Here is a 72,089-nt window from a genome sequence, read left to right as displayed (position 1 = left end):
TATACCAGGTGGTCTAAGTAGAATTCCATGAAATTTAACTAGGCCTTATTAAAAGGAGGTTGAAATATTGGTACCTCTATCAAGGTTTGTACAGGATTTTCACTGTGACAGTCTACCAATTGTCACTACATTTATCTTCTATAAATAGAACATACATTATGCATTGGAGGCAGAGGAATGTGTTAAATATCCAAAACTGGATCCATTCATTATATCAGTGATGACTGCTGCAGACATGTTAAAAACTGTACATCCCGGGCTTATTATTGTTTCTAACTTACAGACTACACAGCACCAGGAAAAGGCTATGCTTTTCCTGGATGGCCTCAGAACTATTAAATGGCTGATGTGCTGGTGTCCTGCATTTACCACTGTTTTTAAGTTATATTCCATATGTTTCATTTTGGTTACAATTCTGATTTTTTAACCTTTTTTTGTGGTTTCAGTACTTAACCTACTCATAGCAGACATTTTGAAGTGGAAGTGTCCATATGATATCAATAATGTACTTTAGAACAGAACCAAAACCAATGTGCATATTTCTCCATTATTGCTATAATAACAGCATTGAAGATCTCTCTATAGACATGCCTAAAATAGCACATCCATAATCAACTTTAATGTCATAATAGGTCCTTAAGAGCATAGTGGCAGTCTTATATGAGGTGCACATTACAGGAAACTTATATTAAGGACTGCAAAAGAGTGAGTGACATGGTTTCATTGCAAATATATCACCCTCTGTATACCAGGATTAGCACCTGTCACCCTTTCAGACCTGTGGGTAGTTGTGAGATAGTACTTATTAGATACCTTATTATCTACAGACAGATTCCATGCAACTTTAAACAGAACTCTAAATGATTACAACTGAGGTAAATTACCACTTTAAAGCCTGTTATAGATCATATTCAATGTCCCCTGATCGCCATGAAAACCATGAAACTTTTCTGAATGTGTTAGCTGAATTTCTAAATATATTAGTTGAATTGTCTATAATAAGCAATACTTTTATGAGAGAGAATGCCAATTATCCACTTACTAATTAGAAAACATACACCACTAATGTAAACATTCTAAAGGATTCACTGACATAATTAATTCAGACTAGTCAACTTACCCATTAGAGTTCCAGGTATTCTGGATGTTTTCTTAACAAACATAATCTTCTTATGTACCCCACCTATACCTATTTTATATATATTTTTGAAATCTGAAAGTAGACAATAGGTCTACCTTCAAATTTTGAAAATCCATAACTTCAAACCTCTAAATACTGCAGCTCAGAGGGTTGAAGTTTTAGAATCTCGAAACTTGAATAAAAAAAATGTAAAACAATAAAAATTTAGAACTCATGTTTTTGCAGGGGGGCAAGCCCCCCTTCACCCCCACATCCCCTGCTACTTACATATACCAACTCTGAGATTGCACTACAGTGAAGAGAATGGAAAAGTTCCCATTCCACACTGTATTGTGATCTCCAAAGTTCCTCTCAACTTCGGTATTTAGAGGTTTGAAGTTTTGGATTTTCAAAATTTGAAAGTGGTCCTATATATATATGTGTGTGTGTGTATATATATATATATATATATATATATATATATATATATATATATATATATATATATATATATCCACTTTATAATCCCGAAATACTGAAATATCGAATTTCAGTATCTCAAGACTATAAAGCCAAAAACTCAGAAACCCCAAAACTGCAAAATTCAAAACTGCGACTGTCAAAAAAACACTACACCACACAAACAAACACAAATACACTTACCTCCTGACACTACAACAAACCAGAACAACACACACAAACACAACAAAACAAACACACACACACATCTACCCTTCCTATAAGTGGGGGGGCAAACCCTCTGCACCCCCCATGTGGGCGACTGCACCCTCCACACACCTGATATATATGCTAACTCCATGGTCACACTAAAAACCAAAAGACAGAAAACCCACCACCACACATTCCACACCCCCCTTGCACAAACACATCACATACATACAAACACCACCACTCTCAACACTTGCACACTCACACTCTTTCCTACCTACCCTAACCCACACCTAAAACTCCCCAACACACTCACATACACACAAACCCTCCCCAAAACCTTTAAAAAACATTATACTTACCTAACGCGCCATCACTAAAATGGGTTTAACATTTCCAGATTCGATATTCTGCAGTTTCAGCCAACTACAGATTCGACACTTTGGTCTTGAGATACTGAAATTTGACTATTTCAGTATTTCGAGATTCGAAAGTGAACCCATGTACACACATACCTGGTCAGATGTTACTACAAAGCATCTTTCTTCTCTGTTAAGGCTAAAGTAACTACTATAGAAAAATTCTGTGCTTCATTTATTTATTTATCCATTGTTGACCAGGCTAGTCCCACTAGGCTAGTAGCCTCTTTTCAGGAGAGATCCAAGGTGGTATTTATATACTACAAGAGGAAATTTTGTCAAGACACCAGGGAACTTCTACTCATTTCAAACAGGGAAGCTAATTGTGCTAGCACTTCCAGTTTCTGGTCTGAGCTCGGAAGTGGCTTGAAGAAGCTAGGAGAAGACATGGAGTTGTTGCAAAATGAAAGTACACCAGATTCATATGAAAGAAGCGAATCATCTGCAATAGATGAAGATAAGGAGACAAGGAATGAAATAGCAACTAAGTAATGGTGAACAAGCTTGTAAAGGAAAGTTCAGTACATTGTAATGATGTGAAGGCAGTTGAGCTTTCACAAGAGTGTTGTGCAGTGCTAGAAAAAGAAAAGACAGTTGCACCTGTGAAGGATTCTGAAGATTTTTTCTAGCAGAATCTTTTCGGAGAAGAGGATTCAACACAAGCGTGTGTTGTTCCAACCCTTCATTTGGAAGGTTGTGGGATGATTTACTTATGGACTTGGCAGATGTGAGTGATCCAGAAAATGCTAAAAATATTCCTGGGTAGAATTATGGGTAGAATACAGGAAGAAGATGATCAGCAAATAGAATTTAAAGTAAAGAAGTTGTATATAGAAACAGTTAAGAGCACATAAAAAAGAAGAGAAGAAAGATTCGACTGTCAAGAAAAATAATTAGTTTAAAATAAGAGTAGAAAAAAAGAAGATACTGAACTGGACAGAAATAAGGCATGGAATGAAATAATTACACCTCTTGGAGCTAAAACAAATTAGGTAAGAGCATTTACGCATATAGATAAAGAAAGTTACAGTGACGTTATTTTTGAAAATGGTCAATTGATGGATACATTTCTAGGGGAATATGAAAAAAAAACAGTTTCCCTTGGAATCAGTATGTGTTAAAGACTTTTTTCAGAGAGGCACAAACAAGTTTCATATATAATTTAGAAATGATGTAAAAAAGGAGACTTTAAAAGGACATTTATTAGAATAATGTAGGATGTATTAGAAATTTCAAAACTGTAAGATAAAAGAGGTTATGGACTGGAGTATGGGACTATCTAGTGGTATTGAATATAGAAAATGAAAACAATTTTACACATTTCTAGTATTATGTATGTGCAGGGGGACAAATGTATGGTGAGATATTTAAGTCAACCAAAAATTTGTTTTCACTGTGGTAAATCCAATCATCTGATTAATTGTGAAAAAAAGAAAATGTGTATGTGGAGAGGCAGGGCATGATATGAAAACATTAGCAATATATTAAAACAACTAGGTATCGATGTACTTTTGATAATATGAATAGTTACATGGCTTGCAAATAGGACATAGCAATTGGACAAGTGAAATTCTTGGTTACAGTCAGGGTGTCCCACAGGGCTCTGTCTTAGGCCCTTACTTGTTTAGATTGTATCTCTTAGAACTAACATTTTCATCTGATGTGTTCTACAGTTTATGTGCAGATGAACTGAAACTGGGTAAACTGATTACACGTGTTACAGATAAAGCATGTCTGCAAAAGAACTTGACTAAGTTGACCATTTGAGCACAGGAGAATAATATCTTGATAAATACATCAAAAACTAAAACATACAAGATTTGGGAGACATAAATTGAAAGGTGACATACTGCACACAGTGATTGAAACTGTAGATTAATATACGGACCTGGGTATAGGGGTAGATCCAGCTTTGAGTTTTTCTAATCATATCAATCAATTGATTAATGATAGTTATGCAACTATAGGTTATATAAAAAGATTTGTGAAGTACAGGAAATCAAAAATGATGAAGTCAGTGTTTCTCAGTTACAAACCTTATAAGAAAACAAGCATGAATAAACTGGAAAGAATACAGGAGAGATATACCAAGGGCATCCATGAATGTAAAAATGTAAGTTATGACAGACTAAAATACTTGATCTTGTACACTGTCTCTTCTATGTATCTAAGAGAAGATCTTATTCATATATATATATACAGAGGATTTAGAGACAACTATCTCTGGGAATGTTTGGGATTATCAAAAAGTACCAGAGAATCATCAGACAACCTGTGGAGAAGATTCTATAGGAATGAGAATTGTACTAATTGGTTCTCTGAGGAGCAGCTGATGCATGGAACAGACTACCAGATTATATTAAAGCAAGTAATAGTTTAGATATTTTTAAGAACACTTATTATGAGGAACAAGTGCTTTGATATATTGGCAGGCTAGAAGGGCATTAATGTTCATGCTTGAAATATTTGCTGAAGAAAATTTTTGGTTTTCTAATATAGACCCAAATAGAGTTAATACAGAAAATATTCTAGAAAGTGAGCAAGAGAAGCAAGAAGTTAATAATGAAAAAAAATAGTAATGGAAGAAGAAGTTTCAGATTTAAGTGATATGGAAGATATAAAATGGAATGTAGTGAAACAAGAAAGGAATTCTATTGGAAAAAGGGAATGAGGAAGAAAAAGAAAAAAACATAGAAGGTCATAGTACTTACATAGTAAAGAAAAAGAAAGGGAAGGGATAACACAAATAAATAAGATATTGCTACTTGTAAATTTTTAACAATACACGTTAATAGTTTAAAAAGTTTGGTAAGAAGGATCAGTATTATTGAATGGTGTAAACAACAGGATAATGATATTATTATTCTTGAAGATTCTAGATTTTTAACTAAAAAGAAAGATATCAAACCAATGTATGGTGGGGGAAATAATATGACTTGAAATTTGGGAAACAGACATTCAAGGATAGTTATCTTGTATAAGGATATGAAAAAAAGTTTTAGATACTACTTTTCTTATGTTGGGTAGAATTACCATTCTTGATATAAGATGAAAGGCTCAACTTTTGAGAGTTGTTGCAATTTATGCTTATGTGACAAGGAGAGAGAGAGAGAGAGATATGTTTAAAAATGTAACTCAATATGTTGCCATAAATATGGAGATAATCATGGTAGGTGATTTTAAGTGTAATTTAAGATGTCAGAGAAAAAATGATTATGACATTAAAGTATTAGATATTATAAAATGTGGGTAACTTAGAATTTGGAATAAAAGCACATGGACTTATAGTACAGGATAGCATAGAACAGAAATAGATTATTTTCTATTTTCATCAGGATTACTAAGACTAGAAGAAAGTGTTTTGACAACAGGTTTTTCCTGATCACGGGGCTATTTGTATTTGATTCAACAGGAATAATGAACATTTAAAAAATAGATAAAGGGATCAAAAGAATAAATGAAATTTAATGAGAAGAGATAGAAAAAGATAACATACTAAGACTGTACAAGATTATGTAGGATGAACATCTTTTATAAGGATTGGTTGGAATGGTGGTTTAAACAAAAGTATAAAAAATGTTATATAAAATGTGAACAAAAAAAATGAAGTATAGAATATAAAGTGATGAGACATTTGATAGTTTGGAAAGAAATGATGCAGCTTTTTTGTTAAAGAAAAAAGGAAGTTTATAATCTGTATAATGCCAAAATAAAAAATTTATTGTGTAAGCAAAGGCATTTTTTGCATGGGAAAAAAGAAGACATTGTGCCTTTTTCGAGTAAGATTATTAGGGAAATAATAGTATAATGAGGGAAATGAAGGCTATAAATGGTATAATGTAATACACAAAAACAACCAAGAAACGAGAAAAAACTTTTGAAAAACACAAAGGCGAAACAGAAAGCGAGCAGTCACAAGGATAAAAAATCCAAACTGTTTATTTTAGCGCTTTCGGAGTAGGTCAATGCCTCTCCTTCTTCAGAAAGAAACACAAGCTAAACTAATTGAGCACCCTTTTATAAAAACACAGTGCTACAACAATTATTCAGTTAAAAGTTCAATAAGCTTAAAGAGCCCCTTAAAGAGTCCAAACAGCCACACTTCAGTGTGGGCATACTATACAGCAACACCAAACCCGTGCCAAGTCAACTTTATCGCAAAATAATTGCGTTTTAAACATAAAATCGGCAACATTCTACTAAAGTCATAAAAAACTGTTTCTTAATAATTGCAAATTCAGACTATATTCTTGTAAACCCATTGGCTAGTAGACTGAATCATAAACAATGTACACTTATTGGACACCCAAATGGGTGTATAGTTTACAGAAATATATATGTATGTATATATATATATATATATATATATATATATATATATATATATATATATATATATATATATCATAGGCAAATATACTTAAACAAAAAATAAATAAACATAAATTAAAAACCATAAAATAAACTACTTTAATATAAACAAATCCCATAAACAAGCAATATTATTTTCAGCCAATAGCACGGACACCCAATTGTGTGTCAATTGCCAAAAGGCACCAATTCCAAACTACAACAACTATCTTCTACGGGCAAGATGTTTAAGGATACTTTTCACTGAAGCATATTCATTTAAACCTGGATAAATGTGAGCTGCAGTTCTAATCTGCCAGAACACTTCTTCCATTTCCAATTGTAAATGCCAGGGCCCCCCTCTCAGATCAATTTTTAAACATTTAAGCACAGCAAATTTAAAATTGTGATCAGGAAAAGATATAATGTGCCTAGCTAAGGCATTAGATGTATCTTTCTTCTTGATGGCATATTGATGCTCGTAAATGCGCTGCTTCAATTTCCTTTCAGTTTTACCTATATAAAAAGCAGCACATTTTTCACAGCAAGCTGAGTAAACCACCACTTTTGTCTCACAGTTAAACCTACCATTTATTTTATATATCTTATCTCTAATCTTAACCCTGGCATCTAAACTTACATGCTTGCATTGTTGGCATGCCCCACATCGAGACATGCCAAAGTTCTTCCCATGGGTTCCATTGTTTTTGCTCTCAAGGATGGATTTGAGATTAGATGCTTTTCTATAAGTGATATGGGGTTTATCCACAAACAAACTAAACAGATGACTATCCTTAATGATGAGGGCCCAGTTTTTATTTACCATTTCCCTTATTTGGTGGTGGTCCAAACAATATGTGCACAAAAAACTGGTCTTAAATATTTGTTCACTATTCTTTATCCTAGTGTGATGTTGAAAACTTATTGCATCCAGTATTTGCTTGTTGTTGTTAAACAAGAGTGGTTTAAAATAACCTATTTGCTGCTTGTGGATAACTTCAGAGTTGATGTTAATTATCATATTTAATGGGTAACCTCTGTTAGAAAACATAGACCCCAGGTGTGTAAATTCATCTATGAAATCACTTTCATCGGTAACCATCCTAGCTGCCCTTACCATCTGTCCCTTAACAACAGCTTTTTTCTGATGGTAAGGGTGACAGCTAGTAAAATGCAGGAAAGAATTAGAATAAGTAGGCTTTCTATATATGGTACTTTTATACCTAGAGTTAGCCACATCCTTAACTAAGTGGATGTCCAAAAAATTGATGTTACTCTCCTGCAATGTATAAGTAAATTCAAAAATGTCAGTCATAAGGGAAATGCTGTTAATAAAAGTCGGGACTAAAGTGCTAGGCCCTTCCCAAATTAAGAACATGTCGTCTTGGTAATGAGTGTACCAAGTGATATTATTCTGAAATAAGGTATTACTAAATAATAAAGACTTTCCCCAGTATGCCGTTATGCAATTAGCAAAACTTCCTCCACAGGGTGACCCCATTGCCCCCCCTGTTTTCTGAAGGTATATTCACCCATCAAAGACCATAAAATTATTGGTTAAAACTATTTCTAAAAGAGTTTCAACCAAATAGATAGTGTTGTCATCTATCTGCCTACATAGCATAAATTTTCTAATCCATTCCAAACCCAACTTCTGAGGTATCACAGTATATAGGTCCCTCACATCAATTGTGAGGAACCAATAGTCTTGGTGGAACGAGATATTATTAATATCATTCAAAAAACTCCAGGAGTCTTTACAAATTTGAGACTCCTGTTCCACTAGTGGCCTTAAGACACTATCTATATACTTGGCAAACCCATATGTTATGGACCCACGCCCATCCACAATGGGTCTAAAGGGAGGGTCCTTGATTTTCTTATGAATCTTGGGTGTGCCGAATAAAACTGGTAACTTTGGAGCAATTATGGTCAGATAATGATATAAGTCTATATTTATAGTACCTTCTAGAAAAAGATAATCCAGGATAGACTTAATTCTTTTATAAGCCATATTAACCTCATTCAAACTGGCTAACACATATGCATCAGTACCTAGATGTTCTCTCATATATTCAACATAGATGTCATAATCCATGAAAACCAGCCCACCCCCTTTATCAGGTTTCATCACTCTTATATTATATTCTCATATTAGATTAATAAATTCATGTTGATCCTTAGTAATATTAATATTGGGGTACTTATTGCTAGCCTTATTGGCAGCAATAGCCCTTAAATCAATCTCACACATCTTTTCAAATGTGTTTAAGTTAGAATGTAAAGGTGGATTAAAGAAACTTGAAACTTTGATATGACAATTAACATCACCTCTGAAGTTATCCACAAGTGGCAAATAGGTTATTTTAAACCACTCTTGTTTAACAACAACAAGCAAATAGTGGATGCAATAAGTTTTCAACATCACCCTAGGATAAAGAATAGTGGACAAATATTTAAGACCAGTTTTTTGTGCACATATTGTTTGGACCACCACCAAATAAGGGAAATGGTAAATAAAAACTGGGCCCTCATCATTGAGGATAGTCATCTGTTTAGTTTATTTGTGGATAAACCCCATATCACTTATAGAAAAGCATCTAACCTCAAATCCATCCTTGAGAGCAAAAACAATGGAACCCATGGGAAGAACTTTGGCATGTCTCGATGTGGGGCATGCCAACAATGCAAGCATGTAAGTTTAGATGTCAGGGTTAAGATTAGAGATAAGATATATAAAATAAATGGTAGGTTTAACTGTGAGACAAAAGTGGTGGTTTACTCAGCTTGCTGTGAAAAATGCGTTGCTTTTTATATAGGTAAAACTGAAAGGAAATTGAAGCAGCGCATTTACGAGCATCAATATGCCATCAAGAAGAAAGATACATCTAATGCCTTAGCTAGGCACATTATATCTTTTCCTGATCACAATTTTAAATTTGCTGTGCTTAAATGTTTAAAAATTGATCTGAGAGGGGGGCCCTGGCATTTACAATTGGAAATGGAAGAAGTGTTCTGGCAGATTAGAATTGCAGCTCACATTTATCCAGGCTTAAATGAATATGCTTCAGTGAAAAGTATTCTTAAACTTCTTGCCTGTAGAAGATAGTTGTTGTAGTTTGGAATTGGTACCTTTTGGCAATTGACACACAACTGGGTGTCCGTGCTATTGGCTGAAAATAATATTGCTTGTTTATGGGATGTGTTTACATTAAAGTAGTTTATTTTATGGTTTTTAATTTATGTTTATTTATTTTTTGTTTAAGTATATTTGCCTATGATATATATATATATATATATATATATATATATATATATATATATATATATATATATATATATATACACATATATATTTCTGTAAACTATACACCCATTTGGGTGTCCAATAAGTGTACATTGTTTATGATTCAGTCTTCTAGCCGATGGGTTTACAAGAATATAGTCTGAATTTGCAATTATTAAGAAACAGTTTTTTATGACTTTAGTAGAATGTTGCCGATTTTATGTTTAAAACGCAATTATTTTGCAATAAAGTTGACTTGGTACGGGTTTGGTGTTGCTGTATAGTATGCCCACACTGAAGTGTGGCTGTTTGGACTCTTTAAGGGGCTCTTTAAGCTTATTGAACTTTTAACTGAATAATTGTTGTAGCACTGTGTTTTTATAAAAGGGTGCTTAATTAGTTTAGCTTGTGTTTCTTTCTGAAGAAGGAGAGGCATTGACCTACTCCGAAAGCGCTAAAATAAACAGTTTGGATTTTTTATCATTGTGACTGCTCGCATAATGTAATACACAGGATAAAATTATGGACATTGTAGAGAATTATATAGAAGAATTATTTGAAGGACAAAGTATACAAGCTTATAATGAATGGAAAGTAGTTTCTTTTTTAGAGCAAGATAGTAAGAAAAATGAAAAATATTGTGATGAAGGAATTAAAAAATGTATTAAAGTTTGTGAATTTGGAGTCAGCAGCCAGTCCAGATGGAATGGAATACTTAATGTATAAAAATATGACAAGATCACAAAAAATATATTTTTAACAATGTTAAATGAAGGGCTAAATAACTGATTTCTATATAAAGAGCTATGCAGTAAAGTAATTAAATTAATATGGAAAAAAGTTTGTAAAGAAAAAATTCAGAAATGGAGAGCAATAGTTTTGAAGGCATTTCAATTTCCCAAGTCCTTTGGGTTTCTAATACCATGATGGGAATGGGCCCATTCCTAAGTCAAAGTATGATTGAAGTTCATGAAATTAGTATTGTTTCAATCTTTGCTCTTCACAGCACCCAGAATATGCCCAGTAATGACTCCTTCTGCAGTTTGTATGGAGTTATATGCATTGCTAACATATCTAAATATGATTGTAAATTCTATTTTATAAGATCCATTGCTCCTTCTACTATTGAAACTGTGTGGGTATCTTGCTTCCACATTGCTCATGTTTCTGCCTGCAGATCCTGATATTTTATGACTTTGTGTCTCTCTGTATGCAAGACACTGTAGTCACTGGGTGTGGCAATTTCAATGATCAGTGCTACTCTTGTCTTCTTTTCTTGGACCACTATATCCGGTTTTCTAGCATCTATCTTTTGAACTGTTGGTAATGGATGATCCCATGTGATGTAGACTTCATCAGTTTCTATGATGCTTGGTGGCTCATGTTTCCAGTGTTTCTCAGCCACTTCAATACCACAATGTTTGCACAATCTCCAGTGCAACAGTCTCGCCACATTATTATGCCTGTCAGTATGCAGTCCTTCTGCCATTAGTATGTTGCAACCAGCAATGAGGTACACAACTGTTTCCAATTTGGTTTTGAAAAACCTACATTTGTCTGCTTCTCCCACATTTTCAATGGACTTTATAAGCCAACATGTACACAGCCCACTATCTTAGGCCGCCAATATTAACTTTCATCTCTTGGTTTGAATTTGCATCTCCTTAACCATTCCTGTGTTCATTCCTGATCAATATGAGTTTTTTCCAGAAGTTTTCTATACTATATTTATGCTTCTTCCACATTTCTTGCCTTCTCATCTGATCCTTCACCTTATATTCTTTCTTTTGTTTTTTGGCACATTCAGTTGCTGCCTGATTTTTATCTACTTCTGGTTTGATTTTCATTCCTGCTTGATGCTGATAAGCTTCTGCTAGATTAAGCAGAGAAGTCATCTTAGATTTATTCTCCTCATATTTCAAAACTTTCACTATACTTGGGTCTTGTGCGGTCAGCAGATATGTGTGGAGTCCCATGATTGCAGATCTATACACATAATCAATTTCATGGAGGACCATCCCTCCTTCGGAATGGGGAATATATAATCTTTGTACGCACAGATTTTTATAAATCATTTGGTCAGCATGAAGCATCCTTCTTGTTTTCTTATCCAGTCTATCCAACATGTTTTGGAGCCAGTCAATCACTCTAAAACTGTAAGCTAGGACAGGAAGAGCAAATTGGTTTACAGCTTGGATTTTGCTCCTAGATGTCAGTGCTGTTTTCAGGATTAAAGTCTTCTGAAGTATTCCTTACTAAGTTTTATTTGGATTTGTTCATATTTTATTGTTGATCCTTCATCAGTTCACAAATATTTATTCACTCCTTCTTGCTCAAGTTATTTTATATCACATTCTTGTCCCAAACTGATGTTTTCCTGGCGTTGCAGTTTTCCTGCTTTAAAGGTTGCTTTTGCACATTTATCAAGAACAAATGACATTCTTATATCATCTGTATAAATTCTGACAACTTACAGTTGTGCTTTCAGTTCCTCATCTGATGAGCAATACAGTTGTAAATCATCGACAAAGAGAAGGTGCAAAGTCTATATACATTGTTGTTTTTTAGGAGCCAAATTAGATCCATTGCCTAAGCTGTTGAGTAAACAGCTTAATGAACTGAGGGCAAGGCAGAATAATAACATTGACAGAGAGTCACCTCACAATATCCCCCTTTGAATTTATATCCCTGGGATAACAATTTGTCCTTTATCATGGCTTAATTGCAAAGTGGTCTGCCACTGTTTCATGGTCAATGTAATGTAGTCGATTAGTGTGTGATACATTTTTAAGCTCTCTTTTATCATAGTTTTATAGGTTTTATAGGTTAGTACTAGGCTAACTGCCCTTGTGAGCCATTGTAAGCCTATCCAATTATCTCTTGTTAGACTGAAACCCTGCACCTTGTGTTTGTAAGGCAAATACCTTAACCATTAGGTCACCCTCCCAACCCCATGAATGAGGGGTACTATCAAATGCTTTTTTGTAGTCAATCCATGCCATACTTAGATTCTTCCCCTTTTTACTGTTCTCCACTATGACTTTATTTAACAACAAATGATCCTTTGTTCCATATAACTTTATTTTATTGCCCTTTTGTTTTACTGCCATAATTGAGTTTTCTTCTAAATTGCTACAAACTTTGTCAGCATCATTTCCCATGTATAGTTTATATGCTGTCAGAAGGGAAGTTATTGGTCTATAATTTTTAGGGTGGTTTGTAGGTTCACTCTTAAGTAGGAGCATTGCTTTTCCTGTTGTTAGCCAGGTTGGTGTCTGTTCTGGGTGTGCATATAAATAGTTTTTACTCATGGCTAAATCTTCATGCGAAGATGTTACTACTTTTAACTAGAAGTTAGGTACTGCATCTGGGCCTGGGGTTTTTCCATTTAGAGGCTTTTCTTAATTGTATTTCAATCTCTCTAGCTGTTACTTCATCCCATTTCATATCTTGTACCTTTAAACTTCTTATTCTTTCTTTTATTTATTCTATCCATTTACCATCTTTGTTATGTTATACAGGATCTGCATAGATATTTCTCCAAACTGTATTTATTTCTTCTTTTTTTGGCAGTCTTTCAATTCCTTTTACCTTTGTTTCCCAGTTCTCTATAAAACCTTTTTGGATCATCAATAAATTGCTTATTTTGCATTTTTCCTTTATATTTATCTTCGTATCTTCTAAATGTTTCCGCATGTGCTGAAATTTTTAGTTTGTTATTTGAAATAATGCATGATAAATCCTGGTCTTTTCTAATATTGACCATTGCTTTTATCACATATATCTTTTTTAGTATTTTTGTTGGTCTATTCCTTCTTCTATAGCTTCTAACAGTGACATTTCTTGCTTTAATTGCTTTACAATTTTCTCTATTCGATATTTCCATGATGGTACTCGGTTTCTCCCCTTCCTTTCCCTCACTACCCTGTGTACTTGTGGTAGAACTTTATCAGTTATTAATTTAGCTGCACAGTAAAATATCCTGTTTACTTCTATTATATCGCATGGATCTCTATGAACAGTCCTAATTACTGTGTTCATTTGTTTTATCAGACTTCTGACTTTTTGGGTTTTATTAACCTTCTACAGTCTATTTCTTTCATTGATCTTAATATAACTGTTCATGTCTATTACGTCAAGCAATTCTCTTAGCTCATTTTCTTCATAACTGAGGGCACATCCCTTGGTTTCCAATTCCTGTGGGTATTCTATAAAAGGTTCTATAGCATCTTCCTGTGACACATTCTCATCAGTTTCATCCTGTGCTCTCCGTTGCTCTATCATATGGGAACTCACTGGCCTATCACTCCTCAACATTGACTGCATCAGAGTTTCCACAGTTTCCTGTTCCTACCCTTGCTGTCTAGCTTCAAGTGAATGTTTATACTGGTTTCCTCTGGAAAGCTCCAAATTATCTTCATATGGCACCTGACCAATTGCTTCCTGTTCCGCTGGTTTCCCCTTAATTTGGATATCCATTACTCTAGTCTGTTGTGGTGTTTTCTGAATTAGATTTTCTACACTAAATCCTTTACTTTGCAGGTACTCTATAACCTCAGTTTCTATTTCTTTAACTTTTCCATTACTAATCTCCTTTTATACTTTTCCTCAATGTCTTCTTATTTTTTGTATTGTAAAGTTTTCCATGACCAGATTCCTTTGTCTGTATCTTTCTTCAACTATCTTTGGTGCTGCCCTTTTTGTATTGGTTAGGTTTCCGTTCTCCTTTGCATAAATATTATACCATATTACATCTCTTTTGCTTTCTCATCTCCATATTTCTTCTTCAGATGTTTCCTGATATTCCTGTTTCTCCCTGCTTTGGGGACTCACTCCATCCTGCTGTGATATAACCTGTGTTAGACCTTCTGCATCAAATCCTTCACTTCGCGGGCAACTCATAACTTCTGACTTCTATTTTTTTAACTTCTACTTTACTGATCTTTTTTTCTATGTTCTATCCTTGTGATATTATTTTTTTTTATTGCAAAATTTTCCATATCTGGATGCCTTTGTCTGTATTTCTCTTCAAATATTTTTGGGGCTGTCTTCTTTACATTGATTCATTTGGTATTCTCCTTTGCATAAATATTACACCATATCAAATCTCTCTTTCTTTCCCATGTCCATATTTCTTTTTTATACTTTTCAAATATCTCTTGGTTTTGTTTATAATTTTGTACTTCCTCAGATCTTCTTCTTCCAAACAAATCAAGGTTTCTTGATCTATATACCGTTTTTCACAAATCTGTTGTATTAATGAACACAAGTTTTCATTTGAAGCTTCTGACAGTTTTTATTGCAAAGTATTTTTCTTTCCTGTAATTTCTCTCTTAATCATGTTGTATATCTTGTGTCTGGAAATTCTGGGCTTTTTGTATAATATTAACAATATATCATTTCTTTGTTATCCTCAATAGTCCACTTTATCATCTTTATGTCTCTTCTTCGGCCTATCAGTTTTTGTGATTTTTGTGGACTCTTACTTCCTTCTACAACAGGGGGACCATCCTTCCCCTGGACCTGGCCTGGCCCCATTGTAGGAATGTTTCCATATTTTGAGGATTCTACACTGTCTTCTTTTTCACTCCTAGCACCAGTGCACCTACCAGGACCGGGCACTTTTTTTACCCTGGGTCTTGTGCACCCAGCTATCTTTTTTAGTTTTTGATCTACTTCTGTCCATGATATAAGCTATACCATTTTTGTTGAGATTTTGTGAAAACAGGGTCCACCTCGGGAAGGTACTCACCAAGACTTGAGGATGAATTCAATTTCAGCACTACTACTCTCCTTTGCTTGCTAAATTTTAATCTCTCCATTTGAACAATATGGACTATAAAATATTTATGAAGGTTCTACAGAGATGGATAGAAAGCAAAATACATAAAGTCATAATAGAAATGTATATGATATAAAAGGAAAAAGAGCTTAGTAGTTGCTTTTAATTATTTGGGGATTAGTAAATGATTTATTATATAATGTAGGTGATGTCAGGAAAGGGTTTGATTCTATTCAGCATAATGTGTTATGGGACATATTGAAAGCATATAATACTGGGAATAACATTAGAAAGGTATGTATGACAGCATATAAATTTAATATAGTAAGGGCTTGGGTTAACGGTTGGTTACATAAAGAAACAGTGCTTAAAAAGGTATAAGACATGGATGTTCTCTAAGTTGTAGTCTATTTTTATAGTAATGAATGTGGTATCTACATTTATAAATAAAGAAATGGAAGAGAATTATATATCAAATGAAGGGGTAGTATTCTAATTACTGTAAAATAGTAAAGGCTTTACAAGATTATTTACATGTAATAGGATCACGAATAAATAAAGAGAAAAGCCAAGGATTAAGTTTTGATGGTATGTCAGGAGGTGACCAGTTTAGCTTAACAACTATAAAAGTGCTATGGATATGTTTTGGAAAACAAGAAATATACTACAGTTAAACAAATATAAATACAAGTAATATGTGGTTTAAGTTAGATTTTAATGAGAATATTTAAATACAAGTTTTAGTCTTGTTTTGATCATTATTTCATACAGAAATGGATTTTTCTACATTTTTTCATTCTACGTTTTTTTTTTTAAATTGTTAGTATGGTGCATTATATTTTAGGTTTCAACAACAGTGTTTATTTACAATTGATGTTTCTGCTATTTAATATGGATAGTAAGTGTTGAATTTTATTCATAGTGCTTTAAGGGGTTAGTTAATTATTTTATTGGTTGTTTATGTGAACTATTTAAGGTAGGGAGTTTGCTATTTTGAACTGTTCTGAAGAAGTCCACTATTTAGTGAATGAAAGAGTGAAACAAATAAACATTTGAGTATTTTTATATGGCTGTCCATGTTTCTCTAGCATACATACAGTACTTTTTGTTGTTTTAGTTTAAACTACAGTCATAGCAAAAAAATAAATAAATAAAACCATAAACAATATGAAAGATATTTTGATTGTAACTTAGAAAAAAAATCTGTTTAATTCTATTATTTTAGCAAATGTATAAATACAGAATGAAGCCATGGAAGTAATCATAATAGAGGATGTTACACCAAAGAAGAAAACATATGCAGAGACAGTTGGTAGTAAGCATGAGCAGAAACAGAAAAAAGATTATGGCCTGAAATGAACGTATGTTTTAAGAATACAAAGTAGAAAGAATATCAGATTAAATAGATACAACGCATGGAACATTTTAACTCTACCTTTGGGTGTGAAAGTACAGATGGTAAGAGCTTTTATTTTGATAAATAAACTTTTGGTAACATTATTTTTGAGACTGTTCATAGAATGGAATTTTTTATGTGAATATCAAAAGAGACAAAATGATAACCCATGGAGCAATTGTGTAGCAATTTTTTTTCCAAGAAACAAAAAAAAAATCATATACAATTTCAGACAGAAGTAGAAAGAAAGACAATCATTAAAATGTTTATAAAGAAGGGATGGACATTTTAAAAGTTTGTGACAATAGAATATAATTTATGGACTGGAGGATGGGATTGTAATGTTCTAAAAATGGAAATGGAAAAAATATTGTGCACATTCCAAGTGTTATAAATGTTGATGGTAATACAGGTGTAGTAACATACTGGGAACAATGAAACACTTGTTTCTTTGGGAAAGAAAGACATCTTGTAAATAATTGCAATAAAAATAAATGTTATACATGTAGGATAAAGGGACATGATACAAAAAATGTGAAGTAGAATGTTATAAATGTAAACAAACTGGGCATTTATGGATAGACTGTAAAAAAGAGCTTAATAAAATAGGAGAGGATATACAACAAAATGAAAACCAGCTGGAAATTTACACTGAAGATAATCTAGAGGAAGAAAAAGATAAAAATAAAGAACAAGAAGATAGAGAGGTGCTAGCAAACATTCAAAAATAGTGATGAAATATAAACTGGAAAATAGTGAAAAAAATCCATTGGAAGAAGAGTGAAAGACAAGAAAAGAAAGTTTAAAAGAATGAATTCAAAAAAAAAAAAAAAAAGGAAATACATAATAGACAATGATAATTGAAAAGGGTAAATTATTTCCATTAACTCAAAAAAAGAGAGAGCAATAATTTAATAATTCTTTCAGTAAATGTCAATAGTATTATAAATATTGTAAGAAGGCTAGAGACTTTAGAATAGTGTAACTATTGGAATGTAGATATAATTGTTTTAGAAGAAATAAGATGCTTAACAAATGAAGTAACATTGCAAACCGAAAAAAAAAATGGAATGGAAATATAGTGTGGAATTTGGAAAATGAACATTGCTCAGGAATAGCAGTATTATCTAGAAGAAAAGTAAATAAATTAGATGTAATACTAGTAAGAATGGGAAGATCAACTATTATTGATTAGAGATGGCAAGAAAAATATATAGAATTATAGCCTTATATGCATATATTATTGTAAAGAAAGGGAGCACTTATTTCAATAATTATTGGACTATATTAGTAAATATAAACATCATAATAACGGGATTTTAATAGTGATTTATGAATCAAAAAGAAAAAGAAAGGAAATATATAAGACAAATGGTTGAAGTTATGAAAAGTGTTGGTTATATGGAATAGAAAATTTTGGATATATATAAAAGGCATTCATAAAGCAGAAATAATTTTAAAATAGCTAAATGAATAAGAATAGCAGAAGGGGAAGCAGTTGTAACAGGACTTACAGATCATTTAGCAACATGGATTAAGATAAGTGAAAATAAAGAACATATAAAATAGGAAAGGGAATAAAAAGAGTAAGAAAAATAATGGAATGGAAAGGGAAATGAAGATATTATACAGTTATGGAGAGATCATGTTACTATGAAAGTAGTTTATGTTATTTGGTGAGAATTGTGGATTACATTTAAAAATAAATATTTTTTATGGTGAGGAAAATAAGAAGGCTAAAAAGAAATGTAGATATATATAGAAATGTTTTTGAAAAGCTAGAAACAGATTATGGCAAAGAAAAATAATTATACAGAAGAAATTATGAAAGCAGCAAGAATTTGTTATATAAACAAAGATATATATTACAAGGAAAAAGAAAGAAGTGTCAGCATATTTGGGTAAGATTGTGAAAGAAGATAGTAACATAATGACAGCAATAAAAATAAGAAAAGAGAGATGATAGAAAACATACACAGATTATGGAAATTGCAGATCAGTATTTGGAAGAAATGTTTAAAGAAAAAGAAAGAATACAATAAAATATAGAAAGCAAAACATTTTTAAAATCAAGTAAATAAGGAAACTGAGAAAGAGATTACTATGTATGAATTGCGCAAAGTCCTTAGATAAGTAAATATACATTCAGTAGCAGGTCCAGATGGAATAAAATTTGAAATGTATGACAATTTAATGGAATGGCAAAAAGAATACTTGTTAGATGTTTTAAATGAATGATTAAATAAAGTTTTTTGTTATAAGCAATTGTGTAGTGGAATATTAAACTTTATTTGGTAAAAAGGTGAAAAAGAAGATGTAAAGAACTGGAGACCAATAGTATTAACAAATACCGATTATAAGATTTTATGAAGATAATTTGACAAAGATTGGAAAATAAGATAGAAAATATAATGGAAGAAAAATTATATGGTATAAAAGGAAAAGGACGTCAAGAATAGTTAATGATAGTAAGAGAAATTTTGGATGATATTTTAAATAGAAGGGATGATATAAAACTTATGGTAGGTGATGTTAATAAAGTGCTTGATTTGATAGACCATAAGACTTTATAGGAATTAATAGAAGGGTATCATTTTAGTGATAATATCAAAAACATTAGTATGACAACATAAAGTAATAAGACAAGAATTCTGATAAATGGTTGGTGAAGTAAAGAAATAGGGATGAGTAATGAGATAAAACAAGGTTGTCCTATGAGTGGTATAATATTTGTTTTAGGTATGAATATAGTAGTAAAGTGAATTGTACAATGGAAAATGTTTTGATAGTATATGCAAATAATATTATTATAATACCTTAAAAACAATTTATAGTATGAAAAAAACGGAGACGGACCACCACGATAAGGTAAAATGCTGACCAAGTTTATTGAAACAGATGAGCGCTTTTGCATACTCCCAAGGCACGCTTCTTCAGATCTAATTACATCATAAAATCACTGACTTTTTATATACTCAAATTAATCAATCAATCAATCAATCAATTAGTTAAATCATTATTATAAAATATAACATCTATCTTGATAATTTAAAGTAAAACTGGTTTAACATTTTTTATATACAACCTCATTCAAAAACGGGCACTGCAACCAAACAAATTGCTACAAAATAAGTAAACTATCATTATAAGATTCAACATGTATTTTGAGGTTTTAAAACCAAGTTAATGAAATTCATAAAGAGCTTCAATAAAGATCAAGGACTATACATTCAGGCCTCTCTATTATAACATATTATGTTGACTGTTTGCAAACTTGTTAATGCATAGATTGCATGAATTATTTTACATTAGATTGCATATATCCCAAATGAAACAAGAGAGACAATAAATATTGCGAAAGAATTAAAAAATGTATGAAAATTATGCAAAAATTTTGTAATATAAAATCTAAGAAATAAACATCCAAAAATACAAAAAATACAATAATATCTAACATTCATTTAAGTTTCCATGCTTCAAGCAAAGGTTTTATACTAATGAACTGATTAAGACCAGGGTCTTGATGTGCTCTTAGTTTTAAAATCATTTGAGTTCTATACTCTCTAGATCATTAAAATTATTGCCCTTTCTCTTATTAGGGGGTACTATTTGAAGTACCCTAAATTTAAAGTTATGACATTTATGAACTAGAGCATGTTTTGCTAGTGCACTTTTCTGATCTAGCTTCTTGATATCGTAGATGTGGTTGTATATCCTATCTTTTAATCTCCTGGTAGTCATGCCTACATAAAAAGCATGACATTGTCCACAGTTTGCCAAATATATAAGATTCACATCATTGCAGGAAGCAAAAAAACCTGGGTTCAAATTTGTATTTCAAAGTAGGATGTATGAAGATATGTTCCTTAGAAATCATGTAACACATATTACATTTGCCACAAGGAAAAGTGCCAAACTTATTCAGTGGTCTAGAAGGCCTAACTTCTGGATGATTATGTTCAATGCAAAGTAACCTTTTTAAGTTCTTGCTATTCTTATAGGTGAAAATAGGTCTAGTTCCTGTTATTTTCTTTGTATCTGTATCAATTGTGAGTATATGCCAATTGTCAGATATAATCTTAACTATAGCTTTATTATCGCTAGTAAATCTGGTAATAAAAGTCACCTTGGATTCTTTGGTGGCTCTATGAAATCTTTTGTAATGTCTAAAATTCAGTTGACTAGCCTCTAACGTATCATTCAATATTAAATTCTTACTGGCTCTAACCATCTCAGGGTTATAACCTCTTTCTAAAAATAAATCTTCCAACAAGTCTACTTGTTCTTGTAGCATCAAAGGATCTTGGCATAACCTAGTAAGCCTAGTAAACTGACTTTTGATGATATTCCAAAATGTGAATATCGGGTGCATGCTGTTAAAGTGAAGTAAAGTGTTTTTCCAACAGGATTTTCTATATAGGGATGTGCTTAAAAAACCCCGAGTATCTTTAGTGATGGTAATGTCTAAAAAATTAATGTTGATATAGGAATATTCCATAGTAAATCTAAAAAACTTAGTAGTAGATTCTAAATACTGAATGAATATAGTTAATTCATCTAGGGTCCCATTCCAAAACAGTAATATATCATCTACAAACCTTTTATATAGAAGTATCTTTGTAAAATGTAAGCTATTGAAAAGGAATGATTTTTCCCAGTGATGTACAACTAGATTGGCATAAGTATTTGCACAAGGGGTCCCCATGGCTACCCCCCATCTCTGCAAATAAAGTCTATTGTTGAAAGTGAATACATTATTAGACAAAACCATATCTAGTAAAGCACTGAATAATGTTTGTTCATCAGTGGTGAAATTTGTACTATCATTTAAAGTTTCCCTAATGGCTTCCAAACCATAACTATTCAGAATGGAAGTAAATAGATTCTTAACATCTAATGTCACTAACAAACATGTTTCTGGTAAACCATTATTAAATAATTCATTCAATGTATCCAGAAGTTGATAAGTGTCCCTTAATATGGATGGTATCTCCTGAATCAAAGGGCTCAATTTCTTTTCCAAAAACAAAGAAATTGTTTCTGTTACCCATCCGTTGCCTACTACTATTGGTCACATTGGCAACAGAAAGGTATTTTTGTGTATTTTGGGTAAGCCCTTTATGTAGGGTATCCGTGGATGTTCTATCAAGAAATACAAATATAATTTGTAATCAATATGTCTGCACATAAGAAAATCATATAAATCATTATGTACTTTATTTATTACTTTTTCTAGTTTATCATAATTAATTTCCATATAGGTCTCAGTATCATCCAGCATTTCATTCATTGTATTTATATAATCTTCTGTATTAAGCAACACTACCCCCCCCCGTCTGCTGGTTTTATCATGAGTTCAGCATTGTCACTGAGGGTATGTATAGAATTCCATTCATTTTTACTGATGTTATAATACATAGATTTATGTTCATGTCCTAAAAAGTATGTATAAAATTCATTTTCACACACCTTCACAAAACACTCGACATTAGAAGGTAGCACAGGTATAAAATTGCTCTTTCTTCTAAAATCTTCTTCTTAAAAACAATTTATGGATGAAAGAAGCCATATTTTATGTGGTAAATTGTTTAAAAGAAATATTAGAAGTAATTTCTGCATTTACATGGGGATGTAGATTAAATCCAGTAAAGAGAGGAGTATTATATATAACTAAAGATGATGGGGACTAAGACTATTAAATATTGCAGCTTTATTAAATTTGTATAAAGTATTGAGATGGATAAATCAAGAGAATAAGAAATTGGTAGTAAGACTGTTTAACTATAGGTGATATAGCCAAGATGGCAGAGAGTAGCAACTGATGAAAAGTCTGTGACTGAAAACTTTTCTCTGACAAAAAAATATAATCAAAAATGTAAAATTTGGAAATACTTGTCAGGTAATTTTATTCATTAGTAGTCAGAGAAAAGATGTATAGCTTTAAGTGTTTCAAAAGTTATAATTTTCTTGTCTGGTTAAGCGAGAAGAGATTTCAACATGAGCAACTCAACAAATGGTACTCAGGATTCTTGTGTTAAAAAATGTCCAGTCAATCATATCTAGTATACAGAATGTATTACTTAAAATAATTAAACTGGATACCAAAGAGAAAGTTTGAAAGAAGAGACCAAAAAAAAAGATGGAACATTTATAAACTCTTATGAAACAACAAAGTACACAAATCAGCAGTATGGAAGAAGCTTTAAAAGACAATAAAAAGAGAATAATGGAAAGTGAGTCTCAGACTGAATTTCTTTTAAAACAAAATAACTGGCTCTCAGATAAAGTTGATGATTTAGAAAACAGGCCGAGATGAAATAACATTAGAATTTATGGTATACCTGAAAAGTATGAGGGGGAACAATATAATAAACTTATTAACAACCTGACTACATAAAACATTAAATCTGCCTGAAACTTTATATTTTGGAATTGAAACTGCAGATAGATACCTGAGAGCACCTTCAAAGAAAGAAAACTCACCACCACATTCAATTTTAGTTAAGTTTATGTCTAGCTTATAAAAAGAACAAATATTAAAAACAGCATGGTCCATCCCACCTATTAAAATAGGTGAACATGTAGTCAGGTTTGACAATGATTATTTATTTATTTAACATTTGTTTACTGGGAAAGTCCAACTGGGACAGAACCCATTTTCAGAGAAGGCCTGGGAGAAATGCTCCAGATACATGTCTTTGAAATGTGGGAAGAAATTGGAGCACCCAGAGGAAACCCATACAAATGCAGGGAGGAAATGCAGACTCCACACAGAAGACACCCGAGCTGAAAATCAAACAGAAGACCCTCTTGCTACGAGGTGACAACACTTTTTCCAGTAAAGTAAAGAGTAAAGGAAAATCCTGTTTACTGCTGAATAAGGAACTTAAAAAAAAACAATATTAAAGTCACTTTGGCATTTCCTGCAAAAATCAAATTATTTCTTTCTGAAGCAACTAAAATATTTGACATGCTGGAGGAGGTATCCACTTTTAACAATAAAATCCTTAATATCATTGAATAAATGGAGTGGAACAGTACATCCCTCAATGGACCGAGTGAGTTGAATTCCTAGAAAACTGCTTCTAACATGATAAATCTTAAAAACAAGTGACTTTTATTCTCTAATGGCAGGACTTTTATTTTCTGAAACAATAGACTTGCCCTTTAAGTAAAAGATTTGTATTGGACATTAAGCTTCAAAACATGTGTAAGCATGTATATATATATATATATATATATATATATATATATATATATATATCTATATGGGTCCCTATGAGTTGATCGACAACTCAAAACATCGACAGTGACTTCACCGACAAGTGAATTCACCGACATCGCAAAACATGGACGTTTACCAGGTAACGGATGCAAAGTCACTACTCATGCCTACCATGGTTTAGTAAGTGTGGCAGTGTCATGCAACCATGGTAGGCATGAGTAGCGACTTTGCATCCTTTACCTGGTAAACGTCCGTGTTTTATGATGTTGGTGAATTCACTTGTCGGTGAAGTCACTGTCAGTGTTTTGAGTTGTCGATCAACTCATAGGGACCCATATATATATATATATATATATATATATATATATATATATATATATATATATATATATGTATATATATATATATATATATATATATATATATATATATATATGTATGTATATATATATATATATATATATATGTATATATATATATATATATATATATATATATATATATATATATATATATATATATTAAGCTAAAACATTTTTCATAAGACATATAGATAGTTTTACTGCTTTACTATAATTATAGAGAATCACTTAATATATTTCATTAAACTAAAGTTGCAAGGGAATTTCTAAATGTTAAACAAATGCTTCCTGTATGAGAATGTCATTAAATTATAAGCAATAGTATGGGTTACTTTAACACTATATAACTTAAGAATTTTATTTTATTTGTTTAACTTTGCTCAGTATGTGCATTAGTGGGTATTTATAAATCAATGTCAGATCTATGTAATATGCTAATTAGAAGTGTTACAGTGCTGGTGATTTTGTTTTCTTTGTTCCTGCATAACACGTTCCACTCACAGCTCATTTATGAAGAATGTAATACTTAAAGAAAGCTTGTGAACAGCAGAATGTTCCAGTTGTGTCAGAATGATGGATACTTGTTTGCGTTGGTTCCCAGAAAATCTAGGTCAAAGGACATCACTGCTGTCTGTGAAAGCAGAAAGAAGCTTTCTTCTTTCCTTTTTTTCAAGTATATTTGTGAGAAATATACTCGCCATAACATCTTTTATCTTTTCTTAGAAGTGAAGAATTGGTGAAACAAAGCTATAGTAATAATTTATATTAAGCTGTTGCTGATATAATTTGCTTACATTTTGCTGAATGTTAAAGGCTTATGTTGTAGTGTTATTAACTCTAACTGCTTATATTAATGGAAAGAAGTAACATTAGAGGTTTGTTACTGATTAGAACAGTTTAAAAAAGTTTAGAAGAATTAGAAACTTACAGAGGAAATTAGCAGTTGCTGTGGCCTGTTTGTTGTCATTTTCACATGATGTAATCAAATTCTATCAGGATGGGAAGCTTAGATCAGAATAGCATTTCATAATGGCTGAAACACACATTCAAATTAAACAAGCATGAATTCTTTTATGTATAGTGAATATTGCTTGTAATACTAGAATTAATAAGATGATTAAACATCTTATGAATAATATGCAAATGCACTAGGAATGACATATCTAATATGTAAGATTAATAAAAGAGTAGTATCAGTAAGTTAAGAAATATATACACATACTATGATATTTAATAGAGATCTGATGATTAAATAGATCTTTTTATGGGAGATTTTAGACATACAATAATACAGTAGAATATTAGTGAGAAAAGAAAACAGAAAAATATATTTAAATAAATTTCTTCTAAAGAAAGATATGTATTACATTTACCTGCATATGACAGAAATGTTAATGTAGAAGATCTCATAAAATTTACATAGAAAATCATATAAAAATATTTGAACATATCCTGAAAGCTGAAATGTGAGGCTTGGTCATGTGAACTTTGAAACTTTTTGCATGTTGTATTTTATTAGATTCATTGAGGCTAACTGAAATAACTGATTTCATAATTCACAGCTGAAATTTGAGTGTTATATTGTTGAATCAGTACATCTATTTTGATAGAAAGTAAAATGCAATATGTTTAAGCCTTGGAAGAGAGCATAGGATTTAAATTAAGCACATTATAACTTTCAAATACAATACAGGCCCCCAAATTTGACTCAAGATGCCCACTCTTCCTATCTGGACCTCTTCGTACAGGCCCCCAAATGTGACTCAAGATGCCCACTCTGCCTAGCTGGACCTCTTTGAGTCTATCAATATTCAACCTATACCGTGATCCTGGGTGACTTTAACTACCCAAACACAGATTGGAAGAACTAGTCATGCCAGAACACAAATGCCCAGAGGTTCCTCGATTTTGTCAATGCAAACACCTTGGAACAGCTAGTCAGTACCCCCACAAGAGGTGATAACATCTTGGACTTGGTATTAACCAACAAGAGTAACCAGTGCAGCATCCCTACAGTATCATCCTCCATGGTAAGATCTGACCATAAAGTGGTCACTTTCAAATTTACCATCTCCCCCAACCCCCCTCTAACTAGGGATTACAAACTCTTGAGGGATGGTATAAATAGCTTTATAGTCCCTACCCTTCTGTAAGAACTGGCACCAATGTCCAAATCTACACCAAAGTACTATACAAACATGTATATGTATGGAATCAGAAATACCTGACAGGATGAAATCATACTCTGACCAGAAGAGTAAACCTTTCTGGTGGACATCTGCAATAAATAAACTCTATAACAAATGGATGTGGGCAAAATCAATCACACTGCCTACCTTGGCCTGCCAAGGCATTTGACACAATACCCCACTTGGACATTGTTGCCACCTCAAGAGGTTAGGTACAAACCCATATGTCACCCAGTGGATAGCCAACTGGCTCACAGACAGGACCCAAGAACTTAGAACTGGAGACTCCATTTCTACAAAGAGGCCAGTCACAAGTGGAGTATCTCAGGGATCAGTCCTTGGACCACTCCTTTTTGGTATTTACTTCTCAGAAGTCAAGGCCAATGCCAGTGACCTCTGGCTGAACAAATTTGCAGATGATTGCAAATTATGAGCTGTCATTGAATCTCACACTGACCCAAATGTTCTCCAGGAGGGACTTACACAGACAAACAACTGGTGCCAGAGCCATGGACTAAAACTAAATGCCAAGAAATGCATAACAGTATCCTTTGGGAAGTCATCAATCCCTGGTAACTATCATATTGACAATACGCCCCTTAAACTTGACCCAGTAGTCAGCAATTTAGGGACACACAAAGATAGTAATCTAGCCTTTGACCACCATGTGTCTACAGTGGTGAGGAAATCATTCTATGTTGCACAACTTATAAACAAAGGTATGGCATCTAAGTCAAAGGAAGTCATTGTTCCACTATATTCAGCATTCATCAGACCTGTCATTGGGTACAATTATCCCTTAGGTATGTACCTAACCAGGCATATCCAACAATTAGAATGTCCACAAAGGTTCTTCACTAAAAGAATACAGGGTGTAAGTAAAATTTCCTATGCAAACTGCCTCAAGGCTCTATCCTTGTATTCTGTCTCCTACAGGCTTTTGAGCGGAGGGGAGATCTATGCCTGGTATACATGGCATTGTTAGATGTCAGACCCTACTCTAATAGACCTCCTGCATATCCACAAAACAAACAGCACCAGAATTACCCATTCCAAATATTTAAACCTTACCTGTGATACAAATATAACCTACTGGAGAGATAGGTATGTATCCCAGACACTACCCCTCTATGGAACAGGCTCCCCATCCATGTAAAGCAGAGTTCCTCCCTAACCCAATTCAAGTGCAACTTGGACAATTGGATGGGAAACCAGAAATTCATCCCTGGTTTGGCACCTATGTCTCTAATGGATACAGGTAACCTGTAAATGGTTCATCTCCCAGGACCATGCTTACACTTATCAAGGGTATCACAACTTGTCAGACATACTGAATGCATGGCTAGGCTTTAAAAGGCCTTTGCATTCATTAGCCTAGTAAACACCAATGAACCTAAAAGGAAACAATTGCTGCCCAGCAGCAGGTGCCCAATTGGAAGCAATCACTCCTTAGCCTGAGAGGGCAAATAAGAGCACTAGTGAAATCCTTCAAAGAAAACTTTGAGTCCAAATTGGTCACATCTACTAGAGACAACCATAAGGCCTTCTTCACATACATCTGCAGTCTCAAAGGAAGCACCAGGATTTACTCAGAACATGTGGTCAAGGACACCACATACACAAATGTCGTAGATATAGCCAACTTGCTGATTGACAGATTCAGTGAAGATTTCACCCCACTGTTCTCCCATCAGTAAATCAGGACATAACCAGTACCTATCCCCCTCCCCTTATCTCAAGGGAACAAGTCATCACTGCCCTCTCAAAGGCAAAAAATACAGCCTCCATGGGACCCAATAATATCTTACATGAACTCAGGCAGGAACTTGCAGCACCATTTGGTGCCCTATTCAACCAAAGCTTGAGTAACAGCTTCATTCCAGCTGAGTGGAGGACAGCCACTAGTCATCCCTTTGCACAACGGTGGAGGGTCCACTGATCTGGGAAATTATAGATCCATCAGCTTAACTAGCCTGATCTGCAAGGCTAGGGAATGGATTGTCATGGACCTCATTAAAAAGGACATTGGCAACCTCCAAACACTCGAGCCAACAGAGTTTAGCTTTGCCAATGGGAGGTCATGTCTGTTAAATTTGGTTGACTTCTTTGAGACAGTCACCAAAGTCATGGAAGAGGGGAAGATGGTGCACACCACCTACCTTGACCTGGCCAAAGCCTTCAACACTATTCCCCACTTAGGCTTAATAGGCAAACTGTCTCAACTAAGCATCGATCCATATGTTACCAGATAGGTAGCAAACTGGCTCACTGATAGAACCCACCTAGTCAAAATAGGGGGTCTATATTAGAACACCAAACTTTCAAAATTTTGAGTGTTCTAATATCGACCCGTTTTCAGCAAATGCTGAAAATATCGAAGAAACAGAACACCAAATGTTTTCCTAGGGAAAGAATTCAGTTGTCCATTCCTGTTGTTTCAGTATTTTCAGTGCTGTGGAGGAAAGTTACGGGTCAGGTTCAGGTAAGTGTGCGATTGTGTGGACATGAGGGTTAGGGCAGGTTAGGTGAGTTAGGGTTAGGGCGTGGGTCAAGTAAGTGTGCGATTGTGTGGACGTGAGGGTTAGGGTGGGGTAGGTGGGTTAGGGCGTGGGTGAGGTAACTGTGTGATAGTGGTGGACCTTAGGGTTAGGGTTTGGGTTAAGGTAAGTGGATAGTTAGTGGTGTATGTATAGTCTAGTGTAGGGTTAGGTGTAAGAGTTTAGGTGTATGCGTGTGGATTGCTGTTTGTTTGGTGTGCTTGTGTTGTGTGTATGCGTTTTGGAACAGCAAATTTTTTCCCTAAGAAAAAATTTGCTGTTCTGTATGTTCGATGTTTTAAATTATCGATTAATAGGGTTCGATATTAGAACACTTGAAATTTCTAATATAGAACCAAAATAGGGTAACCCACCTCAAGTAGTAGACCCATAGTGAGTGGCGTACCCCAGGGATTGGTCTTGGGGCCTCTGTTATTTGGGATATACTTTTCTGAGGTGCAGGCCAAAACCAATGGGCTATGCCTGACCAAGTTGGCAGATGATTGCAAGCTAGGTGCTATCATCAGTTCCTCTAATGATGTGGACATCCTCCAAAAGAGTCTCACCCAAACATATGATGGATGCCAGAAACATGGCTTCAAGCCAAATACCAAAAAATTCATCATCATCCCCTTTGGGGAGAGTGCTGTCCCCACAAATCATCACATTAATAACAACATCCTAAGCACACAATCAGTCATGAAGGATTTGGACATCAAGGTTGATAGCATTCTGACTCTTGACCACTATGTTGCTTCCATTGTACAGAAAGCTTTCTACATGGCCCACCTTATAAGTAAGGGTATCTCATCCAGGGGCAAAGAGGTCATAATATCAATATATTCATCCCTTATTAGGCCCATTATTGAGTACAATGCCCCTTTCAGCATGTACCTTGCAAGGGTCTATATCAGCTTATTGAAAGCTGATAAGACCGAATGCTTTTTGATCAACTCCTAAATGTCCTGTCTCTCTACTCAGTTTCATGCAGACTCCTCAGAGATGACCTCTGTGGTATACAAAGCAATTTCAGACCTTGCCTTGATGGGACTGCTGCATATTTGCAAGTCAAGCTCCACTCTAGTAACCCGCACAAGCAATTTTCACCTGGTCTGTGACATCAGCAGGACTTTGTGGGACAGATTTGTGTCCATGAGACTCCACCATCTGTGAAATAGACTCCCTCTCGATGTCAAGCAGAGTACCAAATCCCTTTTTAAGTGCAACCTGGATAACTGGATGGGAAATAGAAAATACACCCCTGGGATTCCACCCGTGTCCTTGATGGACTGGGGCATCAGGTGCTGACTTAGATAAACATTGGCTAAACTCTTGGCTAGGTAGGCTTATAACGGCCTCAGAGCCAATAGCCTAGTAACTTCCTATGATCCTATGCAAATATTTTTTGATTCCATAGAAATGACAAGTCATTTCTATGACTCAGTACTGTACATATTTTTATGAAGTAGTTTAATAAGCTAAAGATTTTTTAGTATTTTGATATTTGTCATGTTAATAGTGTTACACAATTTTGAGATACAGACACTTGTACTTTAAAAATTAATTCAGAAATTTTGTTGAATATCATTTAGCATGATGAATATGTATGTGCATTGATCTCCCTTTTGTCTAGTAGTTTAGTATGATAAGATTACCTGTCACCTGTAAATGTATATATATCTTTATCTCTTCAGGTGCCACTCTGTTCTACCTATTTATTTAGAGATTTAGTTATAATAATGTTCAATGAGTGAATAATTTAGGAATATTTAAGGGACAACTTGTACAACTATTACATAAATAGGCATATAGTGCACTATTTGTTGGATTATTTAATATTTGTGATTAATAGAAGAAGATTATTAAACTTTATGTACTAAAGGGAGAATAGTTTTAAATGGCAAAATATATAACTAAATTAATAGTCTCTTATTTTGACATATATATATATATATATATATATATATATATATATATATATATATATTAACTATAAGTCACGTAATTTAAGTAGAGAGATAGTCTAGTTTGTCTATTCGATAGGCAAACTAGGAACTTTGGTATTTATGATCAGTTGTGTTTAATTAGCAAAATGTACAGCTATAGTTGTACTATTGTCTTTGTTTTTGTTATTTATGAGTTTTAGTAGTTAGTTTGTAGAAAGGAAGAATTAAAAAATGTGGAATACTAAGATAGTGTTGGAGGAATGCATTAGAGTCTTATATATAATTAATATGGTGGATAAATGTGTCATTATGTTTAAAAGAAATATTTTTAAATAAAGAATATGGACAGTTGTAATATATTATCTATTAATGTAAATGGATTCAATAATGGAAACAAAAGGAAATCATGAGATATCTAAAATTAAATAGAAGAGACATTATATTCTTTCAAGAGACTCACTTGATACATAATGATATACTATATTTAAATAACTTACACTACAAAATGTTATCATCTGCTTCTTTTTAAGAAAGCTTAATATTCTTTGGAGAAAATCTACCATAATGCCTAAGGTCATGGAGTCTATTAATGACCCCAAAGAAATGCATACATTTGTAATAATTAAATATAATGGCAAACTCATCCAGGAACCAAATGACAGTTATTTCCAATAGTAAACACAGCTCACAGATAGCCCAACAAAATCTCCACGGCTCGAACAGGAATACCAAACAGTTTATTGATGTACAAGAAACATTAAGTTAAGCGCTTTCATCTGTTTAACAGACTTCATCAGAACAACATCCAACTATTTTAAAACCATTTAAATAATCTTAATGGTGCCAAAAAATTAACCAGTTCTCATTTAAAAAGACATACACCCATATAATCAAAACATATTTTGACATCTGTCAAAAATCTATTAATTTCTCCTACCGAAAACATATTTTTTAAAAACAAGTAATAAAATGTAATATTTAATAGTCAAAAAAATAATTAATTACTAAAATTCATCCTTTATAACAGTGTAAGAAAAGGTTTGATACTAATAAATTCATTAATGCCTGGAAATCATGTAGCATCAGTCAAAATTTGCCATTTACTTTCTTTCATTGCTAACAAAGCTTTCCAGTTCCCACCAAACAGTGATATATCAACAATGTCTATGATGGAAAATTTAAAACAATGTGTTTCCCCATAGGTAAAAATGTGTCTATACAAGGCATTATTAGAGTCATTCACTTTAATCTTGTATAAATGCTCATAAATACGTCGTCTAAAATGCCTCTCTGTTTTGCCTATGTAATAAGCGGGGCAGAACAAACATTTTGCAATATAAACAACATTTTTGGTGTTACAATTACCTGCCCTACATTTAACATAGGTCTTATTATAATCCCCTAATTTAAAACCTACATCTTCACAAATAGCGTAACATTGCTTACAAGACCCACATTTCCTTGTACCTGTGAATTTCCGCTTACCATTGACTCTCATCTCCAATAACCTTTTGATGTTTGGTCCGGTTTTATACACAAAACTGCGCCTCTTCCCCAAGGTATCAACTAAATCCTTATCAACAGTAATCAAATTCCAGTGCCCACAAATAATATTTTTGATGTATTGTGCATATTACATTTTATTACCTATTTTTAAAAAATATGTTTTCAGTAGGAGAAATTAATAGAATTTTGACATATGTCAAAATATGTTTTGATCATATGGGTTTATGTCTTTTTAAATGAGAACTGGTTAATTTTTTGGCACCATTAAGATTATTTAAATGGTTTTAAAATAGTTGGATGTTGTTCTGATGAAGTCTGTTAAACAGATGAAAGCGCTTAACTTAATGTTTCTTGTACATCAATAAACTGTTTGGTATTCCTGTTCGAGCTGTGGAGATTTTGTTGGGCTATCTGTGAGCTGTGTTTACTACTGGGAATAATGGCAAACTCTATACACTAGCTAATTTTCATTGGATCTCTGGAATGGGCACAAGGGTAGCTAAAGATTACTTAAACTTAATACAAAGTCATTGGAAGGGTAGCTTAATATTAAAAGGGGATTTCAACTGCATATCTATTATAGAAGATACAAGTGAACACAAGAAAGCTAAAACATTAGCATCAGCTAAAGCATTAAGCAGATGGATTAGCAGTAATTTAGTTGATTTAATATTAAAAGCAGAAAATAAGTCATTGCTTTTCACTCATTACTCTTATGCACATGGAACACACACTAGATCTGATAGGATTTATGCCTCTACAGATTTACTTAATAAAGTAAATTATTTTAAAGATATCCCTTGTACTTTATCTGATCATAATGCACTAAGTATTACTATATTAATGGATATAAGGAAATTTCAAATTATTTATAGAATCCCAGTATACATATATGATAAAATTAAAAGAAGTTAAGAGTTACCTTAAGGAACAAATAGAGATTTTTTTTGTCTTTGAATGATAATGGTCAGGTTAGTAAATTCATACAATGGGACTTCTTAAAAATACATGCTAATGATAGAATGGGAAAATAGGCTAGTAATAAAATGAAAGAGTGGGATAAAGAGTTTTTAGAAATCAAGATAAAATACACAAAGTGAGGTATGAACACAAAACAAAGCCATTAAAAAAATGATGACAACATATCAAACAGTTTTAACTCAAAAAGTGGAGATACCTTTAGAAACAATAAAACTGTAAGGTTATGTGATGACTTCAAAAAAATCTACATAGATTAGCTAATAGAAGTAAGATGTAAAGCAAAAAAGGCACTCATCAATAATATCCAAAATCCTCACACTAATAAGCTTACAATGAAATGCTTAATTTTTTTTTAAATTCCAGAAAGAATGTAAAAAGATAAAAATAATAATCCTGATGATTACAAAATTGACAAGTGGTTAAAGAAAAATGCTTCCAGTAAATGTAATGACCAACAAATATCTCTGTTTAATAATCCAATTTACCTAATAAAAGTAAAATAAACTTTAAAAAGGAGAAAATGGTAAAGCTCCAGGGTTAGATGGCATAAGTATGAAATTATATAGTCTTCTTCAGTTAACTATTTTAGAATTACTGAGTGACATTTTCAGTATAATCCAGAGTGACAAAACAATTCCTCCTTCATGGAGTTTTTCTGTAATATCACCTGTACTCAAACAAGGAAATGATAATAACTTAGTTTCTTCACATATACCTATTTCATTATTAAAATAGACTATAAAATATTTACTTCCATCTTCACTACAAGATTAAGATATATAGTGGATACATTAATTGATAAAGATTAAATGATTTATAGTCAATACATTCATGTATGGTAATATAAAATGGGTAGTAACTAACTCAGATTTAGGAAAATTAATTGACAAGAAATTAGCTTAGATTTCAAGAGAGATTTTTGATTCTGTATGTTGGAACTACTTGTTTAAAACTTTAGAAGTATTTGCATTTCCAGAACAATTTATTAGAATATTAAAAAAATTGTATAGAAACTCCAAAGCATATGTTAAAATTAGATCTTATATTTCTCAGGAATTCACTTTAAACAAAGTCACAAAGCAAGGGTTTCCTTTGATCACTCTACTAGTTGCATTAGTTATTGAATCCTTAGCTAATAGTATAAGAAGCAATGAAAATAATTGATGGGTTCTCAATTAACAAGGATTGTCAATCTAAAATAATTTTTCGCAGATGATATTTTACTGATTATATGAGATTTAAATTATTCAAAGAAATAGATGAGACAATTGAAAAGTTTCAAGAAGTATCACTGCTGAAATGTAATAATAATAAAACTGAAATTTTAATGTTAAATCAATTACTAGATAGTAAGTTTAAAGATAAATATACATATAATTGGGAAAGTAAAAACAGAATAAAAATTTATCAAGATGTGAGTAAAATTATTAATAATAATGTTGAAAAAATAATTGAAATAGTATTTCTTATTAAAAATGGAATGTTTTTTTTTTGAGGATAGTTTAGTATTTATTAAAATTATTATATCACCCAAGATTATGTATAAATATATTATATCTATATCTATCTATCTATTTATCTATATATTTATCTATATATAGAGAGAAGGAAAGTATATTTAATACCTCACAAAAAGCTTTTAAAGAAAATGAAAAAAATCTTAACTTCATTGTTATGGTATCCTAAAAAGCCAATAATTACTTATGCAAATCACATAATATTATGGGATTATGGTGGTACTAGCTTCCCAGATGTAGAATCTTATTCTATCACTGCAAATTTTTGTGGATAGACTTAACCTTCTCTAGTCAATGGAAAACTATTCAGGAGCAGATTGTACTACATCCTTATAAGGTTATCAAATATGATAAATTAGAAATATGTAACAATCCTTTCATCTGCTTAATAAAAGTTACCTTCAAAGGAAATTAATTTCAATATTTAGACTATGCATATATAAAATCAATTCGTAAACCAGTTAAGAAATATATTTTTAAAACTCCATTAATATTTAAATGGAATTTTTTGTGCTTTCCCGTTGCAGACATCTCTGGATCTAAGGAAACTCAGAACGATATTAAAATGAGTTTATTAAAAAGGAATGGATTAATATTATGGTCTGATTGCTTTGGAAAAGAAAAAAGCTAAGTTATGAGAATATTTAATGAAGGATTATAATTTGGATGAATCTGTTAACCAGTTAATATTATCCATCAGTAAGAAAGTATGTGGATTTGTAGATATGAGTGAAGAGGAACAGAACACTATTACCCCATTATATGAATATATGAATGCTATTAAAGGTAAATTGACTTACAAATGAAGCTTTTCCAAGTTATATATGTTAATTACAAATAATAATAATTCTTATAAAAAATTCTGGAACTTTTTAGAGAGTAGTGGTTTGAGTGACTTAATAGATGGTAAGAATAAAACTTTGTTACTTAAATCAGTTAGTCAAATGTTTTCAAATTTATATTAAAAAGTGTTTTATGTGGAACTATATACATAGACTGTTACTCAATATAAAATTTCTAAATGTAGTAAAATGCCTTCTTCCGTTTGTTGGAGATGTAGTTAAGTTGTAAAAGCTGATTGAATACATATGTTTATGGTTTGTGAAAAATTAAATGTATATTGGGAAGAGACAAATATGTTTTTAAGGGGTTATGGTCTGATGATTGTTCTTTAACTATATCAATAATACTAATGAATGTGCCACTTCCTTTATCTGTAAAAGCCAAACAACAAAACATATTGTGGAATTTATTGGCAATAGCTAGAAAAGTTATAAAAAAATAGAGACTGAACTCAATTCCTGCATTCAAAGATTTTTTTTTAATTTAACAGCAATACTATGTAAAACTAAACATGAAGTGATCAGAATAAGAGTTATACATCATAGTAAGACTTTTAGTGGTTGGGATAGCCTTGAAATGTTCCTTTTGAAATACCAAGACTCTTAATGTGTTAATTGTATAAGATTACCTTGATTATTCAATGAATTCCTAATACTGCATAACAGCATGTAATGCTAAATTTCTTCTTTTCTGTGTGTGTGTGTATATATATATATATATATATATATATATATATATATATATATATATATATATATATTAAATTAATAAAGCATTTCTTAAAAAAATACTGTTTAAGTATAAATAAGAGTTTTTGGGGAAGACAATAAAAAGAAACGAGAGAAAAAGAGTGTTTTAATGAAGAAATAAAAAAAATTATCAAGAATAAAAATTTGGAGGATAATTTAGCTCCCTGTTCTGGTGGGAACAGGGAGCTAAATTCAACCCATCTAAGGTAGGAACTTCTGGTGAATGGATTTTTGCATTTTTATCTGATTGGACTGAGGGTTTAACTTTAGAAAAGTATTTTATCCTGCTGGTATAAAAGCTTCATGCAAACATGGTTCATCATGTTTACATATAAGCAAGTTTCTCCAGTTTGAAATCCTCTACAGAATACACTTTCCATAGTTTCCCATTGTTGGTATAGACCCTTAATAGAGCCCCCATTAGGATCAATCTTATTTATACCACCCAGTTATACCACACCACTCCATTTACTCTCACCACTGTGAAACAGGATTTAACCTAGCATTATGGATGGTAAGTTTTACTCCATTTTTTTCTACCAGTCTGATTGACATGGGTATCCTGAGGCAATGTAGGAACTACCTCATGCACACTGACAACCATCTACTCCTAAATCATCCAAGTACAGTTTGTGAGAGATGCATCGACACTAAGAATCTGGAATCCTTGTTCTTTTGCACACAGAGCAGTAATACTGAACCGGTTGTCAGCCTGCATACCGCACCTCCTAGGCAAACCATGCACTCAACACATAAACCGTCATACTTGGAGGTACTCACCAGAAACCTACATAAACACCAGAGACCTTGAAAACACCTAATACAGCACTTACAACACTCAATACACATAAAAACACAAGCACCAGTGTCTCACCAAATAAGACCCTAAGGCAAAGCACATCTAAAACAAATTTTTAGTCATAGGTGACTCCATTGTGGGACACACAGATGTCCCACTCACCAGGGTGGACAAGGAGAAGGTTACAGTCATCTGTCTATTGGGTGCTGGCATCCATCAGATTTCACATGCATTCAAGTATCTCAATAACAAGTACCATTATGACTCTGTCATAGTTCATGCTGGTGTGAATGAATTGAGAGGTACCGCACTGGACTATATAAAGAGAGACATGATTGAGTTCTCTGAATATCTATCCCTGGCAGGTATGGCCCTAGCCTTGAGCAGCATTCTACCTTCCCCTAGATGATACCACAATATAAACAAATAATGACTGACTTCAACAATTGGCTTAGTTTCTTATGTCATTCTAAGGGGATCCAGTTCCTGTCAGCCTGGAATGACATGGCTGATAGACCACATTGCTTTACAAGAGATGGTCTTCACCTATCACCTCTAGGCTTTTAGTTACTGGCTAAGGCCTTGCCTCCCCCATAGTACCTTTTTTAGGCAAAGTATCAAGAACAAAAGTTCCAACATGAAAATATCACTCACAAGTAAATGAAGGGTTATACTGCTAAATGCTAGGAGTTTAAATCATAAACTGAACTTTCTGGAAGCACTAATCTCCCTGGAGGATGTGGACATCTGTGAAGACACAGAAACTTGACACAGCATTGCAGAGATAACCCCAGCCTTGCAAGGCTATAATGCCTTCCACACTTTCAGACTGTAAAATGACTGTGTGAGAACCAAAAGAATGGAGTATCTATCTTCATCAAAGATAAATACACCTCTAGACTGGTTACACAGGAAAACTCCATGGAGTTTCTCCAAGTTCACCTAACTGTGGGTATGAAACTCATTCAAGTCATTGTTAGTTATAGGCCCCCTTCAACAGAAAAAGATACCATCTCTACAAACACTCTAGTCATGGGTGATTTTAACTATCCTTCCATTGACTGGGAAACTTATAGGAGTAAGAACATGTTTGCACAAAGGTTCTTATACTTTGCTCTCTGGTGAGAGAAGAAGCAAAGGAGTATTATATCCCAACAGAGTGAAGCTGTGCTGAGACCAGCATTTGTAGTAGCCAGGCAGTAGCCATTCATGCGACTCCCGTCTTTTTATAATTTTTGACAAGGTTATTCGTTATTTTTCAGTAAGCACTGCTTGATTTCTTTCTAACTCTGTACAGACTCAGACACCTTGAGTGACATATTTCCTGTAAAAGGAATATATAAAGAAACAGCTCCAGTAGTTAGTAATAATGACAATCCCTCCTGGCTTGTGTAAATATCAGTTCCCTGTGGATTCCCCTATTAACCTGGTGAACATGGGCATTCTGAAGCAGTGTTACAATGCCTCATGTACACAGACAACCCTCTCCTCTTACCTTCCAACACTCAGACTTGTGAGAAATGCACTTATATTTCCAAATTGGAAGCCATGCACTCTCAAGCCAAGACCGGAATAGCTGGTCAAGAGGAGTAGGTCAACACCTGCACCATACCACATGCAACACATAGCCCTCCAGAACACCCACCATCACAGCTCTCACATAAAAACACAAATCACACAACTACTTTCGCAGACACTCTCAAAAGAATTCTACCCAAACAGTAGAGACCTCCAAGGCAGAAACACACTCGACCACCACAACACAGCACAAATCACAAGACCCATAGCTCAACTGCATAGTGTGCCCCTCAACCTAAGCTCCTAAGGCAAAACAGCTTGCCCAATACACTAATCATAGGTGACTCAATACTGAGTCACACTGATGTCCCACTCACTAGGTTGAATAAGGAGAAGGTAACAGTCAGCTGTCTATCAGGTACCAGAATCCGACACATAACACATGCACTCAGGTCACTCCACAACAAGTAGAAGTATGACTCTGTCACTGTCCATGTGGGTGTAAATGACTTGAGACACACCTCCCTGGACTACATGAAAAGCGACATGGAAGAGCTCTCGGATTATGTGGCCCAGGCAGGTATGACCCTAGCCATGAGCATCATCCTACAGTCACCCAGAATGATACCACAGTACAAGCAGAAAATGATTGACTTCAACACTTGGCTAAGTTTCTGGTGTCATTCTAAGGGGATCCAATATCTGTCTGCTTGGGATGGCATGATTGACAGTCATTGATGCTTTGCCAGAGATGGCCTGCATCTGTCACCCCTGGGTTTCTGGATACTGGCTAAGGCTCTTTCCACCCCTATAGTGCCTTTTTTAGGAAATGTTCCAAAGACCAGATAACCATCATAACAGCTATTAATAAATGCAATCTGAGGGTCGTGCTGCTCAGTGCTAGAAGTCTAAGTCTTAAGATGTACTTGGTCAAAGCACTCCTCAAAATGAAGAACATTGACATGTGTGTTGAAACAGAGACCTGGTTTAAAGCAGCAGAAAGCACCCCTTTGCTACCAGGCTATAACTTATTCCACAACTTTTGGCCCCAAAACATGGACTGAAGCTCCAAAGGTGGTGATGTCTCCATATTCATAAAGGATATGAGCACTTCCAGACTAGTAGCCAGCATAACGCATCTGAGATACTGGGTAAGATGGCAATTCGGGTCATAGTCTACTATAGGTCCTCAACCATGTCCCAGGACTCTCACTCCACATTTCTAAGCACCCTGGAAACTATTAAGGTCCAACCCAACACTCTCATACTAGGTGACTTCAACTACCCCTCCATCAACTGGGAAAACTACTCATGCACCAATTCACTGGCCCAATGTTTCCTGGAATTCATCAATTCTAATGCCCTGGACCAGCTCATTCTTACCCTCAACAGAGGAAGCAACATCCTTGACCTGGGTATTACAAACATGGGCAAATGTTGCTCTACACCAATAGTCAATCTCTCCCTGGTTAGATCTGACCACAAACTAATCACCAAGGAAATCCACATCTAACCCACACCCACCACAAAGGTAACCACCATGAAAAACTTCTCCAAAGCTGACTTTGGGCTCCTAAAACAGAGGTGGCTAACTTTACAGCACCCATGTCAATGGAAAATAGATGCATGACTGCCGAATCATACACCAATGCACTGTACGAACACGTACATAAATGCATGGAACTAGACATACCCAACAGAACCAAGATGCTCTCCTCCACAAAAAGGAAGCCAGTATGGTGGTCCCCTGCCATTAATAAACTCTACAACACAAGGAAAAAAACTGTTGCAGAAAAAGGTGAAGTCCCAAGACTGGAAAACCCCCTTATTAGCCTCAACAAAAAGGTAAGATCCCTCATCAAAACCTCTAAAGCCAGCTATGAAGGCAGAATTGTGGCAGAGACTAAAAACAGCCACAAAGCCTTCTATAGTTATATCAAGAATATCCATGGCAATAGTCAGGTTTTCTCTGAGTTACTGCACAATGGTACCTCCTATACTGAGCTAACGGATATTGCCAACCTACTTGCTGACAGATTCAGTGCCAACTTTACCCCTCCCTCCCCAGGACCAATCCAGAATTGTGGCAGACACTAAAAACAACCACAAAAGCCTTCTATAGTTATATCAAGAATGTCCATGGCAATAGCCAGATTTGCTCTGAGTTACTGCACAATGGTACCTCCTACACTGAGCTAATGGATATTGCCAACCTACTGGCTGAGAGATTCAGTGCCAACTTTAACCCCCCCCCCAAAGGACCAATCACAATACTGGAGGAATGCCAGGCACCCTGCATTACTGCAGCACAGGTTAAAGCTGCATTGTCCAAGGCCAAGAATACAGCTTCCGTGGGACCCGACAATATCCCTGGATGTGTTCTACATGAACTATAAAGTGAACTGGCAACACATCTGTCTGCCCTGTTCAATCACAGCCTCACCTCAGGCTTTTTCCCCTATCGAATTGCACACTGCTACAGTCATCCCTCTCCATAAAGGGGGAGGGACTACAGACCCTGGGAATTAGCTCCCCATTAGCCTGATGAGTCTGATATGTAAGGCTATGAAGCCCATCATCATGGTCCTAATTATCAAGGATATAGGGAATTTCAAAACTTTAGATCCCATGCAGTTTGGTTTTGTGAAAGGTAGATCATGCCTGCTCAGCCTGGTTGACTTATTTGAGTCAGTCACCAGAGGTGTGGATGAGGGCAAGTCAGCTCATACAGCCTACCTCAATCTGGCCAAGCCTTTTGATACCATTCCCCACTAAGGAATTATTGATAAACTCATCAAACTAGGCATCAACCCCTATATCACTAGGTGGGGTTGCAAATTGGTTCACAGATAGAACCCACAGTGTGAAAGTAGCAGACTCCAAGTCAGACTGCCAACCAGTCATAACTGGAATCCCACAGGGATCAGTCCTGGGTCCTCTCCTGTTTGGCATCTACTTCTAGGATGTCCAGGCCAACATGCAGAGACTCTGGTTGACCAAGTTCACAGATGACTGCAAGCTGGGAGCCATTATTAACTCCCCAAGTGATGTAGACATCCTACAGAAAGGCCTTACTTAGACCAATGACTGGTGTCAAAACCATGACCTTAAGCTTAATGCCAACAAATGCGTTGTCATCCCCTTTGAGAAAAACTCAGTTCCCACTAATTACCACATTGATGTGAGCCCAATGAACACTGAAGGCATTATAAGCAATCTGGGGACACAGGTTGACAACAACCTCTCCTTTGACCACCACATTGCCACTGTGGTCAAGAAAGTCCTTCTATGTGGCACATCTCATTACCAAGGGTTTTGCATCCAAGAAGAAAGAGTTCATCATCTCTCTCTCTCTCTGCTCTTCCCTCATTAGGCCAGTCATCAAGAATAATGTCTCATTTGGCATGTACCTCACTAGACCCATGCAACAGCTGGAAAGGCCACAAAAGTACCCCATGAAGAGGATCCTACACCTTAAACAAATGTCCTACATGGACAGACTAAAAAAACTCCAGCTATTCTCTGTCTCATATTGTTTACTCTCTACTTGACTTACAAAGCTATGTCTGACCCAGCTTTGTTAGAAATGCTACATCAAAAGAAATCCCAATCCCTCTGCACCACACACTCCAGAGACCTCAACCTCATTACCACAATCAACAGAACATGCTGGAGGGACAGGTTCATAACCCAGAGACTGCCTATGCTCTGGAATAGACTTCCCATGCATGTCAAGCAGAGCACCTCACTGGCCCTCTTCAAGACAAATCTTGATGAGTGGATGGGAAATAGAAAGTTCACCCCGGGGATCACTCCAGTGGCTCTACTTGATAAAGGCACTGGGAACTAACGTCGGGCGGTACGATGCCAGGGCACTTCTATGGGCTAGGCTTGTAAAGGTTCCAGGGCCATTAGCCTAGTACACACCTATGAACCTATGAACTAATGCCCTGGAACAAATAGTATGCAACCCCACAAAGGGCACAAATATTCTCAACCTGGTCATCACTACCATGGCTGACCATTGCACCACCACAAGTATAGGACCTTCACTGCTTAAATGTGACCACAAATCAGTCACGTTTGAAGTAGCTATAACACCTGAACCCCTCTTGGTTGAAATCAGGCTAAAAAATGTCAGCAATGCTAATTACAGCCTCCTAAATGATGGCATAAATAACTTCCAAGCTCCTGTTACTACAGATGACATTGACAACTATACTAAGGTATACACATATGTCCTGTAAAAACACTTGTTCAAATGTATTGACACAGCTGTACCTGATAGGATAAAAACAAGATCCTCAAGAAAAAATAAGCCTCCTTGGTGGACATCTAGCTAAGTTATACAAGAGGAAAAAGTTGCTGTCTAAGAATAAAAAAGAGAGGTCCCAGCACTGGAAGAACACCCTCTTATGCTTGAACAAACAATAAGACAACTTGTAAAATCCTACAAGGGCAACTTTTAAAAAAAATTAGCGACCATAACTAAGGATAACCATAAGACATTCTTCAGCTACATCTGTAACCTAAAAGGTAGGACCCAGATATGTGCTGAACTTGCTGTAGATGGTGTCATACACACTGATCCTGTGAAAATAGTTAATCTATTAGCTGACAGGTTTGGTGAAAATTTCACCCTCCTTGTCCCCTCCAAACATTCCACAAAGTATTCCTTCTACATTTCCCCCACCTTACATCTCCAAAGAGCAAATCAGTAATGCTCTTTTCAAGGCCAAAAACACAGCCTCAGTGGGACCACATGGCATCCTAGGTTACTTTTTAAATGGACTAAAACATGAGATAACAACTTCATTAGGTATTGCCTTCAACCACAGCCTGAGTACTGTTTTTTCCCTGCTGAATGGAAAACAGCAACCGTCATCCCCCTTCATAAAGGGGGGTACAGCAACAGACCCTGGGAATTACAGACCCACAAGCTTAACCAGCTTTATCTGTAAGGCCATGGAACAAATCATCGTGGACTTTATAAATAAGGATATAGGTGATCTCAAAACCTTCAATCTGACACAGTTTGTTTTGTCAAAGGCAGGTCATGTCTGTTAAACCTGGTGGACTTGTTCAAAAATGTCACCAGAGCCATAGCTGAAGGCAAATCTATGCATACAGCCTACCTTCAAGACAATCCCACATTCAGGCATCATTGATAAACTCTCCCAGTTGAATATTAGCCCTTATGTTGTTAGATGGGTTGCTAACTGGCTCACCGACAGATCACACTCAGTCATAGTTTTACCAGAAGAAAAAAGATTATGGCTATGAAAGAAACAAGTGGTGTAGTAACAAAGTAGAATGTCAGGATTTTTATGGAGCCTGGGAATAAAGTAATTACCAATAAAAGCAAATATGCCTTATAAAAAGAAAAATAAGAGAAAGTGTTTGCATTGTAGTGAAGAGCAAACTACAGAACATGTTTTTTTCTAAAATGTAAAAGAGTAAAGAAACTATGGGAAAAATTGTGTGAAGAAAATTTTTTTGAAGAATTAAAAAATAGTAACATAAAGACGAATATGATTGAGTATGGACATTTTAAGAATAGAAACCATATAAAATAGAAACGTTATTTTATGTGATAAGGGTAATTTGGAATGAGAGATTAAATGAAATTATGTTTAATGGAAGATGAATATTATCAGTGATTTTAAGAAAAATCTAATAGTTTAAAGAAAAATGCATGAAGATGAAAAATAGAAAGTATAAGGAAGAAAATTAAGTAAATATTTAAGTAAATCTTGTAAATTTGTAAATATGTATAGAACCGTCTTGAAATGTAAAATATAAATATGTACTTAATATGTCATGCAAATAGCATGTAAATAAAGGACCCCTACACTATGTCATGTAAATACCATGTAAATAAAGGACACCTACACTATGTAATGTAAATCACATGTAAATAAAGGACCCCTACACTATGTCATGTAAATAACATAATAAAGGACCCATACACTATGTCATGCAAACAGCATGTAAATAAAGGACCCTACTCTTTTCAATAAGAGCTGTTGGATTCTTTACATTTACCTGAGCTAACAACACAAGCAGATGCGGCCTCGGTTTAATGTCTCATCCGAAGGATAAATCATTGAGGAGAGCAGCACACCCTATATATTGCCAAGCAGTTTCAGCAATCCATCTATCTGGTATGGAAATAGAAGCCACAGGCCTCTGCTTCAAAGGGGATTGTGCCCACTGTTGCTTGAATGGCACTGACTTAATGAATTTAAAAAGAAGTCAATCTCTTAAAAATCCATGAAGAGCTTTAGAAAGTCCATTGCATTCCAATTGATGCCCATGCAGTCCCAGCTGCCACCTACACCTCAGAGTTTCACATTTATTGAGTGTTACAGAACAAGCAATTCCTAATAGGTGCAAACATAAAGGAAATTCAAACATAAATTACCTGAGTGGTATTCCTAAATGCAAAATAATTTACTTAATGTCTACAACAAATTGCAATCACCCGACCCAAGGGATTCTATCAAGAAAATTAGTACAAATCAACATTAGGAAGGACTAATGCAAGCATGAACTGTAAGTAGCAGCAGGCATCCACTTCATAGTATGGGGGCTAAAGTCCTGACTACATCACAGGCAGCATGGATTCAAACAGCAGCTAAATTTATTTCAATTTGTTGACCAAGTAAGTGACCTAGTCTAAAGACTCATTTCAGTCATGACCCAGGATCAGATACATATCTGTAGGAGCTGGTAGGTGAGGATGACAGTAAGCATCTGTTTCCAGCTTGCCAAACCTCGGGGGGAGAGAGGCATATAGCACACTACAGGGTAACACTTAGAGGGAACACCAGGTGTCTATTACATGAAGATTGAGTCTATTGAGCCTGCACTGCCATGTGCAAGTTTACACTTTTAGCTGATGGGAATTCTGCATACCATGTCACACTTACCCTCATAGACAGCTACAGTGGAGCTCAGACAGCTGCCACAGGGAAGTGTGTGTGTGTGTCTGGATCCACCATGGGAGTGGTTAGGCCAAACACAGGACCAGCAAAGGTGTTTTGCTTTCTACCACTTGACTCTCACCACAAGCAGATGACATCGTGGGGGGATTCCTCAGCAGGACCAAACTGGCTGGAGGCTTGTCTGAGAACCCATGGCTCCTGTTACCATGGAAGGAATGACATAATTGGATGCATGGAGGTGGAAGAGCCATCAGCTCATCCTGGAAGAATGCATAAAAAAGCAAGAGAGAGAGAGAGAGAGAGAGACAGGAAGAAGAAGAAGAAGAAGTTAGCAGCAGAAGGTATTGATAATTCCAAATCATTCTTCATCTATTTCACAAAACTAAGAAACAACACCCAACAATGCTCTGAGTTAAACCACAGTGCCAATACCCAATCAGATCCAAATGATATGACATTGTAAACATGGTAGCTGGTTGCTAATTTAATACCACTTACAGTCATAGAAAATCTACAAGTTTTGGAGTCCCAATCCCCTCCAAGGATTATGGGGGATAAAGTCATGACTGCTCTCTCCAATGCCAATGCAGACACACTAATGGAACCTAATAATATTTCTTGATACCTAATAAGAAGTATTAAATACTCCCTATCAAATCAACTACTGAAATCTAATCCTTTCTCATGAATCATGGAAAATGCCTATTAAAATGTTTGTCCACAAAGTTGGCCCTACCTCTGACCCCATTACAGACACATTAGCCTAATTTACAAAGGTATGGAATACATCATGTCAGACTTCTACAAACTTAAATATTGAAAGCCTTACTTCTGAGGACCATAACAGATGTGTCTTAGGTCAAGGTCAGATTATGTCAACTCAGTAGAGATCAACTCTTCAACAGGGGCATAGAAGCTGTAGATGGTGGTCATGTGTTTCACATGCCATGCCTCAATCAGGATAAAAGTTTTGACATGATTCATCATGCTGGTATTGTCAGCAAACTTAAACACACAAGCATAAACCCTTACCTTGTGACATGGACAGTAAATGTGCTGTCAGTCATCCACTCACATAGTTAAACACTTACTTAAAATAACAGGAGCTACCTTAAAAAGTAAATAGGTGACCAGGAGAGTACTTCAAAGCTCTGCTAAGACCCCTGCTATCCAGTATACACATTTCCGATCTTCACACCAACATCCGAGACGTATGATTAACTAACTTTGCCAATGGCTACAAGCTATATGGTGTTATTCACTTAGCTTTCAGTAACACATCACTGCAGTTTATTGCAGGCATGAGAAATAACTGAAAAAATAGTCCTACACTACATGCAAAAATTGCAATATTGCTAAATTTAGGGAAAAAAAGCTGTTCTGTAACCCATAGTATAAACAGCATCCCCCTTATGACTGATTTTGGTACTTTCATTCAGCAAGATTCAATAAAGTCCATGTAGGAGTGTATCTGTGTACATGGTCCCCATGTGCTCTTGGCAACATGCAATGCATATTAATGATGCACAGTACACCAAAGTGAGGTTTTGTGGAGCATCCAGTAGTGTTGGCTGCAAAACCTCATAGAACAACACAGATAATAAATCTGTGTACAGGAGAGCACCGACGGTCCACTCCTATGCCTTTCAACCTCTTAGAGCAAGAAATCTGTACAAAGCCATTAAATAAAGTGGGGCAAAGACCTATTAATAGGGACATGCAAATGTATTGCCCTTATAAACTTAGAAAGTTGACAGAATAAATGGTTATGCATTAGCATGCATCTTATGAAAATTATGAACTCCAAAACAAAAATGTCTGTCATTATTTAGTGACTTCTGTTCCGAATGATTATTACAAAATCACAAATTTTATGAGGAACACTGCAAAAACACCAGCCAAAACCCTGTAAAACTGCCAGAACTAGTTATATGTGTATGGTTTGAATTTTCTCTTATTTTTTTTTTTTTATTTTTGCCATGTTTGCAAGATGCGTTGCAGTGTTTGGCTATGCTTACCTCGTTTGTGCAATGGGACCACCCATTTATCAGTAATGACCCACACATCCAAAAATAGAAATGGGATGTTTTCAATTGCTATTGCTGAGCAATGCTGAGCATCGTGCAAACCCAGTAAGTGCAGCTGTTCTACGCACATACCATCAACTTAACAGAAAATACTAAAATACATGGCCTCATGTAATAAATTCCTGTGGCAACATGTGTTGAGTGTTGGACTGGAATGCAGATGGTCTTGGGCACTATTCCAGGGTATCCATATTTTATTTATACTGTTGTGACATTGTAGCTTATGCAAATAAACTGTTACTGTAACAAAATAATCATGGAATAGCACTGGTTGAAAGTTATTTTCTGATACATTTGAAAAAGGTGCATGCCACTTAGCATCGTGCAAACCAATGCACTTGCTTTACTGTGTTTGCATGATACTAAGCAGCATGCAACTGTTTTGAATGTTATCAAATGCAGACATTGTACACTCTCAGTAAGCACAGTTGGCAGGAAAATGTGATATTTAATGGTGAATTGGTGGGAAGTGCACATTACACATTGAGCTTGAACTTGTGCAGATATGTCAGGTGTTGTGGAGGATATGCAATTCAGAGCACAGTGCTGGGGTGTCCAGGAGTCCAAGGTCTTTATTTGACTCCTGCTTAAGGGTCGTGTGCCCCACCTAATGCAGGAAAACTATACCGGCTTGCAATATAAATCCAAAGCATAGAATAGTTTGGCAAGGGCTCTTACCAGTGTGACCGGTATCCCACTCACTGGGGGACAATGTCATTTCCATTATGATGACCTCTGTCAGAGAAAAAGGGATACTCTTGATCAGTGTATCAGGGAATGTCAGGCAGGGAACACCCCAGAGATGTGTATGTGTAATTTACATTTAGTATTCGTAAATGTTCAAGCTGAACATGGTAAAAACTAATATTCATGATGTTTCCTCTTTTTACCTTTTTCCACAGCTGCAGAAGACAGGGCCTTGAATGTGAGGTCCCATGTGAGGTGATTGGCCAAGATGCGAGAAACATGTGGTAAGTAAGCAGAATTATATAAAGTACTCTTATTGCAGTCTTAACAGTTATAGCTGGATTAGTTGCTATATCATACAGTTGTATGAACTTGGGAATGCATATCTGAGCTGTAAAATCAAGTATGCACGCATTACTTTATAGAACACTTACTGTACTTACTTCTGCTGAATACCCAGACTTAAGAATCACTGTTTTGGTCTGTTCATCGCAAGAGTCATGGCTGACTGGCAAGTAATTTGTATTGAAGTCAATAAATAATGAATGGGAAAATGTATGTTAACACAAATCCTGTGCAACTATCCATTTGTTTAAGAACAATATTGGAAATATTTGAAACATCTGAAATATGTTCCTAGTTATGAGTCATTGTACACCCATTATTTTATAATATGTCAAGATAGCCTGCTCTAAAAGGTGGAGTGGTATGGTCTGTAACACAAAGCAACAGTTGCACATTCTCAGATAACAGTGAAGATGAGTTTATAAAGTGTAAAAGAAAAGAGTGCTTGCATTATATTGTATTCCAAAGGAAAAGTACAATATTACAATATTCACTGCTTGTGGGTTCTAATACCACATTCCCCAAATTTAAAACTCAGTTGATTGCAATACTGTTTTTGCTCGTCATCAATTAAAAATACAGTACTGTTACATAATCATCATTTCAGCATTTGAAGTGCAGACCTCTAGACCTGTGGCTTGAATGGTCTGCGATCAAGTATAATCATTATGCATTTATTACAAGTAATAAATACAATTCTTAGCAGTTGGTATTGGTAACAGTAGACTGTAACAGAATAGAATAAATTAATTGTAGAAAGCTTTGTATATTATCTGTGAAGTTATAAATGTTCCTGTTTTTTCTCTCACCCCACCCCTTTTCTTCCCTTTTTGTTTATGGAGTTCTTATTTTTATTATTATTATTATTATTATTATTATTATTATTATTATTATTATTATTGTTATTACTATTATTATATTATTTAATCAGATATCTGATTATTATATTATTAGGCATTACTTGTTATGTTTTAAGGCAACAAAGAACAAAGACTATGGTGTAGGTAAACCGGTCCTCCAAAAAATAAATCATACAATATCACAGTCAAAGGAGGCAGCGGAACACAGCAGTAAAATTCAAGAATTTAATCCCAGAACAAACAGTAGGACAAACAGTAAGCGCTTTCGTAGCAGCAGCTGCTTCATCAGACAAATAAAGATCCAAACTGTAGTACTTTTAAACTGCAAAGCAGCCAATTAGCATGCAAAAACAATTAGAAATTAACAAGAGCCCTTAAAGCCACACTAAAAAATGTAGCTCAAAGCTCATTGTATAAATACAAAAACATTTCATTCATAAAAAACATATAAAGCATGTAATTCAACAGCCAAAAAATGCAGCTCAGAGCTCATTATATAAACATGAAAACATTTCATACTTAAAAGCATATAGAACATTTCATTCATAAAAATATTATAAAAATACTGAACATAATTAATATCTATCTGGCTAAGAGCCTATTCATTAAAACTGGTTTAATAGAAAATTTATCATTGAGGCCTTTCCCCATATTAGCTTTCATTCTAATAATCCAGTTCAATTCTTTGCTTTCTACCTTAGTTCTATGTGGGCCCCCCCCCCTTATACCCACATTGACTCTTTCAACAACCATAAACTTAAAATTGCGCTGAGCACCTAGTAACATGATGTGCTTAGATAAAGCATTAGTCTCAGCTCTCCTGGAGATATCATATTGATGCTCCCTCATCCTGTCTCGTAGCCTGCGTGTTGTCATCCCAATGTAGAAACAGTAACAAACCATGCAGTAGGCTAAATAAACTAGATTCACTGTGTTACAATTAGCTCTGGCTCTGAAAACCATCTTTTTATGCATATCTGGATGTTCAAATGCAGCACTACTGTCAATCAAATGACAGTAGTCATATGCCCGACAAGGAAATGTACCCATATTAAGCTGTGTATCAGTACTGGAGTTAAACTTTGGATAGCATAGCAATTTCTTAAGTGATCTCTTATTCTTATACATATAGCTTGGGGCTTCTCCTACTATTGATTCCACTCTCTCATTAGATCTAAGTATATCCCAGTGTTTAGCAAAGGTGTCCTTCAATAATCTAATGTTGCTGGCATAAGTAACTGGTACTCTCAGTTTACAGTTGGTCACTTTCTGTTTGCAAAATTGAGTGGGTGAAGAGAAATATAGCTTACCTTCCTGAGTTCTAGATGTATATGCTCAAGCTGTAACCAAGCTGATTTCTTTCTTATTATAACCCGTCTCAAGGAATCGCTGTTCCATATGATCACATCAGATGTTAAGAACATCCAGATTGACAGCAGGTGACTCCACCTTCTCTTGTGAATTGAAACATATGGAACAGCGATTCCTTGAGACGGGTTATAATAAGAAAGAAATCAGCTCGGTTACAGCTCGAGCATATACATCTAGAACTCAGGAAGGTAAGCCATATTTCTCTTCACCCACTCAATTTTGCAAACAGAAAGTGACCAACTGTAAACTGAGAGTACCAGTTACTTATGCCAGCAACATTAGATTGTTGAAGGACATCTATGCTAAACACTGGGATATACTTAGATCTAATGAGAGAGTGGAATCAATAGTAGGAGAAGCCCCGAGCTATATGTATAAGAATAAGAGATCACTTAAGAAATTGCTATGCTATCCAAAGTTTAACTCCAGTACTGATACACAGCTTAATATGGGTACATTTCCTTGTCGGGCATATGACTACTGTCATTTGATTGACAGTAGTGCTGCATTTGAACATCCAGATATGCATAAAAAGATGTTTTTCAGAGCCAGAGCTAATTGTAACACAGTGAATCTAGTTTATTTAGCCTACTGCACGGTTTGTTACTGGTTCTACATTGGGATGACAACACGCAGGCTACGAGACAGGATGAGGGAGCATCAATATGATATCTCCAGGAGAGCTGAGACTAATGCTTTATCTAAGCACATCATGTTACTAGGTGCTCAGCGCAATTTTAAGTTTATGGTTGTTGAAAGAGTCAATGTGGGTATAAGGGGGGGGGGGCCCACATAGAACTAAGGTAGAAAGCAAATAATTGAACTGGATTATTAGAATGAAAGCTAATATGGGGAAAGGCCTCAATGATAAATTTTCTATCAAACCAGTAGGCCCTTAGCTAGACAGATATTAATTATGTTCAGTATTTTTATAATGTTTTTATGAATGAAATGTTTTATATGCTTTTAAGTATGAAATGTTTTCATGTTTATATAATGAGTTCTGAGCTGCATTTTTTGGCTGTTGAATGAAATGCTTTATATGTTTTTATGAATTAAATGTTTTTGTATTTATACAATGAGCTTTGAGCTGCATTTTTTGGTGTGGCTTTAAGGGCTCTTGTTAATTCCTAATTGTTTTTGCATGCTAATTGGCTGCTTTACTGTTTAAAAGTACTACAGTTTGGATCTTTATTTGTCTGATGAAGCAGCTGCTGCTGCGAAAGCGCTTACTGTTTGTTCTGGGATTAAATTCTTGATTTTTACTGCTGTGTTCGACTGCCTCCTATGACTGTGATATTGTACTTGTTATGTTTTGTTTATTATGTATAATTTTATATTGCATTGCTGTTAAATAATTTTTAATTTTTATCATTTATCATTGTGTTTGTTGTTGTGTCTTTCTGCTTTTTCCCGGTTAGGGGTCGCCACAGCGGAACTCCGGTCCGCTAATGATTGGCAGTAGATTTTTACATGCCGAGTTGCCGGCCCTGACGCACAACCTTCAACGAAGGTACGCCCATTCACGTATGATTTATTATCATTGTGTTTGTAATTATATTATTTAAAACCTTTTATACTGATTTATTGTTGTTTATTTTTTTATAGTTTTCATTTAATTTGCTTTATGATTTATTTCATTTTTGGTTTGAATTTTATTTATATTACTACAGCATAGTCAGATAGACCAGTTCCCTATGATCCCCTACACTCATGCCACGTGCACCCCCCCCAGCTGCCCCTGCCCTATCTGGATGCTCAGATAGTTCTGTCCCAGAGGCCAGGCCTGTGGTCCCCTCTGAGAGTAGAGGTAGGGAGGGTGCATACATCAACCAAGTAGAGTTGCCAGATGTGGTGCATAGGATCATGCACCAGACCATGGGCACACATCTATGCTGGATGGAGAACTTGCTTTCAATCCTGATACAGCAGACCGGCCATAGGTGTAGATGTCAGCCACTGCAGCCAGTGGTGCAGTGATGGAACAATGCTGTCAGTTTAATGGGTGAGGACTTGAGTCATAACGTTATTGTGCTAGCATCCATGGGACCTTGATTCCTCCATCTCCACTCCATCCAAGATGTTTACTCCCCTCTTGTGTCCTTCCCCAATCCTGTCTCTTGTCTTGTATGTCCTATCTGTCTCCAAATGCTTCCTCACCTTCCCAACTTGCTTGACATGGGGGGTTGAGCATCTTGATTGGGGTGAGGGTGGGGGATCATGAACCTATGGAGATCATGTTTGGTGAGAGTGAGAATCGAGTCCTCACCCACTGGACTGTCATCACTGTCACCTCAATGCACTTATGGCTGCAGTGTCTGATGTCTGTGTGTCTTTGTGTTATTCAGGATGAATATGGAAAGCAGTGTCTCCACTTGGCATAGGTATGCACCATTTGTGTGGTGAATAACCAATGCACCAGACCTAATAGTTCAGCTAGGGTCACAATATCACTCCCTCTGCCTCTGCTCCCAGAGGGAACCACAGGCCTATCCTCTGGGGCAGAACTACCAGGTAGAGCAGAGGGTAGTAGGGTGGGTGCTGCCAGGCTGCAGCCCAGAAGTGCTGACCCTTGGTGCTGTAGCCAGTGGAGGGAGTATAGGCGGACCACAGGGAACTGGCCTACCCTGCCATGCTGTAGTAATAACATAAATACAGTTACAATTCCATAATAAAATTAGTTACTTACTTATTTATTTATTTGTATTTGTTTACCGGGATGACCCACTAGGCCAAAAAGTACCCATTTTCAGTGGAGGCCAGGGAGGAAAGCTCCACTTACAAAAGAAATTTAAATACAATCACATTTTCTACATACATAGAGAGATAGCAACTTAAAAAAACAGACATACATATAAAACATAACACAAAATAATGGACAAAATGACATTAAATAAAATGTAAAAATATAATAAATTAATATAAAAATAATAAAAAATATAATTACAAACACAATGATAAATAATAAGAAATGAAAATATATTTAACATAAAAATTATAGAAAATTATACATAAACAAAACACAGGTAATAAAAATAATTATGATAATGAAAAATATGATTATATACATAATATAATAATAACAGTGCAAATAATAAGAAAAAATAAGAAACACATACAAAAAACAAGCAAAGAGAAGGGTGGGGTGGGAGAAAAAAGAAATGACATTAATAACCACACAGATAATATAAAAAACGTTCTACAAATAATTTACTATATTCTGTTGCATTTTACTTTTAAGAATACCAGATGGTAATAAATACCTTTATTACTCTGAATACTACCTTGTTGCTAAAACATCCAGCAATCATTCATGGGTGCATATATTGCATATATGCATGTTCCATGTACACTGATTACATATGATAGCTGGCCATACGAGCCACAGCTATAGAAGTCTGCACATTTAATGCTATCATTACGATTTCATAACACTACTGTACTGTTATTGATGACAACCTAAAACAGTATTGCAAAGAGTTGATTTTAAATATGGGTAGTGTAGCATTCAAGCCCAAAAGCAGTGAGTAATGTAATACTGTACTTTTCCTTTGGAATACAGTATAATGCAAGCATTCTTTTCTTTTACACTTTATAGATATAGGTTCAATGTTATAATGATAATCTGCAGCATGCCCTTGTTGTCCCCGGTTTACAGGACATACTTTACATTGCAATACTGATGTCAACTTTAACAAGTACTGTATAATTTGGAAATGTGTTTTTTCTAAACGACAACCCATGTGTACTTTGTAATACTGGACTGTTGTTTTACCTAACATACTAATGTATGCATACTTTTGCTTTACAAAAGACAAATGCATACTCAATGTGGTACAAGTGTTTACAACAATAAGCTGTATTTACTCATAATGCTAAAATAACAGTACTGTTTGGAAGCATACATGCCACTTGCATCTTGAATCCTTCTCAAACTTTCCTGGTAGGTTCAGATATTCAGTGATCGATTCGGATTAGCTGTAGGAAAACAGAACACAAGATAATACCATTAAGAACACCAATCATGAACAAATGCAGCTGCTACATCCTACAAGCAGTGCCTGTAAGTGATACTTAACCATTTGTGGAGTGCTATCAGTCCTGCATTCCTTGAACCATTGGTCAAGGGTAACCCTCTTCCTCCTCCTGAGGTCTCAGTAGTGATACCTACATTGTTCACCAGTGCAGAGGATACTGGTAACACTGGACAAATCCCAGGCCAAACTATTCCATGCATCTGATTTGTGATTGGAGCCATGATAGTGCTCCTGCAACAGCTGGGGATCATAATCATTCACTAGGAATCCAACAAACACTTTGGTCTCCTGCACACCCCACCTTTGAGACTGAAATCTCAGAGCATCCCCCTGAACACCAGCCATGACTAATGCAGATGAAGACCAGTGTATAATGACTTTTCCCACCAATTCCAGTTATGACAGATAGTGAGACGGTACACTATTGGATTTTGCAACATTTGAAAATGGTGTGCACTGCTTAGCATCATGCAAACACATTGCTAGTATTTGCACAATGGAAAATAATAAAATGATGTTCACTAATACAGATATTATCATATCAGTACATAACTGACAATATTAGTGTGTCATCCATCAGGAAAATACTTAGCATATAAGAAAGACTAGGTCAACTGCTATAATTGCGGGTGACTATAATGTGAAGTGGGCACCGCTGAAAAAAGACAGATGTCTGCTGTATTAGAACTCTGGCCCTTATCCATGATAGTCCTACACTCACAACTGTTTCCAGTAGAAGGATTGAAGGATTAAAGAATACATGTGTATGTTTAATTAAATTGTTATGTAATTCAAGGACACATTAGTAAAATACATGTTGCAATCCTTGTATCAGAAACCAGCACCATGTGAACTTCGGGCAAACACTTAACATCTGCAGCCACAGGAGAGGTTACATAAAAATGTACTACATTAATATTTATCCTGAGGTTCTCACTGTTACACGCTGTGCAACGGTGCTTAGCAGGCTTGCACTCTACACACTGACATTAAGAGAATGCATCCCAAGTCTATTTCTAGATGTCTGGGTGCCATCTGCTACCTGGGTGGTCCACTTCTACAGTTTGTGCACAGCTGCTGTGCATGTAAACCAGCTGTGCATAGCTGATGCTGTTTGTGCTACATGCACCAATGAGCAAACAGTGGCTCCAAATACTGAGATACAAACAAGTGATAATAGGCAGAATATACATTCAGTGCATCACATACACTACTAGACTATGTAATTACAAAGGAAATATCCCCACATAGTTCTACAATCCAGTTCACCATCCAATGCACATGCCAAACACAGGATGGGTGCCTTAACCCTGTGATTCAAACATACACCTTAGTAGCAAGCAGCAACAGGCACCCAGCACCACACCTCTCAACCTCATAGAGCAAGAAATCTGAACAAAGGCACAAATAATGGGGGGGGGGGCGGGGGGGGGCAAAGGCTAAAAATATGGACACTCTCTAAATATTGCTCTTACATACTTAGGAAGTGGATAGAATAACAAGTTATGCATTAGCATGACTTTTCTGAAGGACATGAAGTCTTAAACTCAAATGTGTGGCATTATTTCCTGACTTCAATCCTCAGTAATATGCCAGTGATTTGTCAGAAAACCACATTTTTATGAGAAACAGACCAAATATACAAGCCCAACATCTAGACATTCTGCTAAAATCTGTACAGTTGAGAGGGATGCCCAGCATACAATCAAATTGAAAATAATGTACAGTTGTAATAAAATATTACGTTACCTGTACATTTAATGAAATGTTTCACTTTTAAAATACTGCACTTACTGATTACACACCCTGTTATGATGTTTGCTTCCAAATATACAGCACTGTTTTACATGTCTGTGTTTCTTGGTCATTCATCAGTTATCTGTCTAGTAGTCTGGGACATACAGTGTGTACACCATTCAATACCATTGCATTTACAATGTCAAAGGGTATTAACTGGGTTATGATATGCGGCTGCCAAATAAGGAAAACAGGTTGGATGTCACAAACAAGCATTGACTGTTCTTTTGGGGGTGGAGAAGCAAAATTGTGTGTCTGCTATGGCACTAACAAGACTGTTGGTCTGGTTGCTCTACATGTATGGCATCCTGCCTGTTGTATGATTTAGTTAAGGCTGAGAACTGATATCTCCATTGCATCCCTAGTACAGATGTATAATGAAGTTGGAGGATGGTTTAGCCTCCTAGGTGTTGAGTCAATGTGCTATGGCTTGTCTCATAGCCACTGCAAGGACTTACTGAGCATGGTTATTTCTGCCTACAACCACACCTGCTGCTGGTTCCTCCTCTGAGGCATCATTGACCTGTGGTTGTGGTGACCTTGGCATTGTTGATAGAATGTGTTGCCCATCCCCTTGATGATCTTGCTGCAGTTGCTTCCACTATATTCACTTGGGTAGCATAGCACATACTATGATCATTGAGGGACATGCCAGTGGGTTGTAATGGTGCCAGAGGCATGTAGGTACTGGCACTGTGAGCGCATTAGCTGAAAAACATGCTCTGTGGCATTATTGGTTGGACTGTGTCTCATTAAGGATGTTCCTCTGTGTGTGTGTGTGTGTGTGTGTGTGTGTGTGTGTGTGTGTGTGTGTGTGTGTGTGTGTGTGTGTGTTTGTGTGTGTTCACATCTCTGATGGGTTTCCTCAGTCATTATTCCAGTGCATAACATGCATTCACACCTAAGTGAGCCTTGGAGATATCTCCCATAGCACATATCTGGAGCAGTTGAGGAATGTGGCACATATGGAAGTCATGCTAACTGCAAGGGTTGCCAGCACACATGTTACAAATGATTCCCATGACATTACACATGACCTGGCAGTTGTTCGAGTGTTAGACCTTACGGTTAATGTAGACCCTACCCTATTCCTCAGGTGTTGTTCTCATGTGTAAATGACTGTGATGTATGGCACACATTACTGGAAAGTAATGCTTTATATGTTACAGTTGTAGCATACTTGTGATCCTCTCCTCAGACCTTATGTTAAAATATATGTGCTCTCTGCTATGTTGTAGCATAGCATGCAGGAATGTTCAGATGATCCTGGATGCTGATGCCTATGACACACCAAGCACGTACCCTGGTAGTCTGTTAAGGGTACCTGTGGCTAACATACTAACTTCAAAATATACCTTATTTCCAATGGGATGGGTTCCCTGCATTTGGTTCTGTATCTGACTCAAGGCTGCCAGAGGTCCCACACTTCCTCTACTGTGTTGATGACCTGCAAAGACTTCACCCTCTCTGTCTATGGCTATTGGCAGTAGCTGCAGCATTGGCTTCAGCCTGTAGCACACACAAATGTATGTAAAATGTAGTTGCTACTAACAATCTGTCAGTGCTTATGTTGTATCTGTACTCCACTGTTTTCTCACTACACATATAAGAAAGGGCATGGTATCTACATTGATGCATTATGTCTTGTTGAGTAGCTCCATGGGATGTAGTTCAGCAGTGTATGCTGCAATTAGCATCTCTGAAGCACAGACTAGGTCTGATGTAATCAATTACTAATGTACACTGTTATAAAAATGCAAATGTGTAGCTAGGAAAACCAATGTGGATAAGAGTTATTTCATAAGTCAAAGAGTTACACATTTCTTTTGGGGCAGTATATTTCCACAGAGCAATATTGAACTCCATCAGATATGTATCCATTTTATTACCTAAATAATGCATATGCTGGAATGTACTTAGGAATAATGTGAAGTAAGTCAGTAAGCATTTGTTAGAACTGTACTCATGACATGGCCTTGTCTTCCAGCCGTTTGAGTGGTGCAGAGAATATGGACTAGGCAGGTCTAATGTTGTGTGATAACTATGCACACGTATTTCACGGATAGGTCCTATGACAGCACTTTCAATAGTACACTGTTGTTTGGTTAGCATATTTGGCCTTTAGCCTGTTATTTTTTTTTCAAGGGGGGGATGAGTTCCTGCTATGGTACAAACTAGAATGGACTGCTGTGTTGGGTGTGTGAATATAAGTGAATGTCTGTTATGGCACAAACAAAGATATGTTCATCATGTTACTCTCCTTGTTTTGTAGCCCTCGTGTTTCTGTTGACCACTGTTTAATCTTTAAATTGTAATCAGCTGGGTAATATTGAGAGTCTTCCTGTACTGCTTTATCTGTACACAGTTTATTTGTACTTAAGTGATTCTTATATGTGCTATTATTTTGTCGTTCAGTAAACAATATCCACTCACCATAGGCCCCCATTTTCTGAGGCAGAGAATGACCTCATAATTGAAGCATTATGCCAACATCATGCAGTCCTGCTGTCCAGAGGGTGGGCCAATATGTCAGAACGTGCAGCCCTGTGGGATGAATTGATCCAAAGTGTCAATGCAATTGGATGACATAATCGCAACTATAAACAAGTGCAGTACAGAGCCATGGACATGATTCATGCTGCAAGGAGGCATGTTGCTGAAGTGGCACATGATCATCAGGTCACCAGTGGTGGGCCTGCAGCAGAACAATTTCCCACCATTACCGAGGAATTCCTGACAAACATTGCAATATGGGACAGCCCCTAGCAGTCACTTAGCCAGTACATTCTGGATGTGGGTGCCACTCCTGCATCTCAGGAGGAACTTCCAGGTAGGCATTGTTAGATCATCAGCAGAATACTGTTGCATTTATTCTGTAATAGTGTATATGTTTTATAGGTGTGTCAGGTTGTTTTTTTGGTGGGGGTATTTAAGATAGCTACAGTTTTAAACATTGCACCTACTGAAGAAACAGATTATTAAAAGTATTACCCCCTGTTATACTGTTAAATGTGATGCTGTTGCCATTACCTCTCCCTTTACTTTTTTCAGGACAGTCAGGAATCCACAGATTTAGGGCACCTGCAGTTGGTAAGCATAATACATTTATGTCAATAATGTAGATATATTCCAACATTTCTGTTAAAGTGTCATCTCAAGCCTGCTGTATGGATTGCTGTACTATTTGCACACTTGTCAACTGTACAGATATTTGCAGAATGTCCAGATGTGTGACTCATACCTCTGGCCCATATTTAAAATCATAGGGATTGAGTTGCAAACTATTGACAGGTCACTAAAGTTTGTAGACATAAAATAATGGCAGAGATTTCAAATTCAGACTGCATAACCATCATAAATGTCATGGTGAAGCAATGCCTGTTATTCTATCACCTTTCTAGGTTTGTAAGGGTAATATATCACAATGGTACCTTGGGCCATTGTCTACCCATTATTCATGACTTCGTCCTAATTTCTTGCACTAAGAGAGTGAGAGGTATAAATTTCTGTAATAGTGACATCAGTGTGTAAAGTATTTAACATATATGTTGCAGCATACTAGTGCATTTATTAATGTATTCCTGTTTTCCTTCCTTTTATCACAGGTGAACATGGAAGTAGTTCGGTGTCCCCTATGCCACCTGATGTCAGTGTCTCATCAGACTCTGATGATGATGGTGACCAAAGTGAGGCACAGCCAGGGGTTAGAGAGGGTGATTCTGACACAGGCGTTAACATCCAGTGACCTCCCCCCATTATTACTAGAGACAACAAGTATATTTACACATACCCAGTTCACTGAGGCCATAGATATTGGACAGTTGAAGGGTGAGGACATTGACCAGGGATGTGTGGCTACTGTGCCTTCAGTGACTGTTGACACTAACCATAGCCAAACGGTTGGCAAGGTGCTACACAGGTAGATTAATAGGAGTGCTCAGAGGAGGCCTGCTGTCTCTCTCCAATCTGTTGCAGGTGTCTCATCATGGGCCATCATGGAGGCACAAGTATGTTCAGAAAGGAACTCCAGGAGAATGCTCAGGGTTATAGATACAGCACAGTCTAACATCCGTGACTGCCTCCACTGTGTTGTTGATTCCCTGGATCAGTTGAATAAAACATTGGAACAAGATGTGTCTGTGAGGGACCGTAGACAATTTGTCATGAAATGTACATTATCTGTGATGGAATATCTGCTGGGAGGGGACTGTTGACCTTGTGGGCATAGGTCAGGAACTACATCTGCTGATAGCCAAGGTGGCTGTGCTCAGTTACACTCCCATACTGGCAGTACATCCACTGCTCAAGCAAGGAGTGTGCTATCCACATCCAGACATAGCAGGCCATTGGGTTGTGGTCCTGTGTGTTTTCATGAAGGAAGCACATCCAGACATTGGCCACCTTCAGGTAGTAACACAGCATCTGACCTTGGGCATGGAGGTATCAGTGCAACTCATGGCAGAGCCTGTTCTCATGTTCAGGGGTGGAGAGAATGAACTGTCAGCTCTACCATGTATGGCTCACAACAGTCCAACATGCAGACACGTAGTGCTAGCACTGAGTTTGGACGTGTTCATATAGACACTCACACACCAATGTCACATTGAGAGCACCTACAAACACACACACAACATTTACTTGGTCCATCTTGCCTGCTTCCCTTGCTTTCACACACACACACACACACACACACACACGCACACACACATGCACACAAACACACACACGCACACACACATACACACACACACACACACACACACACACACACACACACACACACACACACACACACACACACACACACACACACACACACACACACACACACACACACACACACACACACACACACACACACACACACCAAACGTTTTTGTCAGCTTAAGCCTCCTGGACCCTCACACAACACCCTGTGCAAGTGATGATAACTGTGCCACATCCCTGTTGTCTATCTTTTAGATTCAGGAATATTAAAGCTATGTGTCTGATGCACAGGTTGACTATCTAGATTAATATGACTTTATTACTTCCATTTGTGCTGTTGAACTGATAACTGTACCTGTCATTTAGATTGTATATAGCCATTTAGACAGTTACTAGCATAATAATTTATTTACTTTATATAAGGATGCTTTTGTAAGGGCTGTGAAGTCAGACAATTAAGTATGTCTCATTAATATATCTAACTTTTTCTTTAAGGATTGTTTAGTAAAAATGTACAGGTGCACATCCAAAGTCAATCCATTAGATTCAGAGTTCAGGATTGTATGTCCGCACTAAAGACAAATCTCATCAGAATGGTAATACAGCCTAATGTTCCTTTTTGCATGTACATCACCATAGGTTCCAAGGTTCACAGGATATGACTATTGTATTGACCTGATGGTGTTTAGAGGCATAGCTGTTACATCACAATATAATATTCAAAGACAGATATAATGTATGGCCAAGTTTTGTCTAGCAAGGACCACCCATGCCTGGGAGAGAAACAGCAGTGATCCATGGCAGATAACATTTTCACATCAATTCATCCAGCCTGTCCCTCAACAAGGTAATGGAGGTGCTTTGCTTGACATGAGTTTGAAACCTACTGCAGACAACCTTTGAGAGATGTATCTGAGGTCCCTGTAACAGGTAACTCTAGTTCCACATTACTTATTGATTTGCAGCATTTTCATCCCATTTTGACCACAGATAGTCCTGCAAGGCATGCATAATCTGCCTCAAACTATCTATATGATACTGCACACAGTGACAGCTACATCAATCTGTGCACAGAAGACGTGTTGGAGACCCTCTGATGTGCTATTACTCAGACATGTCTGAGGTCTATCAAGTAGATGTGGTACAATGGGAACACTTTATAATCCTGAAATTCTGAAATATTGAATTTCAGAATCCCGAGATTATAAAGCCGAAAGCTCAAAACTTTGAAACCCAGAAATGCGAATTTCAAAATCCCAATGTCCGGAAATGTTGAATTAGCGCTTCTGGTGTTACATTGTGTGAATGAATAGCTGGAGATTCAGGTAAGTATTTATGTTTAAGGGTTTTGGTTAGGGGCTTTAGTGTGTGTCAGTGTGTTTTGTTACTGTGCAGTGTGTGTGCGAGGGGAATGTAGCTTGTATGGTAGTGTTTTCATGTGTTTGTCTGTGTAGTGCAACCTTGTTGTTAGTATTTTTAAGTAGGGGAGGTGTGGGAGGTGTAGCCCCCACATGGTGGATGCTGGGGAGTTTGCTCCCTTGCTTGTATGTAGTGTAGGTTTGTGTGTTTGTGTGTGTGAGGAAGGTGTTTGTATGTGTGTGGTGTATGGTTAGTGTAGGAGTTGCGATTTTGAAATTCGCGCTTCTGGGGTTTCGGAATTTTAAGGTTTCGGCTTTATGATCTAGAGATTCTGAAATTCGATATTTCAGGATTTCAGAATTATAAAGTGAACCCGGTACAGTACAATACATATCAAAGGGAGAATTATATTCATTACTACAGCCGATGAGGGATGAGTATAGGGGATTTATTTTTATTTTATTTATTTTATTTTACATTTGTTGACCGGGCTAGTCTAGCTGGATATATGTCCATTTTCAGTAGAGGCCCAGGGAGAAAAGCTCCACACACAACATACACAAGACAGTTTGACAAATTGTTAATAAAGACTTACACATACAAATATACATTTAAATCAACTATGTAGTAAAATCAGCATACATTTAAGGAACTCAAAAATTTAAATTCATACACAATGTACTGTAGATTTCAAGGCAAGTTTACCTAAAACAAATGGTTATGCAGTAAGGCAACAGCCAAGAAGATGACAGTAAAAGCTAGAAGGGAAGTGGAAGGAGTATGAAGGAAAGAGACGATAGGGCACAAGGCCAGAATCATAAGGAAGAGAGGAGAAGAAAAAGACAGTCAAGACGAGGTGGGAGAGATAGTAGATGTAGGTCAGAGCATAAGAGGACAGGGGGAAGGGAAGCAGGGTAGATGTTTGGTTTCAGGCAGAAGGAAGGGTAAAAGGTAAGGAGAGAGTAAGGAGAGGGAAGTTAGCCTGGAGTACTACAAGAACAGAGCCAGTGGTTTTGGTAATGTAGTTTGATTTGTTGTTTGAAGAGAGGTAGGGATGAGATTAGTGTTAACTCTGTAGGCAGCAAATTCCATACTCTGCCTACAGTATTGGTGAAAAGAGAGTCACCAGCTATGTTGTGGGCCTTTATGGGTTTGGTCATAAGTTTACAGGAGGAACGAAGAGAGGTGAGATTGTTATAATGGAGTAGTAGTTGTGAAAGTATAGGGTGTTACTAGGTTGGTACAGTAGTTTGTGGGCAATTGTAAGTTGTGAAATATTAAGATAGTTTTGTAGTTCCAGCCAGCCTAACTGTTTCAAATTGAGGCAGTGATGTGTTCTAAAAGGGTTACTAGTGGCTTAAGCGGCAATGTTATTATAGCAAGTTGCTAGTTTGTTTAGGTTAGTTTTTTTAAGGTTGGTGAAGATAGGAGAGGCATAGAAGAGAGTTGATATAAGATGGGTGTGAGCAATAGTAGCTCTAGTTGATTGGGTAAGAAAAGGTTTTATACGGTATAGTGATCCAATTTTTTTGTTAACAGTTTTGATAGAGTTGTTGATGTGTTGGTCAAAAGAGATTGTTATCAATGGTAATACCAAGTAGTTTTGTTGTAGAGTCAGGAGAGATGATAGTTTTGTTGTTTGAGTAGATAGAGAAGTTAAGTGGAGAGGTACGAGTGGTGGGGGTGAAGAGGAGAAGTTTGGTTTTTTTGGCATTGAGAAGTAGATACCGTCTAGTAAACCATGTTTCTACAGTGTTGAATGTATTTTGAGTTAGAGTGGTTAGATCAGAGGAGGTGGATGCTGAACAAATGATAGTAGAGTCGTCTGCATATTGAATGCAGGTAGCTTGAGGAATTACAGAGTGGAGATCATTAATATAGAGGGAGAACAGGAGAGGGCCAAGGATAGAGCCTTGAGGGACACCAATTGCAATGGGAAGTAAGGAGGAGATATGGTTTTCCCAAAGAACGGCTTGTTGTCTGTTACTGAGGTATGATGTAAACCAGTTAATGGCAAGGCTGTCAAATGAGAGGGAGTTGAGAATGCTAATTAGAGAAGAGTGGTTGACCATGTCAAAAGCTTTAGAGAGGTCAATGAATAGGGCAGAAGAGAGTAGGTTGTTGCGATTGCTGTTAATGGTATCTGCAAAGGAAAGGAGGGCAGTGGTAGTACTATGGTGGGGTCTAAAGCCATGCTGACAGTGAGCTAAAATGTTGTGAGTAGAGAGGTACTGTACCAGTTGCTGATGTATACATTTCTCCATAATTTTTGCTAATGGAGAGAGAAGAGCAATGGGTCTAAAGTTTGAATAATCAATAGAGTTACCACCTTTATGTAGTGGGATAATATGAGAAATTTTCCAGATATGAGGGATGGTTCCTCCTTGGATGGTTCTATTTATGAGTAAAGAAATTGGGTAAGCAATTTCTTTGGCTGCTTTCTGTAAGAATAGGGGAGGGAGCTTGTCAGCAGAGGGAGTACATGGTTTGAGTTTGAGAAGTAGTTTGAAGATGGTAGAAGTAGAGATGGGTTGTAAAGAGAAGCTACAGTTAGAGTTTAAGTGATTGTTAGGAGGATAAAAGTTATTAGTGTTTAATCGTCTAGCGAGAGATTGAATAGTATCAGAGAAGAATGAGTTAAAAGTATTTGCAGTTTGAAGAGGGGTGTCAGGGTTGGCATTTAGTGGGGAGGGAGTTTTGGCAGTACCAGGAGTAAGGAGTCTATTAATAGAAGACCAGAATTGTTTTGGTTTATTTAGGTTAGTTTCTTGTAGGTTGCAGTAGAACTTTCTTTTATCTGTGAGGATGGCTTTTTTGGTAAGATTTCTAAGTTGGCGAAAGTGATGAAAATCAGAGCTGATTCTATGGGACCTCCATTTGTTCCAGAGCTTGTTTTGGAGAGTATTAGTTTTCTAGTTTCATTTGAGAGCCAAGGGGCTGTATTAGATTTCATTCTAATAGTGCTCGGGGCATGATTGTCTAGAATAGAAAGGAAAGTAGAATTAAAGAATAATACTGCTTCATTAAGTGGAAGAGCTTTTAAAGGGTTCCAGTTGCAAGTTCTGAGTTCGTTCTGAAAAGGTCGGTTTTGAAGTGTTTAGTGGAACGATTTTTCTTATATTAAGGGGGGGAAGATAATCAGACTTTTCTCTTGCAATGTATGTTAAACAGTGATCACTGAGGTCATCAGGCAGGGTCCCAACATTATAAGTGATATTAAGTTTGTTTATAAGAATCCAGTCTAATATAGTCTGTTTTCTGTTTAACTTATTTACTCTTGTTGTGGATGTGATGGTTTGGGTGAAACCATTTAGGTTAATGTGGGAGATGGGATTATCATTATTAATAGCATTCCAGTCAATATTTAAGTCACCAAGAATGATGGTTTCTTGGGGGTAGTAGTTGGAAACCCAATTAAGAAAGTCTTCTACAACTGGTATGTTGTTTCCTGGAGGTATGTAAATACAGATGATGTAAAGGGCTTTTTTGGCATTAAGTTGAAGTTTTGATATGATGGCTTCCACTTTACTATCTTGGGTTGGATAGGCTGGTAGGGTAGAGATATTAAGATTGTTCTTAAACAGTATTGCTACACCACCACCCTTTCGTTTGTTACGGTCAAGCCTGTGTATATTATAGCCTTGTGGTATAATTTCAGTATCTTTAGTGGCTGGCTTTAGCCAGGTTTCAGAGAGACAGAGAATGTCAAAGCTGTGTATATCTAGGAGGGTGTGAAGGTAGGGTACTTTATTATTTACACTGCATGTTAAGGTGTCCTATGAGGAGTGTAGTATTGGGGCCATGTTTGGGTGTTTGTGTAGAAGGATGTATGGGGCCAGGGTTAGGATGGATGTCACCGTCTTGTAAGGTAGGATTGATAGGTTTAGATGAGATTTTGATAATAAGAAGGGTTAGAGGTCTCACTTTTTGTTAGAGTGTAGAGTGTAGGAGAGATGGGAGTACCTGTGGTATTTGGGTAGGAGGTATCTTGGGGTAGTATTGGTATTGGAGAAAGAATTCAGAGAAGTATAGAAGGAAGAAGTGTGTGGCTGTGTGTTTGATTGTTGCAGAAGAATTGGATACTGAAAAGGTAAGGAGGTAGGTTGAGTAAAGAGTAGTTAAGAGTAGAATCAAGAGTAAAAATAGTGTGGATATATTAATAGTCATGTTAGAGAGTAAGTAAGTGAGAGTAGGTTGTAGAGAAAAAGTTGCAGATTAGGGAAGTCTAGAGGAAGTGTGGGTGTGTGATGTAAAGAAGGGATATAAAGAAGTGAGACAGGAGGTATGGTAGTGGTATGGAATGTGAGGTAGGGAGAGGGGTGAAATGAGTGTGGAAATATAGAAAGAGAGGTAATAGTGGTAGAAGAGAGTAGGTGAGAGTAGTGTAAGGAGGGCTAGTATGTAAACTAGAAAATGAGGGAGGAGGATATGGAGAGTGTGGAGGGGAGGGGATTAGTGTGGTGGTATTGACAAAAGGATTGGTTGGTAAGTATAGGGGAGGGACTAGAGAAGTATAAGGGTAGGACCCCGGGGGGTGGGTGGGAATTGGGGGTAGGGAGGGGAGCGGAGTGAGCCCACAAGGCGAACGGAGCGGGATACACAAAGAAGAAGGAAAAAGTATCAGAGAAAGCTAGGTAAGTCAGGGTAAGAGAAGGTAACCTGGGAGGAGAGGAAAAGGAGAGTACCTCAAAGGGCTACTGATGTAAGATATGGAATGCCTACCTCCCCACAGTAGACCCAGGTTGCAGTTGACATCTGTTCCAAGATCTATTGATACAGAAGTGGGGAATAGCAAATCTCATGGTTATTTTATAATAAGCAGGAACAGTTATTATTACCATAGGGTATTATGGTGATGCATTTCTGTGCAGTTCATATAACACCCATAGCTTTGCCAGCAGTCATTAGTGCCACAGACCCCCTGTTCTGTTCAGGACTTCTGAGATGTATATGTCAAACATGAGGGGCCACAGCACTGACAGTACTGTTACCACACAGGTGACCTACCTGCTACTTGAGGTGAAGTCTCACACTGTGATTGAATGTTATTGGTCTGTGATCCCATTTGCAAGCCAATTGATAACATAGGATTTGATATTCACCTTGGATAGTTTCTTCCTAAGACCAAAATGCTGGATTGTGTTGAAGGCCTTGGCTAAGTTATGATAGGATGTGTGCACATCTTCGACTTTGTGTATGTCTCTGGTCACAGCGTTAAATCCAGCCAGGTTTTGCAGCCACAAGATACCCTTGAGGACACCTAACTGGAACACATCTAGAGTTTGGAGGTCACCTATTTCCTTGTGTCTGAGATGCATCAAATTGTATCCATTGCCTTATGGCACAGGTTGCAAGTTATGGTTCTATAATTACACTTGTATTTTGTGAATCATCCCTTGTGTGGTTGGAAAATGGTCACTGTATTCCATTCATTGTGGACAGCAGCAGTATTCAGACTGTGGTTGAATATGCTGCCTAGTGGAGTAGCTCACTTTTGAAGCACATGAAGAGCACAGACCAGAATGTCACCTGGTCCCATGCAGACAGTGTTCCTAATCTTGGAGAGGGCAGTCATAACTTTCTTGTTGCAGTTACCACAGGTTGGAGGTGATGTTGTACACATGGTTTGTATTAGGTTTGGTGGTGGCAGGGAGGACACTTTTCAGCCAAACGTGTCTGCTAACAGTTTGGAATTTACACTGGGTCAGTGTGTGTGCTACCATACACAACTGGTTCCAAATATGTCTGATACATATATATATATATATATATATATATATATATATATATATATATATATATATATATCAGTTTGCCGAGAGTGACCTTTCAGTCCTGGTTTTTCAGTGTTGTATTTGAAAACAGCAGCTTCTTTCACTTACTGTATAATGTAGTAATGACAGACATCCAGCAGTATGGTTTGCATTTTCTGCAGAATCTTTGTTTGAGCCTATCAGACATGGCTGTGTATATACATTTGTGTAGATGTATAGACAGGTCATCAGGGAGTAAGTTACTGTAGCTGTCAATGTCCTTTGTGGAAACTGTATCTTGGAAGTAGATTAGACCATCCTTTATGAGGGTGTAGTTACCTTGGAAAATGTTTTTGAACCCGACTCCTCCTTTGGTGTGTTCAGTAGCTGTATCTACTTCAAAGCATATTGATGCATGGTTGGATTAACAATGCAGACAGTACACATGTGCCATTACATTGTTCAGTTATATCGTTGAGATACAGGTCTGGAATATGAGATAACCTTGTGGGGTGGTGCACTATTTCTTCCATGGCATTTTAGTTCACAGACTAAAGGTAATATTGTGCAAGTGAGTTTGTTGTCCTATAATTACACCGATCAATAGATGAATACTTTCACTCACCCCTGCACGAGTTGTTTTGTTCCACTTTAATTGCTCCATGTAGTAATATATAGGCTGTGTGGACGTTGCCCTATTAATGGCAATAACATGAAGGAGTTTCCTATCCACAGTATGTTGGACATTGAATAACTCCATATAGTTAACTTCTTAAACTATCCTGAGGCATACTAATTAATCTTCAATGTAAATAGATACAACACCTCCAGTGGTTCACACAACTTCCGTTTGGTGTCTGGATGTTTGGAAGACATTGTAGCCTGCAAGGCCAAACTACTTACTGCAGCCTTGAACCGGGTTTCTATGACTGCGCAGACATCAACATCTTCACTGTGAGGAGTGCTTACAGAGAGTGTGGTTCAAGAGGTGAATTCCTAGGGTTTAGCAGCATGGCCCTTACTTTGCTGGAGGTGTACATTTCTACATTGGTTATTCTGCTTTTATGATCTTTCCTAATAAAGGGATTATGATGCAGTCAAGTGCCTTATGTCTGTCAAAGCAGCATGCTCTATCCAGCATGTCATCCCACACTGACAGGTGCTGTATCACCTTAGAATGACACCAGAAACTTAGGCAAGTTCATTCAAAGAATATGTTGTTCTTTATATAGTGGTATTATCCTAGGCAAGGGTATAATGCTACTCAGACATAGGAACATACCTGGCTGTAACCCATATTTAGATAGTTCAATCATGTCTGTGTTCATATATCTCATATAGTTGCGTCTCAAGCTGTGCGTACCAAGCTGAAGTATGCTGGATTAAGAGTGGGACTTGTCGTTGAGAGACTTGATTGCATGTGTGCTGTGGTGACTACATCTGTCACACAGCTGACACTAAACTTATCCTTGTTTAAGCTGTTGAGTGGGGCATCTGTACATATTACTAGACAGTCAACTGTTATGAAAACCTTTGGGATATATGCCCATTGCCTTAAGCACTTCTACGGTGAAACAGTGTTGATGATATTTCTTATGTGCATTGTCTGCTTGTAGCCTGATTGGGTTTAGGATGTGTCTGCTGTTTAGGTTGGTTTGTGGGAAGTACCTCTGCACATGATGGTTTGTATTGGGTGCATATTATGAATTGGAGTCAAGGTATGTGAGTGGATAACCTGTTTAGTGTTACTCTTCTGGGAGCAAGAGAGCACTGATTAAAGATTCCTACTATAGATGGATCTCTTGAAAATTGTACTTCAGTGATGTAAGAGATACAGGCCATTTAGTGCACATGAGGCATTATCACTGAGTCAAAAACTCATGTCCACTATGCTAGCAGGGGAAACAGAAGGGAAATGATAGGCGATAATGACAGGTTTGAACCTGGTATCTGCATAGACAAGGAAAAAGGAGGGGCATATGTCATCTGACTGTTATTTTCAGGTGACTAATTTATGGAGTGTACATTATGAGGTCCTTCATAACATGGATCAGTACCTCTGTTACTGATAGGTAAGTGGGTAAATTGCTGCCTGTTATGCAACAAAGGTTCTGACAGCTAGAGCTACGGTGATACACGGCAGTAACTGATTGTATCTGAAAGCAAGTGCATTGATGTTTCTGCTTGTATGAGGGCAAAGTGTTACAGCTTCTACACGCAATCCAGAGCAGGTAATACAAAGATATACTGTTAAAGTCCAGACTGAGTCCAGACACACTAACCTTCAAATAGATAAGCCTACTGTACATTCCTACCACAAGTGTACAGATGGGGTTTCTCCAAACACAGATGTCATCTTCTTCTTCCTGTTCTTTTGGATAGTACCATTAGGGATCCTCACAGCAGATCTTCTGCTTCCATTTCTACCCATCCTCTGCATCTTACTCTGTCACTTCAGCCACCTGTATGTCCTCTGTCAAGACATCCATAAACCTTATCTCAGGCCTTCCTATTTTCCTCTTACCTGGCAGCTCCATTCTTAGCATCCTTCTCCCAATATAGCCAGCATCACTCCTCAGTACATGTCCAAACCAACACAATCCAACCACACTGCCTTTGTCTCCAAACCGTACAACCTGAGCTGGTACTCTAATATAATACTCCTGTCCATCCTCAGCACACACAATGCAAACTGTAACATCTGGGACTCTGCCATCACCTGTTATGACTCCTATCTTTCTGTCAGTGGCACCATCTGCAATCCATATGACATAACTGGTCTCACTACCATCTTGTAGACCTTCTCTTTCACTCTTATTGGTACCCGTCTGTCAAAAATCACTTCTGACACTGTTCTCCACCCATTCCACACTGCTTGCTCTCTCCTCTTCACCTGTTTTCCACACTCACCATTACTCTGAACTGTTGATCCAAAGTATTTCACA

Source organism: Protopterus annectens, chromosome 10.part0 (genome assembly GCF_019279795.1).
Source record: "Protopterus annectens isolate FY-2018-M chromosome 10.part0, PAN1.0, whole genome shotgun sequence".
In the NCBI taxonomy this organism is placed as follows: Eukaryota; Metazoa; Chordata; order Ceratodontiformes; family Protopteridae; genus Protopterus; species Protopterus annectens.
Note: the sequence above shows the minus strand (reverse complement) of the source record.